At 34.4% G+C, this 63256-nt stretch overlaps 1 long non-coding RNA gene across 1 annotated transcript; it reads left to right on the top strand.

Moving 5' to 3' along the window:
- Window positions 1–3995: 3995 nt before the first annotated feature.
- LOC102011358 lies at window positions 3996–24018 on the top strand. The gene is made up of 3 exons (XR_001234940.1): window positions 3996–4333; window positions 9947–10067; window positions 23518–24018. It is a non-coding gene; the product is annotated as an uncharacterized LOC102011358 (long non-coding RNA).
- The last annotated feature ends 39238 nt before the right edge of the window (window positions 24019–63256 follow it).

Raw genomic sequence — 63256 nt, 5'->3', positions numbered from 1 at the left:
CTCTCTCTCTCTCTCTCTCTCTCTCTCTCTCTCTCTCTCTCTCTCTCTCTCTCCCTTTTCTGTCACCCTCAGTCTGTGTGCCTGTCTGCCCCTTTATACTTGACTGTGTGTCTGTCTGTCTGGCTATAAAACAAGAAATATTTGAAGACTGCTTAGAGAAATTGCTAAGATCTCTAGTTGTCACAGTACAGCAGCCTGTATGCCAAGTGCAGCGATTCAGTAGACTTTATTCAGGTACCTAGGAGGTTAAATTGTATGGCTAAGGCAGATGAGTCATACATTCATCAATGACTTTGTAGATTCACACACACTGTATAAATTTAAATAAAGGTTCTTTTTCCTGTAATGGTATAGTTGTGGTCAATGTATATTAAGGGGTTTCTTTTCCTTCCTCTTCTTTTATTCATTCTGTTCTTTTCTTTCTTTTTTGGAATCTCATTCTCAATTCTTGGTATTCTCTCTTTTTCTCCTCCTCTTCCCCATCCACTGATTTTTCTTCAACTATTTCTTGATATAAAAAAAATGACTGATGCTCATAAATAAGCAACACATCCAGTCACAGAAGAACCAGAACTGAACTTTGCATTACATCATACTCCTTATAAAAATTGAAGTTATTTGCAAAATAATACTTATAAGTTTAGTTAAATGATTCCACTACAGTGAAAAGCATTTCTGAATGGGAGTATTGCCATACTGCTTGACATCTGAGTCACCATTTTTGAGACAAACACAAAAACAGAATAAGAGTGAATGTTATATTTAGCAAAATATGGTTTTGTGGATATGTCCTTATGGAATATCACTTGCTCCTGATCAATTTCCCCTAAAACACAATCTTGTTGAGTTGCTATTGAGTTCATATAAAATGTGGTGTAAAGCATTTTTCAGGATGCCTATTTGTCTATAATCAAACTCTGTCTTTGCATAAGCTCTGTAGTGTCTCTGGTGTCTGTTACTTGGCAAAACATTTTAGAGTTTCACTTATATTATAGCATCATGTTTTAGTGGTTTTTCTTTCTCTCTGAATAGTATTCCATCATACAGATGTACCAATTTGTGCTGATGAACATTTATATTTTTTCTTTTATGGTCATTTAGAAAAGTGTTTCTATGAACATTAACCTCCAACACCTTGTATGGAAATTTTTTTAAAATTGTTCTTGCTTAGATGTCTAAGAGTAGAATTGTTAGATCATCTGGTAAATGTGTATTTCTATGTGCATGTGCATGTGTGTGCATGTATGTATGTTGCTATGAGTTGAGCACAAAGCCATATAACTACATGCCCATACCTTATTTACTTTATTTTGCATTATTTTTTTTTTAAGACAGTCTCACTCAGTTGCCTATGTTGGTTGTGATCATCCTACCTCCCCTTCTAGAATACCTGGGATTATAGGCCACACCACTGACATGACTTATATTTAATGTTTTTTTAAATTATCAATATTTTCCAAGGTGGCCTTCAAATTTTATATCACTAGTACTAATATACGAGGATTCCAAGAATATTGTCCATCTTTTTTTATTATAGAAATCCAAATATTTTGGTTTCCTTTGTATCTCTCTAACAGCTAATGATTCTGAGCATCTTTTCATGTGCTTACTGGCTATTTTCTGAGTACACTTTGAAGAAATGTCTTTTTTTGATATTTTGTTTTGATATTATTTATCTTGTTAATGTTGAGTCAAACAAATTGTGTACACAAAGTCACTACACATTATACGATAAAAACACTCAGTGTACTTTTAAAATAAATAAAGTTGTGCTGTCATAGCTGCCTTGATATACTGAATCACTCAAAACATTTACTTTTTACGGTCTTTTTGACTTTGCGGAAGAGCGAGAAGTCATAAGGTGTGAGAGGCAGTGAATAAGGAGGCTGAAGACACACCCTAATACTTTCCTTGAGCCTGCCTTTCACTTGGAAAGCATTCAGCGGGAGCATTCCCCGCACTTTTGGTCACACCCAAAGACATTCAGGAAAGAGGACTTCCAGAACTGCTTCAGAAAATGCAAAGATGATGAGACACATATAGACAGTATGAGGACCAGTATTTGGATGGAGATTAATTGCAGTCAGTCTCTTACTATAATTTTTTTAAAATGTAAACAGTCATGTACTGTTCAGACCACCCCTTGTACGATTTCCATGTAACTTCTCCTATGCTATGACTTCTACTTTCATGTGATTTGCTCTCTGTTCATTATTTTTCATACAAACAAAATAAAACTTTTAATCTAAGAAGGCACAGATAATTTGTAAATCGCCCTGACAACTGGAAAGGTAACTGGTTATCTTAACTGAAGTTCTTCAAAAGCTAAATGTTATGCTGTGTTCAGATGTCCCCCCAAAACCTCATGCAAGCATAGGTGAGGCTTTTGCACAGGTGGCTGGATAGAGTATGTGAGGCTGGAATTGATTCTTGGTGCAATGTGAGGATAAATGCCACTAGGGTTAAGGGTGTGAGTGCTACCCACCCTAAGTAACCTGAATAAGACATGAGGAATAGAAAGAGCTATGGTCATCCCTTGCTTATTTGCTACCTTCTGCCCACCATGAACTGTTTCTCATCTGCAATGACCCTCTGCCATGACACCTTGCCTTGGAGACAGCTGGTGACGGACTGAAGCCTCTACAAACTGTGTGTTAAGTAAGCCTTTTCCTCCTTTAACTTGGGTGCCAGCTACTTTGTCTCAGCAATAAGAAAAGTAACTCAGACACTAAAATAGAAAAAAATAAATTAAAATGCCAGTTGTAATAATTGTCCTTACAGATGCATTTACATCTCTTAAATCACGCAAGTGTTTTTAAATATTTTCATTGGCTATCCATAAGTCTTTAAATTTAAAGGATAGCATAAGAAGGGGCTGGGGATTTAGCTCAGCGGCAAAGCGCCTGCCTGGCAAGCGCAAGGTCGTGAGTTCGGTTCCCGGTACCGGAGAAAATGCAAAAAAAAAAAACAAAAAAAAAAAAAAATAAACAATAGCATATGAATAAATTGCAGTCCCTTTAGGATGCTCATCTGTCACTTCTTCACTAAACTACTATTAGCAAATTAATATCTGTTAACACTAAATGAAGCTTTGTTCCAAGCATGATAAAGCTATGTAAACTGAAACAAAAACAAAAAAAAAACTAAGAATTTGATGTGATTAAATAATGCACATGGAAAATATAGTAGTAAATGTCTTGCTGTTAAGGAAACTTATAAGGAACTTCACAGTTCTTGATTTTCATCTTTAAAGCTACGAATTACTAATTTCCTGGTAGTTAATCGTTAAGAATGCTTTGTGTTTACAAATAATTAAAGTAGGTTGCTGTATGAGAAATATGTGACGTAAGATCTGACCCTACTCCTACCTTAGAGATCATACTACTTCCACCCAGCAGGAAATATGTCCTAAGATCTATTTTGTTTTTTATTATACAGAGCTACCAATTTCTAAGCATAGTCAATGCAGAAAACTTAACCTTTCTTCATAAATTTCATTAAAACAGTTTTCCTTAAGTGGAATATAGGTGGAGACAGGGCCTATTGGTCATGCTTTAGCAGACTAGCACAGCTAACAGGCTCACAGTTAATAACTGATGTTTCTGTTATAACTGTAGATGTTTCTATGACAGTAGAGCAACATTTAAAATGATATGAATTTTTTTATGTGTATACTCCATGTTATGCAATGTGGGTGATGCTGAGAAAGCAAGTAAATAAACTAGTTTTCAAGAGGTAATTAGATAGGATGTATGGATCAAATGGCCTGGAACAAGGGAGGAAGGTTAATTTTTCAACACATTACATTTTCTACACTGCACATTTAATTTTATTACATGGTTAGGTCCTTCAACTCACATGCAAAGATACTTTTCTCAGGACACTGCATGTCTGTGAAAGGTATGAATGAGATAATTGTGACAGACAGAATCTCCTGGTGTCACCCCCATTATGATGTCACATTACCAGCCATAAAGAAATGATTTAGTAAGTCTAACCTAAAACCAGGAGCTCTTCAAAATACCAATCTATTTCCAGCTACTGCCCTAGAAATTTAAACGTATGAGAAAAATTCTGTACCATGAGCATGAGAGGCTGGAAGAGACCATGTGCGAAACACAAAAAGAAGATGAATTTCAAAGAGGGCCCATGGTCTCTCGGAATTAGCCCAGGGAGACCTTGAGCAAAGAATCCAGCCATGGCCCGCTGGGCTTCAGGCCTAATTATGAAACTGTAAATATAAATCCATATTTTCTAATGCTGCCGCATATTTTCTGAGGCTTTAGAAAACTAACAGAATAGTATTAATCAATCATCTTTGATCTTCTACAAGGTAAGAACAGAATGTGTCATATTTATGAATGAAACTTTTAAGGGTACTACCAAGACTATGTTTAAGAGCTATAACATAGATATGGTAGAATGCCAAATGACACCCCATAATATCTTTGATGATAAATTTTATGAATATGGCATGGGATATTTATTGCTTGACCTTGTATAAATTCTTTCTACACTTCCTCCTATTCTGTAATTATATAATTCAAAATTATCAGGTAATATGCACTTTTGTTTTGATTGTAGCTATCTTAGAAAACATTTAAAATAAAATTACTGAAAACAAAACATTGTGGGCTGGGGATTTAGCTCAGTGGCATAGCACCTGCCTGGCAAGTGTGAGGTCGTAAGTTTGATTCCCGGTACCGGAAAAAAAAAAAAAACCGAAAACAAAACGTTGTAGCCATTTTTCAAGGACTCCATATTTATCAATGACAAAATCAGTGGATGTTACCTCAACATCAATCATGAAATGCAAAATTTAAGCAATAGAATACACAATATTGGCAAAAGCTTGCATTTGAAATTATATAACATTGCTTAAGAGAACAACAGCGATGCTCTAGTACTTGTACTGACTTCCTGTATATAATACCTAAGCATATGAGCTTAGTTCATAATATTGAGTATAAGCACATTCCAAGATGCATTAGTCCTACCTCTAGTTTTATTTTTTATTTTTATTTTATTTTATATATTTATTTATATAAACATTTTATTATATATATTTATGTTATTTTATATATTTATTTTATTTATTTTTATTTATTTAACTTTGAGGAGGTACCCAAAATCAAACTCAGTACCTTACAATTGCCAGGCAGGTGCTGTGTTGCTGAGCTATATTCCCAGGCCTAACTTTAGTTTTAAATTCCAAAGGAACTATTGGATGACTATACAAAGGAGACACAGAATGTTGGGTGGAGACTTGAGCCTGTTTTTGAAATGGCAAAATAATTATAGCAAAAGATCCTAAGTACTCACTGACATTTGAAATGATACATCATATATCCAGTATACTAATATTAATTTTTTAAGACTTTAAAACTCTGAGCTAACTGGGCTTCCTTTTATAAGTTACTCAGTTTTAGGTATTTTATTATTGTTCTAGGAAATTGACTAATGCACAGACCAAACCATCTCATGTAACAAAGTGCAAAATTTAAATTGCATTTAGTTTTATATAAAAAGGATGAATTACCACAATTAATTTAGTTTTTTTCCAAGAACTAAAGAGCAACTCAAAATTTGTAGATCATTTGGTGTGATTCATTAAAATCCCAGAATAAAAGAAGAAAGTGTTTAAAGTTTATATGGAAATGCATTTGACCAAATTAGACAAGACAAACTAGTGAAAGGCTTAACAATTGCAATAGGAAAATAAATAAAAAGACATAGGAAGTACAAAGATTAGACAGAAGTACTGTGGAAAATCTTAACATTCTTCTCAATTTTGCTCTAACATTAAAACTTGTCTAAAAAATATGTTAAGAAAAAGGCAGTTCCAACATTCAGTATAATAATTTATTTAAAGCTACTATAATTAAGTATGGCTTTAGCGCAATCATAAATATATCTATGAATGCTAATAGTGTGACAACAGACACACATAGTCATATGACAGACTCCATGGGTACACATTCCAACAACAATAGGAAAAAAAAATATTTCCATTAATTGCTGCTGGATTAATTGAATATTCATCCATAATTTTAAAACTACTTCCCATAATTCTACAGAAAAGGTTAAATTTCAGAGGTGGACTCTTATGTTAACATTTGAAATGTAAAGTAATAATTCTTTTAGAATAAAATACAGGAGAAATTATTCATATCTTTAATATACAAATATTTTGAAAAGGATGCACATTTGCTAAACCAGGTTGCATGCACATTAAGGTTTAATTTAATCAAAAGACAGTTTTCTGATTAACTTCACTAAAAAGAAGTGGATATTTTATGCCTCCTGATATGATCACATAGAAAGATGGCCACATCAGTTATGTGCTATCGTTGCAAAAGAATTACTACAATCTCAGTGTAATAATGAGAAAAGTATTTGACATGCTAAGTTTGAGAGAAATTGTAGAAAATACTTGACCAACACTCAAAAGTTTCAAGATTCTGAAAAACAAGGAAAGACTGAGAAGGGTCATAGACCTCCAGAACCTAAGGGGACATGACAGCTATGTACAACATAGCATCCTGAATTGGATCCTAGAAAAGGAACAGGACCATTAAGTGACAAACCCGGTGGTATCCCTGCTACCCTTGAAAAGTTGAAAACTCGGTTAATAATAACAGTACCATTTTCTTAGTTTTGACAAATATACCATGGTAATGTGAGACAATAATGTTAAAGGAAATTGAAACTTAGAAAGCAATATATGAGCACCCTCCATACTGTTTTTACAACTTTAAAACTAGCACGATATTGTTAGAGTTAAAATAAAGCCAAAGGAAGGGAGATATTTTCAGTATAGACCTTGATCAAAGATTTTGTACCCTGAATAACTAAAACCCCTAGAAATCAAAATGAAAAACTAGAAATCTTCAAAACTCAGGCAAAAAATTGGAGATTTTAGTGAAAATATCTCTCCATTGAAAAGGATACTCAACAACAAAACTAATATAGGAAAATGTTTTCAGATTTTATAAGCATGTCAGGTAATTGTAAATTAAAACCATTGAAGTCCTTCAGCATATCCTTTAAAATTCTGAAAGAAAAATAGGTCAGTGAGAAAATAGAGCAATTGACACTCTCACACTCTCCTCTAAGAAAATGAAATACAAGCATTTGGGAAAAACTATCTATTAAAGTTGAATAAATGCATAACTGTAACTCAGAAATGTCCTTTTTATACACCCACCAAACAAAATAATCATATTTCCACATCATATATATATATGTGATATACATATATATGATATACATATATATATATAGTGTTATTTGTTTTTTATTTGGTCTTTTTTTTTGGTACCAGAATCAAACTCAGGACCTTGCGCTTGCTAGGCAGGTGCTTATGCAAGTGAGGTATATCCCAGCCCCATATCTGTATTATTTGGGGCAGGTAAAACTTGCAACCCAGTACTTCGCACATTACAAGTAGCGTTAGATCCGTACAATATATTACCATGAATTGTCAATGAATGTTTTAATGACTTATAAGTACTGTCTTGGTTACTTTTTTCTCGCTGCTGGGACAAAATACCTGACGCCTAAAATTAAGGAAGGAAAGGTTTATTTTGCTTACAGTTTGTGGAGGTTTCAATCCGTACTTGGCAGATTATAAGGCAGAGTGGCACGTGGCAGAGGGCTGCATCTCAGGGCGGCAGCACACAGCTAAGCAACAACCACACACCAGGGCAGAATGGGGGAAAAATGTCCTCAAGCACTCTTTTCCTCTCCCTTACATCTGCAAACTATCCACCCCAGGGCTGGTGTAGCTCTCACACCCACAATTATTCAACTTTAAAAGCCTGTCCCATGGTCGCATGAGGCTTTGGAGGGACACACAGACATAAACCATTATAAGAACTTGTATGGTTGTCACAAATAAATATTAAATAAAAGGAATCAGATACAAAGAAAATAGCTATTCTGATTTCATTTACATATTTTTCATAATTAGGCAATAATCATCAAAGACATTGTTTTTTTTTTTCATCAAAGACATTAAAATGCAGGGGACTGCATAACATCTGGGAAAGGTAGTGAAAGTACACCAAAGTAGGTTTTGGATTGTAGCAATAGTCTGTTACTGTTGCTATTTGGTGTGCTGCTTTTACAGGAATGTTCCCATAGTTCTAATTTATCAAGCTATACATTCATAATTTGCACAATTTTCTTTATGTATGTTACAATCAACAAAATATTCAAGGAACATGCATATTTTAACAAGTGATCTCTATTAGCCGCTCATTTAACAAACACATCAATTTATTATTGGGCATATTTAAAATCCACAAAGAAAACTGCTTACACAGCTACTTTCCAAAGCTCGGTGCATGTGAAGAGAACAGTTTTTTTAACTGTGGTGAGACAGAAGAGAGGCACCTGTCTCTTTCATTTTTTTCTGAGTGGGCTATGGTGGGGGTGGCTTGGCCTGCATCACACACACCCTTCCTTTTTGCTCCCCCTTGCTTCCTTTTGCTTCCCTTTGCATCCTAGACTGGCACAGTCTGCTTCAGTGTCCTCCCTGACTATCAAACTGCCGTTCTCCACTCCAGCATGAGTGCAGCCAGTCAGGCAGCAGGCCTCTCCCAACTCCAGCCACTTCAGAGGATGCCACTACATGTTTGAGAACAGAGAGGGCATCAGGGTGTAGCTAAGATCAGGAAAACAGGGATCTGGTCCCCTTATTTGCATAGCCAACATTCACAGCAAGTGTTCCGGAGGATTCCCTGGTTTCAGCCCCCTCCCTCACTGCCACAGACCTGCATGCTGCCACATCCCAGCCACTCCTCTAGTACAAGAGAAGAGCCCCCTAACTTCCCTGTGCCGCAGGACAGGCCCTGATGAAATAAAGGCTGGCTTTGGTGATTCTGTGAACCTGCTCAGAGTTTATTTCTCAGGTACTGTGTGCGCCCAAGGTCCTGTAAGTCAGCTTCGAGGTTTTATCCTTAGTATTGTGGACAGATGATTAACAGAGCCACTAATACTGATGAGCTCTGGAGCCCAACAGCCAATGAAGAACATCAAGCAACAAAGAACAGCAGCAGTAACCTAGTGCCCTGTAGAGTGGACCTACTCTGTACTGTATATGCTGGCATCAGATGGTAATGACTGGCAGCGGCAATTGTTGGCATCCAGCATTCCCTGGTATCATCTGATGACATCAAGACTGCTAGCAGAGCTGTACTGCATCTATTCATGGTTTTCATCTGAACTGAGAAAAGAACCCTGAACTGATTAGCAACAGTAATACTGGGGATTCAACGAGGGGCATTCACACTGAGATAAATCCCCAGCCTCTTTTCATTGTGTTCATTATGAGAGGCACTCAAGACATGTCAGTTTACTTCCTCCTACACTGATCATCATTCTTTGTTACTAGCCTTTTTTGGGAAATAGCCATAGTGACCACAGGCTCAATCACATTACAAAGTAGCTAACACTCCCCTGAATTCAAATCCATAGGCTTCTGCCACTCTGTGCATATGAAAACTTTTGATTCTCACAGTTTTTATGTTTCCTCTCATATCGAACTTCTCCTGCTTTTACCTTACAGATAACTATGAAGCAAAATGAAAAAAATATAAGACATCTTTTGCCATTTTTAACTTACAGGGGAATTTCTTTATTTTTTACTTTCCACATACTGTGTTTTACAAGGTATGTTACATTTCCCATCCAAAGCTTTTAATTCTAGTCATTTCTTTCACTAGAATTTCTGGGTCTAGATCCCAAGTGCATTTTAAAAATTTTAATATCAATTTTTGTTTTTACTTTATTCCTTGATATCAATATGAAAATGCAGTACAAATAATCTGTAATTGCTGAACTTATGATTTTTTGAACTTCACCATGCTGTTAAAGTGGTATATATCCAATTGAAACTGCATTTTAAATTTTAAATTTTGTTCCATTCTCTATGCTGGCAAAGTGAAGTACAGTATTCTCAGGATCCTAGACAGTGGCAGTGAGCTGTAGCTCCCCATCAACCACAGGAAGACGAAGGCAAATAGCCGTTGCTGTCTGTGTGTAGTGCTGAACTTCGATATTTGGTAGGTAAGGTGTATTAAATGCATTTTCTGATGAAGTATTTTCAAATTATGTTTGATTTATCTTTATGTACAAGAAATTGAGAAACAGCTTGGTAAGTATCTTTATATTGTTAGTATTAGCCATTGTACTGCAGGATTTTCCTGTAGAAAGATGGGCCACTGATGCCTATTCCCCAGGAAGAGCTTTCTGGGTAAAGCTCAGAAAGCGGATTTATATCCAAAAGCTGAGTGCTGAACATGGCAGTGTCGCAAACTTTTACACAATATTTATGCCTTTGTCTCCTTTATGTGGGCATACACTAATGTTTTGCAGTCTATTTGGGTATGATTTATGTTACAAGGTTACATCAGAACTACATATGTGCACACAGAGGCTGATATCTACACATGGTAAGAAGTCCTGCCTACATACATATCAGAGGTGCCCTTTCCCAATGGATTCATTCACTGTAATTCTGACAGTAATTATGCCTTACTTTTGAGAGGGAGTAATGATCTTTTATGAAGCTCAGAATGAGTGTACATTTAAATATGTACCCATTGTGACCACAGAAAGAGATATTTAGAGCCCAAATAAATATATAGCTGAGATGTCAGAAGCTACTAGAATAGCATGCAAAAGATAAGCACTATTAAAGAGATCCAAAGTTTGATCACAGTAGATGATTACTGAAATTAATATTTAAGTTATTTAACAATATCTATTGTTCCTGAAAATAGCTATGATTTACATACTATAATACTTCATTTTTCTGCTAGGATTGTTAAAGAAAGGGAAATAGACTGAAGACAGTTATAATTTTTATATTTATTTAAAGTATAGTATCACAGAGCTTTGAAAAAAATTATCTCTAATCTCCCATAACATTGATGTGGTTTTGCTAACAATGCTAAGCAAATGCTGCTAGCCAGTATTTGATAGTGCAACACTGATTTACACTGTAGTGCTCATAAGGTGCTGGTGAAGAAGACACAGTTCAATAAATCAGAAACACAAGGAAGCAGGGTGAATGCCTATCAGTAATGGAATGTTTACATGATTTACTTGGTGAAGAAAAGCTTACTAGAGGGATTACAGGAAAAGCTAATCATGAAATAACATTCACTGATATTTTGTCTCCAGAGAGTTCAGGAACAAAATTCAACTTCTTTGAAATTAAACAAATATTCTCTATTCCTTTGAAGACAAAACATACCTACTACAAATGGAAAACCAGAATAAAAGGGACTGCTAGACCTATTGGTTTGATTGTTCTTTCAGCAATCTAGTCCTTGTTCAAGAAAGACACATTGAACATGGGAAGGTAGTAGGCACAAACACGGGAGTGAAACACTAGAGAGTGAATCTTTAAATTTCAAAAAATTACTACACTAAAGGACTGATGGCCATCATTTCCCCTTGAAATACCCATCCTCACTTTGATTACACCTATCCCATCATTCTTGCCATTTTCTGAAGCAGTTCTGGAGCTCCACTTTCATGGTGTCTTTATGAAGTATGGTCAAAATTCAATGAATGCCACTGAAAAATACCATCAAATAGAAGGATAAGATCATAAAAAATTATGGTAGGTACAAAAGAAGAATTATGGCATATATACCCAACTTATTCACTAGATCTCACACCATGTGACTCCTAGCTCTTCCCTGAAGTCAAATGACCATAAAAGGGAAAAATTTTGATCTGATATAGGACATCAGGCCAGCAGGGACAGCACAACTAGAGACATTCACTAAAAATAGCTTCCAGATCTGCTTCTGAATGTCAGAATAATGATGAGGTAAGTATATCTGAAGCAAAATGAAAAATTTTGAGAGGAATTAAGACAATATGTCATTTAAAATAATAATTTTTTAAAATTTCATCATTCACCATATTTTTTATCACATCACATATATTTCACCTAAAAGATAAAAATTTGAGTCTGGATGAGCAATCAAAGAAGATAGTATATCAAAACCTTTCCTGAATTCAGTTATCATCTTGCTGTATTAAAATATCATCACAAATGTAGTAGCTTTAAACAAGGCTCTTTTTTATGTTTTCTGAGGGTCAGGAATCACACAGCTTGGTGTGTCCTCCTTAAGTGGGCAATTAAAGAGTCAGCTGAGGCTTGGGAATTTCATTAAAAGATTTCACTGGGGAAAGATCTGATTCCAATGTTTTTTAAGCTTTAATACAATTTGTTGCTCTGTAGAGTTAGGATTAACAGTTTCATTTTCCTGCTGACTATTTAAAATTTGCCTACAGTTTCTTGATACATGGGTTTCATGGCTGATTACTTTCTCAAAGCCAGCGAGAGAGTGGGGAATTCCAGTGAGAAAGACACTACAATCTACAGAGCATGATCACATACATGTCATCACACATGGACCATCATCTTTGCCAAAATCTCTTCATTAGAAACATGTGAAAGATGCCCTCACATTCAGGAAAAGAGGGTGACCGCAGAGCATAAATATCAGCAGCTGAGGATCATGACTTATATTTTGAGTCTTACACATACACACACAAAATCTGTGTTACTTTTGCCTTCCAAATCTAAGGTTTTGTCTTACCTAATTTGTCTTTTTAATAGAAGTATGACAGACTTAGCTTTTTATATGCAGGTTACTGATATATATTGAATTAATTTTGTATATTATGCTGGACATGCTGGAACATCCCCATAATCCCAGCACTTGGGAAGCTGAAGCAGGAGGATTGTTGTGAGTTTGAGCCAGCCTGGGCTACAAAGTTAGCTCAAGTCCAGCCTGAACTGCATAACAAGACACTGTCTCAAAAAGACAAAAAAACAAACAAAAAGAGTTTGTATATTATGTGAGGTAGTAACATGTTCTTTACTATATTTTTCATATACCATTTCTAAAAGGAATCTTCATCTTTGGTGGATTACATTTGTACTGCTACCAAGTGTCTCTTAACTATATATAAGTGTCTTGATTTCTAAATTCTTTCTTTTGAGTCATTGATTAGTAAGCATGTCTATCAGTGACACATTGTCATGATCTCTTTTTTGCATTATGATAATTCTTGTATTCAGAGTAAGAGCTCAAACTTTTCCATTTGTTAGGGCTGGTTTATACCCTTTTCTTTTTTCAAATATATTTTAGAATAAGTACATAATATCTGTGAAAGCTCTGCTGTACTTTGATTTAGATTGCATTGGATCTAAAGATTAAGATGGAAGACATTTTATCTTAACAATAGCTAACAATTAAATCTGTGAATGCAGAGATTCTTTCCATTCATTTAGGTCTTCTTAAATTTGTCTCAAAAATAAGTAATCAGTGTAGAATTATACATTGTTATAGAGAATATTCTTCACATTATCCTTTTATTCTAAGTAATTGTAAAGGGAACCTATTTGTTGAAGTAGAAATTTTATACATTTTTTTAGGATTTTCTACCTACAGAATTACCTGATCTACATAGAAAGTTTCATTTTTTCTTTTCCACAGATTTATGCTTCGCATTAGTGTTGCCATTTCTGTTCATTTCGAATTTGATTTAAACTTGTGAAAGCAAACAATCTTGCTTTTTTATGCATGAGGGGAAAGCAGTTGTCTTTTATTAGCACAGGATACATTGGGAGGCTTTATTTTTATTTTGGTTTGGTTTGGTTTTTTTTGGTACCCAAAATCAAACAAAAACTCTTCTGCTTGCCAGGCAGGCACTTGTGCCACTGAGTTTATCCCCAGCTGGGAAGCTTTAGATAGATTTCTCCCATAAGTTCAGAGAAGTTACCGTCAATTCCAAGATTTTTACCATGAATGAGCACAAAATTATATTACATATTTTTCTCCATCCAGTGAAATTTTCATAACATCTCTTTTTCAGTTGATTACATGATTGTTAATTAACTTAACTGATTGTACCCATAGGTTGATCAACTTGGACTGATCAATGCATTCCTGAGAGAAAGCCAACTTTGATGAGACTATTATCCTTGTTAGACTATTATCACATATTAAGCTGAGGATCTTTGTATTAATAAGATTATTGTATACGGTACTTACTTTCTTGCTGTATTCTCCCCTCTGATTCTGTTGTAGTGCTAATCTTTGACTAAGCTAGCAGAGAGGGTTTTGAAAATTCCCAACACAAACCAACAATAAATGTTTGTTGTAATGGATTGCTTATTGCAATTTATAAATATGCTTTGAAATATACAATAATTATGTTTTGTTAAAATATTTTTTAAGCCAGGGATATAGCTCAGTGGCACAAGTGCCTGCCTAGCAAGTAAAGGGTCCTGAGTTCAATTCCTGGTACCGAAAAAAAAGAAAATGAAAAAGAAAATATTTTTTAAGTTGCATTCTAAAGCTCTCCCTCTATCCTATTTCATTATTTAAAAGACTTTGTGGTATTTATTTTTATTTTCTTTTAAATGTTTAATAAAATTTATTTATAAAGACATTTTGGCTTATACTTTACTTGTTGACAAACATTCAAGGTAAATTTTTCATTTATCTAATAACTATTGTTTATGATAGCATTTCATTTATTTCATATTCCCTTGTGGCCATGATTTCTGTACTCATTTCTAGAAAAATCTAGATCACTTTGTAATAAAATTAGCTTACAGCGACATTTTGCTTTTTGTCTAGATTTCTCTTTCTTAAATTTTTTCATATGTATATATTTCTCATTATTTTGGATTTAGTTAATAAGAATCTTTAAATAAAATGTCCTTGTGATAGTTAACTTTATGTGGTTTCACAACAAGGCTACGGTGCGGTTTTTGGTTAGGCACCAGTCTAGATGCTGCTGTGTCAATAATTTTTAGATGTAAACATGCTTAAATAAATAGATTTTGACTCAGCTAAATAACAGACTTGCCCTAAGTGGGTGTTATGGTTGATACATTATGTCAACTTAAGGAGTCTAGAGGTTTGCCTAAGTGACTCAGGAGGTCTGCATTCTGGGGTGAAAAGGACATGCCCTTATCCTTCTGGGATGTTGTTCATTGTGCCAATTTGAGAAGTTTAGGAGGTTAACTATGTGACTCAGCAGGGAGCCAGGGTGCTTACTTTGTATTCATCCTGAGCCTGTGCAAGAAGAAGGCATGCAGAGGGTGTGGGTGTAGAGAACCACTCCACTCCCCACCTCCCCACACCCCCACTCCTACCCCCCCATCCCCACCAAGGCAGATAGGCTGCATAAAAAAAGGGAATTGAGAAAGGACTGGCTGCTAGTTCTTCTGGAGGAGCTCTAGTCTTCACCTTCAGCTTTGTCATCTGGCTTCTGGTGCAGACTGTTCAGCTTCCACCTGGGACTCTTCAGCCTTCTGGTGTAGGCTCTCGGCCTTCGTCACAGATTCTTCAGCATTCTGTCGCAGACCCATCAGCCTCTTGATACACACTTGCACGGATACTGCAGTGAGCCATAGGCCTGCGACTGGGCTCTTCAATCTCCAGCGTGCAGACACCTTCTGCATGCTTCCTCATCTAACTCTGTGGTTGACTGTTGTAAAACAAGCTTGTAATTTCTTGTACATTTGTATATCTTGTGTTATATCTGTTTCTCTAGTAAACCCTGACTGATACAGTGAGCACCAATAGCAACTTCTACAGCACCTTCATTCATTTGATTCCAAGTTTCAGTTGTCAACCTCAATCCCATCAGTTACTCCAATTCTTTAATATTGTCTGTCCCCCCTTGCTCTTTTTCTAATCTCTCGCTTCTATGCCTTTCCATCCCTCTCTTTCTTTCTTTCTCTATTTACCTACCTACTGACAAAGGAGAAATTGTACTACCATTCCCAAGTCATAAGAAAATAACCAAGACACTATTTTACAAGAGAAATGGTAGCCCTCGATAACTGGAGTTTTCTGACTACTGAGACAGAATGATCATTCTAGATACCGATCAATGAACTTGTTGGGGGAGGAATAATCATTCTAATACATATATATGCAAAGATTAATGGAGGCAGCCAGGATTTGTTGTCAGTTGATGACCTGGAAGATTGTCAGAAAAACACCCTGAGGCTCATGTACTCTTTGTGTTGACTGGTGAGAAGCACAAACTGAGATAGAGCTGTGTGCTCTAGATATCATGGAGCCAAGGCAAGTGAAAACTGTTTTTCTTATATACAGCTCATTTAAAGCAGTGCAGCAAACAATGAGACACTTAACGTGTTATAAATCACAATTGTTATTGTTCATAGCCAAATCATTAATACCAAGACACAACTTGAGAAAACTCATATATACCAGTAGAGTGAAATTGTTACAGCAATTTTAGGTTTACTGGAGGCAAAGAAAGCCAGTGACACTCAGAGAAGTGGAGTGAATCATGCTGTTACATTAGTGGGCTCAGAGGACTTGGAGTCTGAGCCCCAAGCTAGTATAGGAGGTTATGTTAAATGGTTTATCAGGTAGGGTGGGGGATCTTTTGTGAGTGAATGGAATTTTACTAATATGGGAACAAACTGGAAGCAAAAACAGGCCAGGTACAGCTTGTGTCTCTAGTACATCTTGTGGTTAGCAAGCCTGTTTACAAAAGCAGGAGGAACACCATGGACTATTGACATATTTGGATTCTGATATATTTTGAACACAAAGGTTCCCCTACAAAATGGCAACACATTTGATATATCTTAGGTGGTACTTCACAACACATCTAGTAAGACCCTTGCTTAAAAAATACCCAAGATATTCTTCCCACATGACTCTCTTCCATTCAATAGTTCTTAAATGCTGTTAACCAATAGTGGTGCTTAAAAAACAAAACACTCACCAAATCACCCTTCTCAGTGCAGGAGGTTCTACAATTAAAAGCACTAAGACAAGAGAAAAGCTGTCTGCACAGTAGTACACCCAAGTTGAATATTAAATATACATATATGAAAGACTCCCTAGGGAAGATGAGCTTTTTAATCATAGTGTTTGACTTTCCATATCTGATTTGTTGCTCTTTGGATGGCAGGAGGATGGACTTGGTAGCACATTTTTTCTCTATTTTCTTGATAAGCACTACTATCAGCTTGACAGCCAGGACTGATTAAATATCCCTATTCACATGCAGGCATAACTACTGCCTTTAAAAATCTCTGAGGCTAAAATTAAATGTAAATTAACAAAGGTCCCAATTCTTTTTTAAGCTTCTTTCCTCTCAGACAATCAGTGCATGCTATTTTGTTTGGAAAAGGTAATGTACTTATAAACCGTACAGGTTCACATATTTATTTTTATTTTATTAGTCCAGTATAGGTTTGATGAGATTCTGTCATCAGATAAAGAATGTGGTGGTATAGTTAAAGGAAGTCAAAATTAAATTTGTAGAAAGGCATATATAAACAAAGAACCCCCTTGTGGGTATGCACTTTGAAAGAAGAAAATTGAAAGCTCAGGAGCTAAGAAAGCAGCAAGCCTATCCTTGAGCATACTTTAAGTCTAAAGACAAGGGAAGAAAGAAAACAAGACAGAAAATCCAGGTTAGAGTCCTGGACATATATATATATATATATATATATACTCATTATTTTGGATTTAGTTAATAAGAATCTTTAAATAAAATGTCCTTGTGATAGTTAACTTTATGTGGTTTCACAACAAGGCTACGGTGCCGTTTTTTGCTTAAGCACCAGTCTAGATGCTGCTGTGTCAATAATTTTTAGATGTAAACATGCTTAAATAAATAGATTTTGACTCAGCTAAATAACAGACTTGCCCTGAGTGGGTGTTATGGTTGAGCACAATAACGTCAGGCAGCTGTTATGGTGTGGGACTGGAATCAAATATAAATAGATGACACAGTGAAAATATGTAACTGTGACTCAGGCTTGTGATCACTAATGCAAGTAATGGAGAGCTACATGTTCTGGGAGCAAACTGAAGGTTCTATGAGCTGGAATGTTCTGCAGGCATCTATTTATGGTCAAAATTTATCAGAACCCCTTAAGAGTCCTAAATAAAGAGGGAGAGAGAAAATAGTAGAGCTGAATTCAATAAGGAGTAAAGATTATTCAGGAAGATGACTGGAAGATAGAAAAAAGCCACTGCCATGACCTTTTCCAAATTTTTTTTCTTCTGGTGTTTAATGCAGATATAGTCTAAATTTTTTAAATTTATCTGCATTTGACTGTAATTCCATGCTCATGATTCCTTCTTACTATTGCCTGTTAATCTGACTACATCTTGGTAATCAATTTTCTTTCTCCTGCATTACAAAATATACTTGTAGCTTTTTTCCATTCTTCTCAAACTCTAAATTATTTTTCAATTTTTTCCACATACACTTTCAGAGCAATAGAAACTATTTGGCCTACATCTTTTCAACCATTATAAAGTTCTATTTTCTTCCCATAAAAAGTGGTTTCTTTAGTGAATCCATTCTGGATTAATCCATGCTTATAGTCATACAATGTTTCCAACATTAATTTTATTTCCTGTCTTCAGTTTTCTCTATTATAACTTTCCTGTCAATATTTGAATGTGCAATATGCCCTTTTTTACCTGCTCACCTAACTCTCCTTCAGGTATAGGTTTCTTTCCTTGTTTTTTTTTTTGTTTTTTTTTTGTGTGTGTGTGTCTCCATTTACATATTTAAATTACTGTATTGTGAAAGAAATAGAAGTTTAAAGGCATCACATAGTATTTTGCCAAAGAATAGATCCTTTCTCATTAAACATACCAGTGTTTATGAAGGATCTACAAAGGCAAAGCCTAATAGAATTATTTTTAAATTATTATTAAATTTTGCTGGATGACAGATAGATAGATGATAGATAGATGATAGATAGATAGATAGATAGATAGATGATAGATAGATGATAGATGGATAGATAGAGAGATAGATAGATAGATAGATAGAACAAGAGATAGATTCATAAAGTAAACAGATAAAAATGACCTAACATAAGTGACCAAAGGGATCATCAGGTAACAAATGGTGTGGAGCATGTGAAATATGGACAAGATGTATCAGTGTTGCTTTCTATCTCTACCATAAATCAACATCTGGAGAAGTCACCGAGCCTGTGAAGTGAGGAAGTCTTATCTCCTGAAATCCAGGTGGCTCTTTCAAACTGTTTCTCCATATCCCTCTTGGATGTTTCACTGAAACCTCTGAACAGCAAGTCACAAACTGAAATTATGATTCCCTCCCCATTGAAAAAAGAAGATCAAGTCGGTCTTTAAGGCCTTCCTCTGCAATTGTGAGACATGATAACATAAAATTTTCATCAACCTGAGTCAGTGATTGGCAACAATAGATACGACTCACAATTGTATGACTACAATATAGATTTTTAGATATAGCCAATAAAAATGCAGCACCCCTATAAATTTTAATCTCAAATAAACAACAGATGCACTTAAAGGATGAATATATCCCAAATATTAAATTGGACATAATTTACACTAATTGTGTGTAAATATATAATGCTATTATATTATGTAAAAAAATTACTATTATAATTTTGGCTATCTGGTTTTCAAGAGTAATTATATGTCCAATATTTTATCTGGTAACTCTGTCTATAGTGGGTATACAGATTACATTAAAACAAAACTTTTTTTTTGTAAGCCATTGAGGGATACATTTGTTTCAACATAATCTCCCTTATCCTGCTAATAAGTGGCATCCACTTACAAAAAACAAAGGAAAGCATGTGATCAAATGTTCTTGCCTGGTGTTTCAACCTTCACATGTATTCCTTCCTGCAATGAATATTAATACTTTAAACTACAAGAAAAAGTATTGCCTATCACTGGCAAATAATGCAAAATACTGCCGTAAAATATTACTACTATTTCCATGATAAATTTTGGGAAATCTACAAATAAAATCAATCATGAAGGACTAAAGAAAACTTATAGCAATCCACTTCCCCCAAAAGACTTTTGAAAGGAAGATTAAAATATAACACAAGCTAATGTCTCACGTAGATATCCAGCTCACGTAGATATCATAAATTATACATATATATATGACTCTGTGTCAGAAAACACGTAGGTATGTGATTGGAGAAAAGGTAGCTCTGAACTAGAATGTATCTGAAGAAAGTGGTGTGTCTTCCAAGTTTTCCCTGCAGTACTTCCTGAACCATATCAGGACAGAGATGTTAATCTAAAGAGCCAAGCCAGTGTTTTTATCTGCTTTAACAACATTGCCCAGTGTAAAAATGAGAAAAGCAAACAGTGCCCAGCAAAAGGAATAGTGTGAGAACACATTGCATGCCTTGAAATTTGCAATGTCTGGTGTGATATTCCCAAAACTGATCCCCTTCATCAGAGTAGGTGGTTCCAGCTGAGAGTGAATTCTTTAACTCCCCCAAATTTGTATGTGGAAACTCTAATCTCCAATATGATATGTGGAGTTAGGGTTTGTGGGTAGGAAGAATCATTCCACCATGAGAGTAGATACCTCATGAATGGAATTAGTACTCCAAAACAAGAGATAAAGATCTTTCCCTCACCTCTCTCCTCCTATCTATGTGATGATGCAGTTAATAAAGTAGCTCCCTGTAAACCAGGAAGAAGGTCTTCACCAGAAACTTAGGAATGCAATCATACTAGCATCCTGGTCTCAGGACTTCCAGCCTTCAGAACCGTGGGAAATGTATATTCATTCTTTCAGTTACTCTTTTTTTTTTTTTTCCCCCCTTTGGTACCAGGAACCAAACTCACGACCTTGCGCTTGCCAGGCAGGAACTTTGCCACTGAGCTAAATCTCCAGCCCCTCTTTCAGTTACTCTTGTGTGTGGTAGTCTGATACAACAGCTTATTTAAGACAGTAGAGAGAAGAAGTGTAAAATACCTTTCCAAAAAATAATTGAAATAAGAAAAAATAATCTTGGAAGGGTAAATGATGTTACTGCATTAGAAATGTTGAATTGCCACATTTTAAGTGCAGCACTTTTCTAAAATTTATCTGTAAGTTCAACACAATTCTAAGTAAAATGAAAATACATATTGTAAATGCAGCACTCTTCCAAAACTCATCTGTAAACTCAGTAAAATTCTAAACAAAATGAATCTACAATGAGAGGGGAAAGAATTCATAAAATTGTTTCAGACTTAAAGGAACATATATATAATAGCATAAACAGACAATTCTGAAAAGAAAAACCAAAAATGAAGACCCTCCTTTCCAAATTCAAAGACATTTTACACATTTATAATAAATACAGTAGTCATAATATTGGTCTGGAAAGACACAAAGAACCATGTCCTGACTAAAGATTCTTTCCAGCCTACTAATGATTTATCCACAATATAGACAATATGGGAGAAATACCTGGAAATAAAATATTAAGGTAAAAAAAACAGGAAAAAATGAGAAGAGATATGAAATAAACTACCCAGAACAAAAATGTTTCCTTTTATTCATACAATCAAATTATATTCAGCAATTAAAAGAAATGAAATATTGATCCAAGATACAACATGAGTGAATCCTAAAAAAGGGGTGCTGAATTAAATAATCTATATGAAAGAAGGCCATACAATATATGGTTCCACTTATATGTAAGTATCTAGAGTAGGTAAATCAAAAGGGATACAAAGCAGATTTATGGGTATCAATCAGGTCTGGAAGAGTAGAAATAATGACTGCTAACACATGTAAGGGTTTGGGGGAGGATGCTGAAATGTTCTGGAATTAGACCAGGGGGACTGATGCACAACTTTGTAAATCTATTTCGTTGTTCATTACATACCACGACACTGTACACTGTAAAAAGGATGAACTTTATGGCATATAAGTTATCTTGATAAAACTGGCACTCCATTGAGCTTTTAGTACCATATCTCCCAGAGTTAAAAATATTAACAATTTTACAACTATGGAGTCAAAAAGAATTTATGAGCTTTATGTAAGTACAACATATTTTATACTGAAAGAAATAAGGACAGAAATTAGTAACTGTGGATTGCAAAAGAGATAGCATTCTGCCAGTTTCATTTTTCAAATAGATTTTAGTAGCATAGAAAAATAATGGAAGAATAAATATTTTTTCATATTATGAACCTTAAATAAAATGAACCAACTTTAAATTAAATTTTTTCTTAAATTATGGCAGATTAATTGTGACATTTATTGAATACAGATTTTGTGCCAATTGGCTTTCAGAAGTTCTTATTCTGTACACTATGTTTCTTTTGTTTTCAGATTAATACCCCTGAGGGAGAAATGGGGGGTCTGTTATTTTAGAAAGATTAAAGATTGATTTTTAAAGCACTCTTCACCTTTATTAGTTTGATTAAAACAATTATCTGAAAATACCCAAAGCAGCTTTTTCTCAGGTACATTTTTTGTGGTGTTCAACTCGGGTTATTGATCTTATTCTTCATTGTTATTTTTCATAACACAATTCAAGCAAATTCAGTTGCCTCCTCAAGTGGTTTTGGGGTATAATTAGAAGAATCTGATTGACATTCTAATAATTATCATGTCAATAAATGGTATTTAGTACATTTTCTAGGGAGACATTAAAGTTCAAAATGTATTCAGTTGGCTTAGTTATTCAAGTCACAAAGGCCTTCAAAATAAGAGAAGCTAGAGTGTTTATTCTAACAGTTCAGTGGCCTACAATCAAGTAAAATGCCCAGTAATGAAATTTAGAGTCTAGCAAATTGTGCTCTTTTTTAAAAATCATATATATGCAGTGTACCTTAGCCTTCACATAACACAAACACACATACACACACACATGTCTTGTGTTTATACTGTTTTGTAACTTAACATTTTTCTTTTACCTCATTGTATTTCAAAAAGATATGAATTAAATAGCTGGTCTCAGAAAATGTCACAAATATAACCTATCTTTTTATACACTCTTACCAACTGGATTATTTTGCAAAGAGGAGGTATAGCAGCATTTCTGTCTACTTTAGGTCAAATGGTTTAGTTTAGTTGTTCACAGACTATACACAGTCATCATTTCTAAAGTGCCTTCCATCTATGGTAGAGTCTTTGAGATAATATATATGTGTAAAGGAAGGAATATGGATACATCACCGGTGAGTAGTGGGATAGTATGAGCAGCTCTCCAGTTCCACCTATCAAGAACCTCTTTATCTTTTGCTCCCACATTACTTGGCACAAGACAAATTAACTATCACAGTGGACATTTTAATCAGAATAGTTTTAGGTTCTTAAAGTTACTTAACTTTCTAAAGAAGTGTGTCCTAAATTGGACCACCAAGAATCCCATGGAACATTACAGAACTGACCACTGGAGAAGCCACTCTCTCTGAGGCTGCTACTTCATTGTGATGCAAAACAGAAGGAAAAAGACTCAGCACCTGTCTCTGGGGAACCTAAAGAATGGATGTGGGGCTGAGGATTTAGCTCAGTGGCACAGCACCTGCCTGGCAAGTGCAAGGTCATGAGTTCAATTCCCGGTACCACAAAAAACAAAACAAAAAAAAGAATAAATGTGGACAGTTGTTTCAAAAAAAAAAAGTCTTACATTTTCCTGACGTTGTTTGCCAACAGGAACACTCCAATGAGCAAGATGGCTGCTTTATTAACTGATTATTACAAACTTTACTGGAATTTAATGTGAGGATCTACTTCACTGAAAGAGATCACTGGAGTACAAAATTTTGTTTATCAGCTTCCACAAACAGGAAGATTGGAGTGAATGATGAGGAATAAATCCACAGTACCCCCTTGAGCCTCACTTGGGGAAAAGAACTTCTCTTCCCTGTGCAATTTATTACATCCAGTGTCACTGTTCACCTTCTCTCTCCCAGCACAGTGATGGGTCCATAATGGATGTGGCCAACTACAAGATCTGATCACCCTCTTTATTCTTACTGTAGTTCCAGATATACAAATCACTCTCCAGGAGTTTTCTCACAAACTTGTGAAGGATGCCACAAAATGGCCATGTTATTACTAAATTGCTGGTATAGATGACTGACAGACTCTTAGTAGTCATTGGATGTCCATGTGAGAGGATTAATTCAAAGAGAAATAAAGAGGTTAAGACCAGATTACCCCTTCTGAGCCTTTTAGTGCAGGGGTGTGTGTGTTTGCAACAAGGGGGGGAAAGAAGAGAGAGAGAGAGAGAGAGAGAAAGAGGGAAAGAGAGAAAGAGAAGAGAGAGAAGGAGGCACAGAGAAGGTGAGGGAGATTGATGTATCATGGGTACTTGGCTCAAGTGCTTTCATGGGCTGAGAGCTGCCACCATCTACATCCACAAGGTGGCCAACCTGGAAAGCCCAAATTAACCTGTGATTTACCTTCTGAAACAATTCTTCCTATTTTCTACTTTTCCTATATTATCTGGGAGCAAGATCTGTTACTCAAGTCAGACTCTAGGAAATGTTTTCCTTTATGTAGTTTCAGTTACCCATAGTCAACTATAGCTCAAAATCATTAAATGTCTAATTCCAGAAATAAACCATTCATAGATTTTAAATTACTTAAACTGTATGCTCTTTTATGGATCAGAACAAAATCTTGTACATTTCCATAGCCTCCCTCCCTGGTATACCAATCATCCTGTCCAGAATATCCATCTGTGTACATCACCCCTTTATCATTTAAAACAATCTGCTTGTGTTCAAGTAACTATTATTTTCTTAAAAAACTAACTGTTCTGTTTTATTGTTATTGTTAATCTCTCACTGTGCTTACCATACATTAATCTTTATTGTTGCTATGTTTAGAGAAAGAATATAATCTATACAAGCATTGGTTCTATCTACTATCACTTTTAGAGCACATCTTCTGTGGATCAAGAGGGAGTACTGTTTTCTCTTGACTAGATTTCTGGATGTGAGTATATTCCTACTTTTTTTCCTTATCTTCTCTCTTGCTGGCTTTATTTTACTTCTTGAAATACCTTCAGATATCCAAAATGGAAATCCAATTATGTTAATTTGCTACCTAGGATTCTAACTGTTTCCCAGTTTCTTCAAATAAAAACCTGAATACCGTAACATGAACTCTAAGGTCCTTTACAATATAAATCTTATCTACCTTCTACCAAGCACTTCCATTTTATTAGAATGTCAATTCCTCAATTTTATCATAGTTTCACCTTCAAGGCTTAGCACATCTACTTAAATCTGGCAAACTTATCTTTTAAGTAAATTATTTCTGGTAAACTCATCTTTTTCCAATGTATGTGGATAAATTCTATTTAGACATTCAAGTCATTGCTTTTTTTTTTATCAAAACACTCTCTTCTCTTTTAGTTTAGATTATATACTCACATTTTTTTTAAAGAGAAGAATATATTTATTGGAGGAAAGAAAGCTTCTCTCTGAGAGAAAGGCAAAGGGGACCTGAGTGGTTTGCCAAGGAACCTGTCTTTTCTAAGGACTTTTATAGAGCAAACCACGAGGTGAGGCAGGTCCAAGATGGGAAACACAGGAACTTCAAGGTGGGGATGTGGGACAAAACTATGGTTGACCAATAAGATTATATTTTTTCAGGTAAAGTTGATTAAATTAGGATCAAATGGGGAAGCAAGTCAACTGACAAGTGGAGATGAACACAGAATAAGGGTTTTTCCTATAGGGGGTTGGCTTAGTGGCTTTTCCTGGCTATCTCAAGGTAATGGTTACCTACATAGAATACCAATTGATGATGCCCATCCCGAGGGAGGTGTGTGGGTACATTTGCTTAATCTTTTGTTTTGAGGTCTGGCCCACAGCTGCAAGGTATCTTGTTTTCCATACTGGCTCCCTCGCGGACCCAGCCCTGTCTGACTGCCTACATTATTTCTATTTAACTCAGCTGCCTCCAACATTCCCCCCTCTGAAGAAGTAACCCAAACTGCCATGAGGGAATAATGGGCAGCGATGGTTCTGGCTTCTTCAGGATGAAAGGGGTCATAGTTGTTGATCAGCAGTCAGAGATACTCGCCAGAGGTTCTATCTAAAGGCCCTCAGTAGACACCAGGCATTTTCATCTTGGGTAGGAATATAGCTTTAAGTCTGGAGGAGACAAAGCCAAACAAACAAGTTGCATGGGCCAAATAATAAGATCATCAGGATGTTTTTGAATCCAGTCAACAAAGATTTTTACTAAGAGAAGCCAGTAATGACTTTCATAAAGAGGAAATGGGTAAATTCTAGGGAGTATGAGTCCGACATATCATTGATCTCATCTAATACCTTGAACAGCTAGTGATAGTAAACTCTTTTAGAACACTGCCTTTTCCTATGTAGATTTTGTCTTTAGCATCTTATTTCTGAGATTACTATTCAATGTTGACTTCATCCCCTCCCTGACAAGAAAAAAATTGGAAATCTTTTGTAATCTACTCCCTTACTTACCTCACATGACTGTTGATCAAATGTTAACTGAGCACCTGAAGTTCCAGGTGCCATTCTTTGCATCTTCAATACATCAATAAATTAAACAGGCATAAGGGGAAGATGCATCATAAATACAATATGTCAAAAGAGGAGCAGAGAGTAGACTTTGGCAGGATGGTCGTTGACATACCATGGGAGCAGGGAAGCTGGAGATAGATCACACTGTGGGACAGAGCAAGACCAGCCTCAAGAACACAGAGCGCCTGAGGAAGTCGCATGAATGAGCTGCTCTAGTCTCAAGAACGCTGGGTGCCTGAGGCAAGCCATGTGGATAAGCTATTAGGCGGAGCAGTTTCATAAGACATTTACCATTCAACTCCCCAATGTATAGATAAATGTGCCACAGCTATTGGGGCCCTCCCTCCTCCTTCCTTCCTTCCTTCCTTCCTTTCTTCCTTCCTATCAGGAGAGAGGGCTCAATCTGGCCTCAGTTTCCTGTATTCTGGTTCTTGTCTTTTTTCTCCATCCTCTCACCGTCCTCACCTTGGAAACACGGAGAGCTGTGTGAGAGGCAGCACCCCACAGCCACCATTCAAACTGCAGTTCCACCACTTCCTAGCTCTGTAAAGATCACAAGTTCCTTAGCTCTGTGTCTAGTTCTTAAATTATAGAACAAATAATAGTATTTGCTTCAAACATTTCTACGAAAGTTAATTACTCAATATTGGCAAAGAATTGAGAATAGTTCCAACACATAGCAAGTGTCATGTAAGGGTTTATTAAATAAAAATATGTATTAATTCTTATATTGGAAAGAAGTCTATTCTATGCAACCACGAAACAGAGTAAAAGGAATTAGGAATACAAAATGGAGGAGATCAAACAATAAAAGAGAATAAAAATTAATTTTAAAAACAGAAATGATACAGAGCTTCACTAAACAAGATGGTAGAAATTCAACAACGGTTACTCTACTGCACATTGTTGTCTTCAAATTAGTTGTTCAGATTACCAGATATAAGCATGGAAAACTGATTAAAAAATTAAACATTAACTGTTTCTTTCAATAAACCATTAGACATCAGCAGTACAATTATCCTAGCTATCCTCCTGTATCATTTTTTATTATTTTTGCTTGTTTTGTTTTTGTCCATGTTGTTGTTATTTTGTTATTGTTTTTTATTCTCTTTAAAATAAGAAAATGGAGGAGAAAAGTGACAATTTCCATACAGTGGTCAGGTAGGCCTAATGAAAGGGCAACATTAGAGCAATAAGTGGAAGACAATTCAAAATAGAAACATTTTAAATCAATCACAAGTGTAATTTCTAGATTTTAAAGAGTGTCTCAGAATTTGGGTACTATGAAGAAAATAGTAAACTATGTAATAAGTACATTAATGAATATGTGGGACTGGGTAGTTAGCAAATAAAAACAGCAGGTAATTTTCACAGAAAAATTATAAGCTTCTGTAGGATTTCAAAGTATTCATTTTTCCTCACCATCCTGCTGGCCCAGTGAGACTGGAGCACGAAAGAATTTTCAAGTATGATCCTGGCAGACAGCTGCAATTCAGTCCTGTCATAAAGGGAGGAATTCCTTCTGCTTAAGGAGAGGAGGTCACATGAGACAGAAAGACAACTTGGTCAGGAGAGCAGTTAAAACACACACTCTAAATAAACAAAACTTCTCTTTCTTCTTATAGTAACACTTTAAAACATTTTTATTAGTGGAAGTGTGAAGCATTTGTCTACCCAATTTCCAGCGAATAAAACTGCTATTCAAGATTGTATTTAATTTAGTACTTCACATAAATGAATTGTTAATCACTCTTCTCTTTTTTTCTTGTGTGGATTACTGCACTGACATTGATTCTGGAAACAATGATGATGATAAGGATGGCATGGAGGAAACTGATTAAAATGGATAATCTGAAAGAAAACCAGATCATATGTAACAGAAGATATAGAGCAAAAGGAAAGGGAGAAGGAAGGAGAAATGGAAGGAATGTCAGTTCCAGAATCCCACCTTGAATTCCTTTGACCATATATTGCCCTTTTCTTTGTCAAACGTCATACTAATCATCCCTAAAAGCACACACATCTATGAATCACTTTAATACCATGCACTCATCAATGCGGAAGAACAGGCAATTTCTGCCCTATTTCCAGCACTAATTTGAAGGAAGCTAGAAGTATTAAAACTGATATTACTTCTCTTCTCATTAGGCAGAGACTATGCCTTTTCTATTGTCTGATTGGCATTGAAAGATAAATTACACTCTGATGCAATATTAGAAGGGTACATTCTTCTCTGTTAAAGTCCTATCTTTATTTAACAAATATTTATGGTAAAACATTTTTCATAAATATTTCATAAAATTTATCTTATTTTATACACTCATTTATAAAAATTATTAGGCACTTTTCCCCAGCAGAAATGAAGCCTGTCTCAAACACATTATTGGCTAAAATGTAGAAAACTCACAGCTAGAAAGCAATGGACCAGACAATTTTATTTTTATAATCTATGTCAGGCTAAAGATAAATTCAGAGTGCAAAATATGAAATTTAAAATCTCATTGGCCATTGTAAAAATAATAAAGCACCTCCATTTCACCTCCCGCACTTTTTGAAAATCATATTTTGAATGCATCTCACCAGTTCAAGAGGAAAGGAGAAGTGATTTTCAATGCTATTTTTAACTCTCCAGCAATTGCTTCACAGGAAGAATATTAACATGTTGGCAAGAATAAGTGAAAGAAATGTTTCATTCCTTTGAATGGCATTATTTTCAAAATCTAGAAAAACAATGTCTAATCTTACAAAGAAAGAAATATGCAGGTATTGCGATGGTAAGTCTTAAGGAATTATTCTGTATTAAGAAACAGCGTATCAAGGATAGAGGATGCTTCTATTTCACTTATTCTGTAGTAATTTTCCTGTTGCTTCAAGAGGCACTATGAAACTTAATTTATAAATATGTCTTCTCTATATAATTAAATTAGAATACAAAATGATTTCTACTCACATAAAGAATACAATAAAAATACATGAATTTAATTTTCCATGTGGCATAATTCAACAAACACTTTATTCTCCAGAAATATCTTGATATTATGATGACTGGGAGAAAATCATCTTACTGTGAGAATTAGAAAGGAATAATTTTCCCCTTCTTGTCTGAGCCCTAGAAATCTGTTAACTATATTATTAGGATAAGAAGTCTATTGACACAGCTCAATTTTGAAAGATCAGGAGATAATTAGGACCACAAATCACTCTCATCTGATAAAATGTACTTATATACAAGTCATTACTCTAAATATTTTCTTCAGACATAATCTTTAGTGCTATATATCCTGAAATCATCCATCTTTGTGAGGTGAAGTGACTGTCTAAGAATCTTTAGGACAACATTTGCTCTTGTAGCTGTAAACCCACATTAACATGAAGTCAAAGAGACACATGCATTGATGCCCTGGGTCTGTATGGTCCTGCTTCCAGTGAGTTCTGAAAATGTTAGAAGACTAGCAGATTAAATAGGTCATTAAATCATTGGAGCAGAGCTTTTCTAAGACACACACTTTTTATTTAATTTTGACAGAACCTTATCTCAAAAACAACTGAGATTTTAGTAGGTACTATGCTAGCATATTCCACCATTCCAACTACTTGATGGAGAAGAGTGTAAAGATATGACATGCAATAAAAATGCATTTTTAAATTTTTGTACCAGTTAAAATTATGTTAGATTTAAATTATGTAAAGAAAAGTAAGCATGACATGGAAGCATATTCAAGAGAAGGAAATATTTCATGCATGTGATTTGACTCATAACCTATAATTATATAAAAATGATTTGATTCCACAAAAACTCTACATCATAATTTTTTCTACTCTTAAGCTTTTCATTATTTTTTAAATTATGACTTTAAGCTTACTAACCTTTTGGAAGCAGAGGGCTAGGGATTTAGCTGGGGGCTGGGGACTTAGTTCAGCGGCACAGCACCTGCTTGGCAAGCACAAGGTCATGAGTTCAGTTCCTGGTACCAGAAAAAAAACATTTTAGAAGCAAAGATTCCATCCCTGTAATGGGTTTCAGAGAATAGATAGAAGAAGGAAGCAAGGGTATGAAAACACCACGAGAGATCTAAAGAGAAGGAATATTCAAGAGACTATCCTCTGTGAATTCTGATATTCAGAGAGTTGATTATTGCTAACTAGTTTTCCAGTTGCTGAAAACAATACCAGACACTCACAGTTTAAGTGAGAAAAGGTTTAGAAGCTCATAGTTTGGGGAGATTCAGTCCATGATCCACGGTCCCAAGGCAGAAACATCATGGCAGAAGGGCAAGGGAGAGCAAAGCTGTTTCATTCACTGCGGCCAGGAAGAACAGCAAGAGAAGTGTTCCAGAATGTAAGGTGCAGGGGCTGCGGATTTAGCTCAGTGGCACAGCGCCTGCCTGGCAAGCACAAGATCATGAGTCCGATTCCCGGTACCTGAAAAAAAAAAAAACAAAACAAAAAACAGAATGTAAGGTGTAAGGGATGAGACCTAGATCCCAAGGACACACCTCCATAGACTAATCAGACAAGCCCAAATTTTGTGTCATCAATCCCCAGGTTGATTTCCAAAGGCAGTTAAGTTGAAACTCCATCTTAACCACCACAGAAGTAATTCCAGAAAATGTGTAATTCAAATCAGAACTTAAAATTGAAGACACAGAAAGTTAGGGAGAAAAGTGGAAAGAAAGGCATGAAAAATTTGACTATGAAACTTTCAAAAACACACTCCAGCAAACCATACAGTGGCTGATGCATAAACACTAAACAAGTATTTGTTAAATCAATGGCTATCATTGAAGTTATTGTTAATTTCAAATGCATCTATTAAAAATATTTGTTTGCAAGAGAATCAGAGCAATTGAACATGAGAATTCATGGAAGTTGTTAGAAGAATATGGGGCCACACAAAGAAGAAGAAAGAAATTCTGATGAGACTTCCAAACGATGCGAATGAGCACCTAAGGAGCAACCATGAAGGGGAGCACTGCCAGAGCACCACTTTGAGAACCAAGGAACACTGTCTTTAAATTTATCCACTCAGACTTCAAATTTATGTAGCGAGCAAGTGCCTTTGATCTAGTTGGGTCAGGAATTAGCCCTTTGAATGAGGATGTACCTCATGTCTTGTTCAAAAGCAGAAAACTGGTTACCTAGATGAACATGTGTTAATAAAAGATGCCAGATAAATAATACGGGGTTATTATAACACCTTTCTTTGCATTCCATGAGATTTTTAAGCACATGACATCATTTAATTCCCTCCACTAATTAAGAAAACTAAACCCCAAGCACATGTGAAGGGATGAGAAGTTACCTGCTCAAATACCCTTTCGGTGCCCACCACATGCAAGCAGCTGGTATACATCTATTTCACATTTATTCAGAACAAGTGTTAAGATTTTGGTGAAATGCAAAAGAAACCCTTGTCAAAAGCTATACAATTTTCAGTTAAAGAATTTAGTGAATACAAGATTTTGAGGTTAGTTATTAGAATAAAAACGTTGGCAAAAATATGAGGTAACTTCAACCTTTTGAAATGCTCTCCCCTAAAGACCCAGGGCCCACATAAACCACGAGTTCTTCATGCATTGTTGAGTGCACAGAAAATGTAGGATTCCCCGAAGGGCAAAGAATAAACAGTTATCTGAAAAGAAGTGACAAGTGAAAAAGGAAGCCAGAAGTGCTCCAAAGATGAAAGCCAGCAAGCAGGCCTCAGGGATTTGTTGGTTAACGATCAATCACAAGGGAAAACAGAGAATAAGCCTTGGGACCGTAAGGAACGCTGCGTGACAGTCATAAAGCCAAGAATCCAAAAGACTAATCTTCACTGAAAGGCTGGACTCAAAAAAGTTGATCCATTAGAAACGGACTCCATCAGGGAATGCTGTGTCTTGTTCAGAATACAGACGAAATAAAGATAACGTTAGTAACACTATTTTCCGCGGAAAAACTGTAACCAAATATTTCACAAAAAATGCAGTATTGGGTTTCCATGAGCTACTACTATGGGAGGTGATGGATACATATGTATTCACATATATGTATTTACTGTAGAATTAAAATGGAGTGATAATATTTCAGACCAACAGGTATGAGAAAATGATAAAAATAATCATGAAAAAATAATACATGGAAATTTGGAAAGTTTTAAAATTTTACTTAAAAACTGAAACATGTATAAAATAAGATAAAAGAAAAAGTCCTAATTAGTAATCAGAATGTATCAAAAAGAATACATTTATCAGTTAAAAAGTGAATGTTGGGGGGTTACTGAGAATCAAACTCAGGACTTTGTGCTTGGCAGGCAGGTGCTGTTCCGCCGAGCTATATCCCTGGCCCTAAAACTGAAAGTTATTGTCCAATATGGGATTTGACTTTATTTCACTTAACCAGTATTAATTTAGCCTACTACTCCTAAGTGGCTGGCAGACTCGAAATATCTAAGTCCCAAACTAAAACCTTTGTTATTCACAGCATTGAGAACAGCACAAATATCAGCATATTTGTGTCCGTTTCCCTTGCCCCCTGGTCCCACAGGTCTGACATGACGCAATCCTTATGAACGTGATGCAAAACTGCTTTGTCCTAGAGGAAGATATGACCTCATATCTGAAGGTTACTCTCTGGAAATCCCAGGAAATGAACTTGACTACCATTATCTTCTTGGCATGCCTGCAAAAATTTATAGGACCACTCTGGGTTCATGGTGGGTTGTACCTACCCAAAATGTATTCCTTCCTGCACCATGTTGTTTGCAGGTCAAAAATTTTCACATGAACATGTCACTGCCAGCCATTTTGATTAATCTTACCAGTAAAGGCTGGAACCTAATCCAAGATTTACTCAAATATGTAATTAAGACTACCATAAGCTAAATCCAAGCAACAGGAAAAGGCTAGTCTGCGTAATTGATCAAAAATGTGTCTCAAACTCACAGACTTTCCAAATGTGAAAAAGTCATAGTGGGGGCAAATAGGTCATATTTGAGGCCACCAAGATATATTCTAAGTCTCATCTTGTATTCAGTATGATTTACAGCGTAGGTGAACTTTCTGACCTTTGGTGTTATTGTCAATAATTGCACAGCCAAGGAGCGGCCAAAAGCAAACCCATCCCTAATGGAAAGACATTCAACAGCCTGCAGTTTCCCCACATACAGGTATATAGCCTGGAGGATAACAGGTTATTCCAGGTCAGAGCTTATGGTTAACTTAACTTGGTTTAGTTAAGCCACATGGGATATCTCCAAATAAGTACATCCTCTCTTGTCCTCATGCCAAAAAAAATAGACTGCTCAGGTTTCAGGAAATGCATCTAAATTTTTATTCACTGGATTGAAATAAGATTGAAGTGGAGGTGAGAGCGTTTCCACAATGGAAGAGGGTGAATCTCCACATCCCGGAGCTACAGTTAGTGACATTCGAGGCATTAGAATATTCTAGGGTCTGTCAAGTCTGCAATACTTTTTTCTCTTAGCACATGGACAGAGATGACAGACAAGCACAACTGCTGGATCCTGATTGTTTTAACAGGCTGGTTTGCAATTTGGAGGGCAGAGGTTTAATTATTTCCCATTCCCCAAAGCTCTCAGGTTCTCAAATACTTTCTTCCCAGCACTGTACATAAAATAAGTACATACCTACTTACATGTACTCTTCATGTACATAAAATAAGTATGTGTCTTCCTAGAAACTATAGCTTTTCACTCTTTCTCAAATCATCTTGTGTTTATACTCAAACCTTTCTTCAGAAAAGTCAAGTGCAAAAAGGACAAGGCCATTTTTATAAAATGTACAGAGATTCACTATCCTCCACCTTGGCCTACATGGGTAACTAACTGTTACTCAGCCAAGTTGTAATTATCTTTCTGATGTAAGATTATGTCAGTCCAACAAAGAATCAAACTTAGTTTCAACTCCTGTTGTCTGTCTGTGTCTGTCTGTCTGTCTGTCTCTCTCTCTTTTTCCCCAACTCTCTCTCTCCCCTACTGTCTCCTTTTTTGATTGTTTGAAGTATTCCAATCTCTGTAAATTGAGACAATTTTAGCATTCTTTTCTAATTTAGATCCCTCTAATGATTTCCTTTTGTCTAGTCTTATTTTTTAATACTTTCAACACAAAGTGAGAAGCTGCTATCATAATAAGCCTCATTTTATTTTTCTCCAAATTTAGCTAACACTGTTCATGCTTTTCTATTAAAACATGAGTTATTTGTTTTAGGAAGTGTCCAATCAATTTCTTTCTTATTGATTGTTCTTTTATTTATTTTTGGTGCAGTACTTATTTACCTTTTAAAAGGTATTTAATTTTGCACACAATTTTTCACAGAAATGAAAATATGACTTCTCATAATAATTATTATGGAATTCATTATATTAATAGATTTTTCTTAATTTATTCCATCTGGGGATTACTGAAATAAATCATACTCAATCTTTCTTTATAAATTTTAATGTGCTGTTACATCTATTGGTTAATATTACTTTCAAATATCTGCAATAGTATTTGCATAATTGAAGTTGATCTGCAGTTACTTTTATTCAAAATCATTATTGGGTTTCGATATTAATGTTATGCTTGCATATTTTATGATAGATTCAGGAATAAAATAAACCCTATATATAATGCATAGAGAAGGAATTTGTACATAAATTGGTTGTATGATTTGGAAGGACTAGAGTAGCTCAAGAGAATGTAGCATAAAAGAAAATTCAATTCCTGCAAGCAGTGAACAGTTCCTCTGAAATCATGGGGTCTCACATACTCTTTTGTCCAGTAGGCAGTGCTGCCTTTGCCAGGATCTGCGCTGGCTAAGCAGGGAATTAGGGACTTGTGTTCCCAGGCCTTTAGTCTTTGGAGCTGGAGCTGTCATTGTTATTATCCTGAGAGGCAACATTGCTGCTACTGCCATAGTCATGATATAAGCAGACACTACTACAAAAACGGAAGACAAATTCCTGGGCCTCAACCCACTACTCATGAAAGGCAGAGTTTGTATTTTTTCCTAAAACAGAGATTTAAAAGCAGTTTATGTTAACCCTTACTCTTCTCTTGGCCTACAGATGCCCAATAAGTAACTAAGCACATAACAAAGCTTGACTTCATTTGTAAAACTCTGTACCAAATCCTTCTCAATTCTGCATATTGGCATGGTAACGATTTGGGGGATGTCTGGAGGCTTCCTTCCAGAGCCTCAGAACTAGAACTGAAAATTTAATGATCAAACAAACCCCAGAAAAGCATAGCACCCCATAAAACTGATTTCTGTTATTTTGAGAGAAGACCAGTCTGATTCTCTTGGTTAGAAGGTGTACCATTCAGCTGCCACTCAAGCTGGAGTTCTTCCCTGTCTGCCCGCACCTTCCAATTAAAGTTTTTCTCATTCAACTCACACCTTTACTATAGTTTTAACCTACATTATCACTACAGTGAGGACCTACACTAGCAGAAACACTAGACAAAAGAGGAAGATAAATACTGTAATTCTACTCCTAAACTTATCAGATCTTCCACAAGCATGCTCAATTTATAGAAGGAGATTAGAGATCTTTTATTTGATATGAGTGTCTGGGAAGAATAGGTTGCGGAGTCTCAGGATCTGCAGTACAAAATCAGTCAATCACACGATGGCAGAATGGAAGTGATTGAGATAACTTAAACCACTGAAGAATTTGGAGTTTGTTTTTTTGTGTGTGTATACTCCTCACCCTCTTCCCATTCACTGCAACTATTTAGGATAACTAGGTTACCTCATTTATTGTTTTGTTTGCACTGCATTGTCAGTGTTTTATTTTTCTGAGACAAGGTTTTACTAAGTTGCTCAGGTGAGCCTCGAAACTGGGTTCATCCTATGATAGCCTCCCACGCAGCTAACATTACAGGCACGTGCCATGATCCTTGGCACAAATTTCATTGTCGTTACATAGGGCATCTGCTCACTTATGGGCAGTTTGTTTTTCTTCATGTTGTCTTCTATATCATCTATAAATATTGGGCTGCTTAGAAATCTTTCCTTGAATTAGTTCTAGTAAATTCTGTCTCTTATAAAAGCATCCATTTCCTCCAGCCTTCAAATTTGTTTGTACAGAGCTGAAAAGTAGTTTCTTATGGTCATTACAAATTTTTCAAAATAGAAAAAAAACTTTTTGTCACGTCTCAACTTGGGTATTTATTATTACAGCATTTTTCTTTCCTTTATTTTTTAGTTATTAGTTTATCACTGTTGTTCATTTTTTTAAACAAGTTCAGCTTTTTAAATCATTTTTCTGTACGAATCTATTGATATTTTCACATTTATTTTTATTTTCCCTTTCCTTTTTATTTTCTTTTGGTTTCTTTGGTGGTATTTTCATAACTTTTGCATTGGATACTTTGTGTTATTTTTTAAAAGTTTATTTTTCAAAACTGCTGAGATAAAGATCTTTAATAATCATACTTTTTCTAAAAACTGTGTAATTTTTATTTCTGTTTTTATTTTGACTCAAGAAGTACATTTAAAGGAATGCTATTTCCAAGTAGACAATTTAACATTGGCTTCTAATTGTACTTCACCTTTATATTGGTAAATGTTATTTACATCATTTCTAATTTGTGGAATATAATTGTGGTTTCCAGGAAAATGAGAAAGTTATTTTATCATAATTCTCGTGGCACAGTCTGAAGTGAAATTGTCCATAAGGTTGAGTTCCTCTGATGCCTCTTTCCTTAGGTTATTTCCGTCTTGTCCATGTCATCTTCACCTGGTCTTCCCTTTATTTATGTTTACATCTGCATTTTCTGTTTTTTTAAGGATGCCAATCATTGGGTCAGGTTTATTTCAATGAACTCATTTTAATTTAATTGTCTCTTTAAAGAACTAGTTTTCAAGTAGCATCACATTCTGATGTTCTAAGGGTTTAGACGTATACGTAGGAGTTGGGAGCAAAGGGACTGGCAAATATAATCCACCTATGATATCAAGCATCCACCACAACATGGCATTCCACCACATTCACATACCCAGATAGTTTGTGTACATCTAAGAATGTCGTGCAGAAACAGCTTTAGCAACATGAGTTATCCAAAGCACTTCTTCATTGTATTTTTTTATTCATTGTTACAGTTCACATCTAGGGTCTCTCTCAAATTCTAACATGTGGAAGGTGACTCAGTCATGGAGGTGCAGTATCCACCAATGATTTTATTCACTAATGAGTTTGGTAGCTCCATGTGCTGTTGAAATCTGTGGCCTCCTCAGAAGAGGCAGGCCGCTGGCAGAAATGTCCTGGCTCCTCCCTTCTCTCTCTGCTTCCTGGCCACCGTAACATGAGCAGTTTTCCTGCACCAGACCCTACCATCATGCCCTTTCCAGCAGACTATGACTGAATCCTCCAGAAACTGTAAGTCAAAATAAATCTCTTCTTCTTTGTTGATTTTGATATTTTGTGCTGGCAGTGAGATCTATTTATCTCTATCTCTATCTCTGTCTCTATCTTTATCTCTGTCTCTATCTCTGTCTCTATCTTTATCTCTGTCTCTATCTCTGTCTCTATCTCTATCTCTATCTCTCTCTCTCTCTCTATCTCCATCTATCTCTATCTATATCTATATCTATATATCTATATTATCTGTCTATCTATATCTTTATCAGTACTAAGGATTGAATTCATGGCCTTCAGACTGAGGTAAATCTCTAGACCTTTTCATTAACTTACCTTTTATTTATTTTGAGACAGGATCTCCTCAAGTTTCCCTGGCAGGAACCAAACTTGCCATTCTCATGCCTTAGCAGCCCCCACCAAGTGCTGGGATTGCAGATGTGCACCACCACACTCAGTGATTTCTAATTTTTTAATTTCCAGTGAACAGCAAAATCACTAGCAAAAGACTTTTTAAATGACCATGTGAAAGAGAACACGCTAATAATCAGAGAATTTATATAACTGCTGTCTGAAATATACAATTTAGGATGACAGTTTCTATTTATCAGAAGTATAACGTAAGCTAAATGATCTGAATATGCTCCTCAAATTTACTAAACTATAGCGCTCTCTTTCTGTATACAAATCTGACTTCCCTTTTCTTAGAATATTTACTTTAGATAATATGCATATTTTTATCTGCCCCTTTTAGCTCATATCCTAGCTTATTGTACCTTCTTCTCAGTTTTACAACTCCAAAATGACTTCTTCACCAGCTAAGAAAAATAGAGTACACAAAATAATATCATAAATGAAAGAGGAGACATTACTATAGACCCTAAAATATTAAAAAGAAATAAAAGAATAATAGGAAAATTACAAAATATAACCACTTAGATGAAATTGACTGATTTAAAGGTATAATACATTAAAATTTATAGAAGAAAAATATATGAACAAGATTTTATCTATAAAATTAATCAAAACAATAATGAATAGCTTTTGATAACCAATAGCATCTGTTTATCAGTGAATTCTACCATCCATTAGAGAAGAATTTGCACCATGTATCAACTGCTTCTTCTGGAAGACAGAAGCAGAGACAGGGAATACTTCCTAACTTGACCTAAGAAGCCATTATTATCCAAATACCAAAAGTAGCAAAAGATATTACAACTAAACTAAAACCAGTGAAGTGAAGAAAAGAAGGAAAGGACACACACACACACACACACACAAAAGCTAAGATAATTGTACTACTAATTTCTATTAGTTCACTGAAAGGAACAGTTAGTGCTTATATTGTTTGATCAATCTTGCATTCCCATATCTGGTAATCTGAGCAACTATTTTGAACATAACAATATGTAATATAATGACCATTGTTAATTTCCTATCATCTTATTTTGAAATTCTGTATGGTTTTTATTATTTTTTTCTCTTTAAAATAAAAAAAAAGTCATGGATATAAGTGAAACTTCTCCCCAAAATTAGTTTGCTAATGTTTTGTGTTGGCTATTCTGTGTCAGCTTTGTCAGTTTTTTTGCCACTTTATATAAACTTTAGAATCAGTTTGCTAAGAGCCATCAGAACTTTGCTAGAATTTTGATTGTGATTATATTTTACCTTCAGATTAATTTCAGAAGAAATGACATCTTGGCAGTACTGAACCTTTCTGCCCATGACATGTCACATGTCTCCATTTATCTGGTTCTTTGATTTCTTTCCCCAGAATTTTATATTTTCCCCTTTTAAATCTTAAATATATAATTGGTCAGATGTATAATTCAATATTTCCTTTTTGAAGTGCATTATTTCATAAGGAAAGTTAGAAATTTTACACAGGAGAATCAAGACTTTCAAGACTTTACTGATTGGAGTCTTGCTCTGTGTTTTCAGAGTAACTGTTCTGAAAAAGATGACTGTGATCTGGATTGGCCACCATTGTGGTGGAGATGTTTGTGCCTATCGGTTTAATGAAAGAGTTTAAACGAATATAGGGAATGAGAGAACATAGATTGTTCTCTTGAGCTCTTGTTTAATTATTTCCTCTCTGAGATGTCCAAATCAATCATTAAACCAAAATATCACAAAAATTGCCCTCGTGGCTTTGAAAACTAGCAAGCCATGGAAAATTTCCCTATAACTCACGGTAGTGATCTAATTTTTAGAAGGTCTCCTAAGAAAAAATCAAAGTGGTAAAACATTGCACATGACATAATTGACTTAAGTGGATATTTTCCAAAATGGCATTAAACTGGCATAATAAAATATGAGAGAAATGATATATTTAATAAATCATTTTTGAAATACTACATATTTAATAAGTACATATTTTAAAATTTTCTAAAATTCTATTTTAAAATATTATAAAATTTCAGACAAGTATGAAGCCAGTTTATAATATCATAGATGATATATAGTTCACAAATCTGAATTTTTAATGTACACATAATTATCCATACTCACTCAAAGTATTTACTAGTCATTTGGCATTTTGTTTACTCGTTAAAACTTTTCAGATTTAAAAATAATGTATATTTATTCTTTTTTTTGTTTTTTTTTTTTTCCAGTACCCGGAATTGAACTCACGACCTTGCACTTGCCAGGCAGGCACTGTGCCACTGAGCTAAATCCCCAGCCCCAAGGTACATTTATTATGGTAATTATATTTCAGAAATTATTTGCCATTTGGTGATATTCCTTTGTCAGACCTTCTATTCTAAGCCAGTTTTCACAAGGAATCAGAAGGTCATTGATTTTTGAGGCAGATTTTTCTACATTAGTTTCCAAGTGTTGATCTCTGTCAGTCTGAATGGTTTCCCTTTTCTAAATTTTTAAAGCATAAAATGGAAAAAACAAAAAGTAGGCCAGAAGAAAGTCAGCAATACTTCAGAAAGAAACTGAAAAGACATAAAAAGGGCAGGTCTGGGATCAAATCTCAAGTTTTGCTCACTTTTCATTTTCATATAGATTGATTCTAATTCTTCTCAGAAATCTTTATAGATTGGGTAGTTTACCCACATCAAAGTCACTTTAAATCCTATGAATTTGCAACTGACAGTGTCAGTGATTAAAAAAAAAATCTGAAAACATACACTTTAAATTTATTTCTAATTCCAATGAGCTTCCTATAGTCATAGTAATTGGGGATTGTGACACTTTGTCTGCATATAAATATCATGATTCACCTTGAAAGAGCTGTCGAGTTAAAGTCTGGCGGAGTTAAAACCAAGTGGTTCAGACTGTGACAGCTACAGATGGGCTGGTGACGCAAAGAAACAGTAAATGATTTGGCTCATTATTTTTATTCTTTGACAAATTTCTTTTCTTAGAACATTGAGGCTATTTTTTATAAAAAGAAATTAAGTATACAAAGAGTTTTTACTTCTGTTCAAACTGTCTCACTTGTTATGTTTGCAATTATACTCCCACTTAGCATTTTTCTCTAAAATTTTTAATTTCAAGCATCCAGAATGAATTGTTTCACTAAATACTTAGTTCCTTTTTCCTCATTAGTATTTTCAAGAGTAGTATTTCTGGAATCCACATCAGCCCAACTGCATGAATATGTAAAATACAAGCCGAACAGATGATCACTTAACTCACAAAAGAGAAGTATCTTCCAGCTGTGTAAGATTTTAGTCAGCCACAGCATTATAAAGTGAATCTCTGAGATAATGTGTAAAGTCAGACAATGGAAAAGGATCTGAGCTTTCTAAAGCTGAAATATTAGAAAATTAAAATATTAGAAAATATGAGAATGTTAGAAAAATTCTAGAGGGTAAACTGTACACGGGAAGACTAAAGTTAATTACAGGTGTAATATCGGTAACTTGATATTTTATATATTTATTGTATTTATTGTAAACAATCAAACTAAGTTTTTATCTTCTACAACTGGCTGGTATAAAATCCTCTGATTTATAGACTCATTTTTGTATTAATTTAACCAGTAATCTGTGGTCAAGTATGCATAGAATTGTTCAGAGTATTTGAGATGCACCATGAAGGAAATCCTGCCTTCCTGATGGGTGCTGAAATACAATGTAAAGGTACTATACCTATTAACACGTAGTAGGACATAAATACCATCTCCATATTAATGGATTGAAGCTCTGTAGACTAAAATGTGAAAAGCCAGGAAGTAGACAGATGTCTAATAATCAATATAAAGTGTGTGTATGTGCTTGTGTGCGTGTGTGTAAATCAAGAAAAGGGAACTGAATTTAAAATATGGGTCAGTGTGGCTGCACTGGAAGAAAGTAGCAGACACGCAGTGAGAGCCAAGATTCTGCAGCAGCAGGAGCAGGAAAGAGCAAGAGAAGCATAATAGAAACCCCACCAGGATGGATAATAGAATGCTCAATAATCTTGCAGTAGAATGTAGGTTAGAGGCTTATTTGAAATTTGAGTTATAAATACTTGACATAACATTAAGGGATATGTAGAGTTTTGTGAATTGACATTGGGTGAGCAAGATTTGGTGGGGAGCACAATGACATCCGTAGGAAGTGTCGGTGGAAAAAGTATGTGGAAAGTAAGTGCTGAGGAGCACATACTCTGGTGAAGTAATATGTTTCATCAGAACAGCAAAAAACAAGCTTACACTCACTTTCCCTTGCTGTTAGTATAGAGCTGTACTGTCTAACTTCTGTATTCCACAGAGAAGGTAAATGCATAGAGATTTAATTAACTAAATGTCACTTCTTTTACAGCTACTTGGACATGAACATAATTTTAAATTTTGCAAATCTTTATCTAGGAACCATATAAATAACTAAGTATTTTAGCGTTCCTTGGAAATTATTTGGCTGCAATTTTTGTCACATTTCTTTATAACGCTGTCTCCAGGGGTCAATTAAAGTTGTTTGCTTTTGTTATTCTTTAGTCCAGACTGTGCCAATTTAGAACACACATCCTGGAATCTGCCCCGTGACTTTTCTAGGGTATTATAGCATTCATTTCTCCACTGTGCTCTTGCTGCCTAACAATACTACGTGTTCTCTGACTTTCTGATTCTAATTAAAACCACAAACGCATAATTAAATGTATTCAAGCTTTGACAAATTAAATCAAATACAACCCCAGGCTTCTTAGCTGAAAAACATAAGTAAACAGGTTTATATAGGAATTAACATTCAAGCTTGGAAAAAAGGTTGGTTTTAATCATGCAGTTACAACTTCAAGAGGGCATAAAGTGACAGCTTATTACCTGTCAAACAATCCATCCTCTGAACACAGTTATTTTTTAAAAATCCTAAGTGTTTAGCTAAAACAACTTGGAAAAAGTGTACATAATAATACTCTGATTGGAGAGGCCACTTAAAGGTGATAGTAAGTCATCATATGTCCCAGATGAATAGATGAGACAAGCTGAGAAAAAAATGAAAAAGAAAATAAACTATCAAAAAAATCTACACATAGATAATTCATTAAACAAGTGCTTACTCTGAGTCTATGTTATGACCGTCACTTGTCACACACATCAAGAATACATAATCTTCAAAAAGTTAATACGTTAATGAAGGAAACTAAGAAAGTAAAGAGTGTCTATCAAAACACTGATTACATTAATCAACGTAGACACAACACAGACTGGGAACATTAAAGAGAAACTGTTGACCTTGTTAGAGGGGAGGGAAGATTTCTTACCAATAGAGTTTAATAAAGTAATGGGATAAAGGAAGTTTTACAGAGTCAATACATTCTTTCAGAAAATATCTGTAAGGCCTAATTTACCCTTTCATAATTATGAGGGCATCTTACTTTTAGTTATGATGAAATTTTCTACCCTCTGTTTTTAATATTGTTTATCTTAAGGTACGCAGTTTTCCAACTTTTATTTATTACTTGCTTTAAGCTTGGACATGGGATCTTTTGCTCACATTTATCAGTTATTGGCAATGTGCAACATCAATTTGAATTTTATTACCTTCTTCAAGTTAAGTTTCATCTCTAAAACCTGATTTGACTACATAATTGTACTTAGCATATTTGGTTCCAGTGTTGTTATATTTATGCAGTTTATTTCTGGTTCATTCTTTTCCTGTGGGTGCACAAGACATATCGATAAATGCCAAAAAACCCTGTCATAGCACGAAAACTATGAGTGTGTGATAGTGATGATAAGAAACCTTGAGAGTGAGGATCTGTCCAGGGACTCTAAAGCACCTGAAGTCACAACTCAATCACATGCATACACCAGAAATAGGTTTCATTTCCCTTATAAGATCATCATGACTGAGTCAGAGCTCAAAAAAGAATAATTGATTCACCTCTACTCAATATGCCTACAGGATGGATCAGTCTGGGACTATCTTTATATTAGATTTTCTTTAAAAACCAGTAACTGTGTAAGGAAGAATTATTCATTCTGACTTGTAAGAACTGGATATCATTAGCTGTAGAATTCAAACCATGGAGCTTTTGTGAAAGCATCAAATATATAAGTGAAATGTAGTTCTTATCCAAAACATGGCTTCCTAATGAAATTATAGTTCAACCATATGGTCATAAAAGCAACTATATCTCCAGAGAGTGTTAGTTCCATATTTAACTATAGTTCTCAGTATTTTTGCAGATAAATCTATCAACCTGTTCAGTATTTGGACTCTGTAGAACTAATATTGTTAAGTTCTCTTATCGAATCATTGCCTTATACTTACACAACTTTATATATCATATTCCCTGAACTGTGAAGTGTGATTTTAAGGAAAAATATGCTAGTGCAAGTCTTTGACTACAGAGAAATTGAGGAAGTATTTACATCACTCTTGGCTCTAGTCCCGCACTGGAAAATCTGAAACTTTAGGTCCTCTAAATTTTTCATCCATATACAAAAACTTCGCCAAAACAACCTATAGTTTTGTTTGTTGGTTTGTTTTTGTTTTTGTTGCCAGCAGAACTATGATGGTGAGTCCAGGAAGTTGAACTAAAGATTTGGCTCATTTATCATGTATGACCAAAGCTATCTGCCTAATAACCCAAGCCGTGAGCAAATTTGTTTCAAAAAAAAAAAGATAAGAAAATAAGACAACCGTTTGCTAGAGTTTATACACATGCAGGCTAGTAAGTTGTTGGTTGTGACAATAGAAGAAAACATTTTTCTCCATATCCATTAGAAAAATAGAACTTTGACCTCAATAAATTCATTTTCTTTAAACCTAAGAATTAATTCTTCTTCTAATTATTATGGTGTAGTTCAGAGTCTATATTCATGAAGTTTTCAGCTACTAGACTAAGAAAACCTTGAAATCCAGAGGTCCTACTCAATGAAAATATTATCTTCATGGTGATATCAGTTTAACATGAAAAGTCTCCTAGTGTCCTATATCATAATTATTGATTTTTTTGCAGAATACATACACAGAAACCTGTAAATACATGAGAGAGAAATAAAGAAACCACTTGGCAATAATGATGGACAGATTCTAGTTAATATATTGCAATATACTGAGATTTCTGAAGGATACAGAGTGAAAACCTCTATTGAAGAGATGATCAATTTTTAAGGATTACATGAATGATAATCCTGACAGAAGAAAGTATTCCAACAGTAAGATATTGACAAATTCCCAGATACTTATAATTAATCTCTTTAAGTGTGTGTTGTACTGCTCACAAATTGACAAGAGCATATGAAATGCTTTTATAAATCAGTTTGATGGCAGTTATTGACACTCTTTATGCATGAACATGATTGTGATTTTATCAATTCTGAAAAGGACACAACTCCTGAAAGATTTTCAGCACATCATTTGTATCTATTTAACTTCAGGTGCAGTTTAATTTCTCATTTTGATGTGTCAATGTATTTGTCACTACTTTCCAGGTGAAGTTTTACAACCAGTACAGCTCTCAGTATTTGTAATTCCAGCAGAGAGAGAAGTAAAAGCATGAGAACCACAAGTTCATGTCCCACTAGGGCGGCTTAGCAAGATCCTGTCTCAAACTAAAAAATGAAAAAGACTTCAGCAGTAACTCAGTAGTAAACAGTCTCTAGATTCGATCCTAATTTAAAAAAAAAAAAAACATTGAGGCTGCCAAGTATACATACATTTTCATGATCGCTCCTACACAAAGTGAGACAAAGAAATGTGTCAATTAACTTTCTTAAAAATTCCTAACAGAGTTTAAGAGTAAAGAACTCTTAACAACTTCTTCCTTCTGAACTGAGTTCTTAATTTTTAATTTAATTATGCCAATGTACTAAAGATTGCTTAGAAAATACAGGTTGGGGTCAGAGTTTTATATGTCTAAAAAAAGAAATGGTTTGGTTTTGACTTAGAGTGCAATATTCATAGTGAACACCACAAGTAATTATAGTCAGTAAGAATTCTACCTTTTGCCAAAATAAAATGTTTTGTGAGTGACTGAAGAGAAGTGAAAAACAAGACCCAAAATGTCATAAGCTTTCAAGTGAGATTTAAGTGATAAAAATCCTTGTCTATCTGATCATAAAATATATTTTCTAGCATTTACACATTAAGAGTAGAGTATATAATCAAAGATATATTTGCCACTTTAACAATGAAACAATTCTTATTTTATTTTAGCAAATAATTCATACAACATTTTGCATCATTCACCAGTCTTTTTTCACATTATGGATTAACCCATAGAAATTGACCTGACTATGTCAACATTTAATATATTTGTTTTTGAAATTATTTTATGAACTCTTTACTCACAGACAAATCCTCTTCCCTTCAAGTTTTTACAACAAACTATGTCTCTCCATAGATAGATATATAATCATATGCATATAATCACTTACTCTCTATATATTCATATATAATATATATTCATAATCTAGCACAGCATCACATCTTTATTTAAAGCAAGTACTATTTTAATAACCAAAATATGTCAAAAATCTTATATACACACTTATGTATCTTTAAAATTATTATACTGATTGTAGTTAACCAAAGTAAACAACTTCTGTTCCTATAAAAATGGAGGAGAAAGGACTGAGGGTGCAGCACAATGGTGGAGTAATTGCCTGGCATGTGCATGGTCCTGGGCTCAATCTCCACACTAAAACAAGGAAAAATTCTAGAGATGGTTAACCGAACTATGGCACACTTGAACCTTCACAAATCCACGCTTCTCTTATAAGACAATCCTCCCATGGCCGTGCGTGGTCCTTCATTATTTGTTTTAATAGACAATGTAGAAACATTTATATGATGTGTGGGAAAGTTGAGGATGTAATTCAGAGACTTCCCAAGCACCCCACATCCAACTTTCCCTTAAAATCTTATAATGATTGTATATATGTTACTATTATTATGTGTTACTATTAATTATATGTGTGTTGTATATGTTACTATTAATGACACTATTGGCTTATTATTAACTGAAGTCCATAATTTAGATAGCTATAATATGGACTAAACATCCTGTTATAATCAAAGATCTCATCTAGGACACCATGTTAAATTTACTCCTTCTGTTTCCTTTGGCTGATCTTGGGTGAAATATTTTTCTGATCTTCTTTTTTTTTTTATGACCTCAACTTTTTCCAGGGACACTAAGCAGATATTTTATAGAATTCTCCATTATTTCAAGGAGATAATGAAGATTTTCCATGAAATCTTTTGTTCAGTTCCAATACCTATGGTGTGATAAAAAAATGCAATGTTTAAACTTTAAAAAATATATTACAATAAAATGCAATTGCATCAGTCCCTTCAATATATTTCCACTTGCTTCAACCACATTGTCTCATTACTTCTGCCACTTTCTGAAGCAGTTCTGGAAGTCCTCTTTCATGAGTATCTTTAGTTGCATTACCATGCCTACCCCAGTGTCCTGAGTGGACTTGAAACATGTAACTTTCATGGTAATTTTCACATCGAGGAGGAGCCAGAAATCCCAAGGTAGCAGCTTGCAGATTCAATGAATAAGGTGAATGATGATACACAGTAATGTTTTTATTTACCTGAAATTGCCGTGCAGGAAGTGATATGTTACATGGAGCCTTGTCATGAGGGAGGAAGCTGAACTTTTCACAGGTGATTTTTCTACCCACATTGTTTCTTAAGCACTTTACTCATAATAAATCCTTATAATATTCAGAGTTCACCATAATACAACTCAGCTACACAATTTCATCATGGTTAAAACTCACAATAAACATCACCTTGATGCTACATTCTGTTTGACACGTTATTTTGCAAAAGAAAAACTGGATGATTTCCACTTGGACCTGTGAATGTTGGTCTTAGAATCATAGTCATAGACCCAAGTTTCATCTCCTGTGAGGAGATTAGCAAAATTTCACGTTAATATGTTTTTCATAATCAATGTTTTATGATACACTTGAAAACATGCTTTCTCTCAACTATATCTCACACTCAGCTGACTGCACTGAACAAGTTGAAACTTGGCAGACACCGTTACTAAGGTTCAGTGTGCTGCTTTTCATATTGAAGATTCCAGTCTTTCTCTTTTTTATTGTGACTGGCGCACATTTGCAGTACATAATGACTGCTTTCCTTGTGGAAAGTGGATACATGTATATAACACATCCTAATTCTTTACTTCACCTGTTCCCACCTTTCTCTTAAATGGCCTTGAGCAACCACACTCATCGTGTTTTTGACCACGACTTTAACAAGCATGGTAGTATCAAAGATGTTAACTGGGAGTCATGGAATAAGTTTTATTCCATGTGCAGAAGTTTGTGCAATTTCTTTTATTTCCAAATTGCCTTCCAAAATGGCTCACCCATTTTTATATTCCTAAAAGCAATGAGTGAATATTCCTGTTGCCCAGTATCCTTGTTAGAATTTGGCATTGTTAGGTGTTTTTTGTTTGTTCTAATTTAGTCTACACTTTAAAATTAACTTTAAAATGAAAAGTATTTCATTGTTTAAAGTAACTACTCTCTAATGACAAATATAAGTGAACATCATTCCATTGCAATGTGTGATTCTGTTGTTTTATTTTGTTATGATTTGTTTTGTTTTTGTTATGTGGATGGAATCCAATACCTTGTGCTTGTACAGGCAAATGCATTGTTATATCTCCAATCCATTTTGTCCATCTTTTTGATATTTTGAACTCTTTTATCATATAGATGAAGCCTTTCATCAGATAGGTGATTTCTTCTGTGATTTGTAAAAATTATTTTACCAGTATCCTCATCTGAGCAAAAATATTTTTGTGTGAGACGTATTTATTTTAAAAATCAAATGAAAAACCAAAGTATAGGTTTAAAGACTAGTTTCTGGGAAAACACAGTATCCTTTCCCTAGTGGATTAAAAATTTAGGAGCATTGTGTATATAATGTTGTATATCTTTCTTGGTTCGGGGTTTTATTTTGGTCTCACAGAAAAATATTTTAAAGATGGGATTATGTCAAGAAATAACTTGTAGCATATTTACATTGTTACTAACTTACACAAATGTATAGATTATGTGAAAACTTCAAAGCCCCCAAATTTCATATTAATAAAGTTTATGTTATGATTTTTGTTTTTCATTTTTCCTAAATAATGATTTTAGTATTGTATTTAAAAATACATTGGCAAACACAAAGTCATACATATTTTTTCATATGTATTCCTTAAAATATTTAATTTAATCTAATAATTTACTGTACTCTGATGCATATCATCAAGAATAACACCCATAAATTATTACTGATAGTATGAGCTTTTTGAAATATTTTAGGTATCTTATGTAGACTAATTAAGTTTTCATGATGTACTGCAACACTTGAAGTCCATAGGAATATATTTTCAAGGGCACCAATTAATGTCATTTAATTTAGTTGCACACATAATTTTTTTATTCTTACAACTTGAAACTATTTGTGTAAAAAGAAAATCAGGACAAAATCTTAAAAAAAAAAAACAAAAAACTTAACCAAAACATCAATTTGGGAAATTCAGTAAATTTAATTAAGCTTTCCAATAAAAATGAATTTTTTTTTGTAAATTTTGCTATTTTTTAAATGTTTTATATTTTATGACCTCAAGAAGAAGGTATACACCTGATTTTAAAAGAAAATAATTGAACTCAAATTGATCAGCATTTATATATATTATACATAGATAATTTACCCATCTTAAATAATTTGAAACACCTCCCAAGTCTAGTCTAAATGCAAAGCTAACAGAAATAATAAAAAATTGATACTGTTAGTGATAAAGTTATAGAGTGGTTTGCTAAGTAGCACTAGATGAGCACAGCAATCAAGAAATTTATAGTCTATACATAAAATATTTTATATTAATGGAACAGAAGAGTCTTTAAAAATAGAGGAAGCTGTGGAAATCTAGAGAATTTTTATAACTGAATTTACCCATGTCATAACACACAACATAATTCTTCTAGTAATTGCCCACTTAGATTGTAGGTTAAGCTAAAGATTCACATTTTAGTTTAATTTATATCTTGTATTTAGCATATAAACCAGTTTCAAACACTGTATCTAGCAGCACACCTTGAATTAGGATAGTTGTCTTATATGCTGTATATGTTCTTTGGTCTTTGTGTGTTTTTTTTTTTAAATGTACATGTAATAATTAACATTATACAATTGTTTTCCACTTTTTTTTTTTTTGAGACAGAGTATCCTTGTAGTACACACGGGCCTTGAGCTCGCTATGTAGCCCAGGCAGGCCTGGGACTCAGTGATCCTCCTGCCTCTGGCTCCGGAGTGCTGGGGTTACGGGCATGCACCAACATACCCAGCTCTATAAGTTCTTAGAAGATAAATAAATGAATCTGATGCTGGTAAAATAAAAGAAGGTTGAAGGGAGGGGTAAAAAGAAAGTAATTGGAGCATGTTCTATGTCAAATTTCCAGAGCGAGTATAAACATTGTATACTGTGAACACGTGTTAATAAAAGTCAATAAATGAACAAACTACTTTCTCACATCATGACTGTGTTTATTTGTATATTTCAATAGGGATTTTCTTTTTTTAAAATAAGAGGAGATAAACGTTGGGCACTCCAAACCCCTCTGGTGTCTCAAACTTTATAAAGCATTTACAGTCTAGAAGCAGTCAACCCTGTATCACTTATATTCGTATTCCAAATCACATGCAGAGGGATCCACACCATTGTTATTTTAACCAGGTAAAGTTCTTATGAAAAAAGTTTTAAAAAACAAAGCCAGAGCTCTCCACTTTCTAGGTTATAATTGTTTAAAAATGCATCAATTTCTTTTTATTAGAAATAAACTCGTGTGAATTAGCCATATTAAACATAGACAATTTACTAAAAGTTTTGACCAATTAATAAACGTGAGCTTCTCAGAAAGGGAAAAAGGAAAGAGTAATAATAAACAAGACATAGACACCCAAAGAGGTAAAAATATAACATATCAGTGTGAAAAAGGGCAATCTGCCTTTGTTTTCTGAGCAAAACCTGGAAAAGAGATTTATTTCATAACTTCTGTATTAAAGTTTCCTGTGGGTCAAAGAAACATCGGCATAATTAGTTGCATGCCAGTAACCTTTGACTGGCATAAATTCCAGCGCTGAAGGTCAGGGAGACAATCTCAAAGGCTCGCTTAACCTGATACTTCCTGATCTAGAGCCTGTTCTTTATTCAAATAAATGATTTTCTTGTTGTGAACTGAGTGTATAGCAATTGGGACTCATTCAACAGAAATGTTTAGTATGCAATACCAGTAGTTCTTGTTCTCTCTCTCTCTCTCTCTCTCTCTCTCTCTCTTTTTCTCTCCTGTGGGTAAGCTTCGACAGATGCTGGGAAATCTCTAAAAGTCTTTTTGGATCATCAACATATATGTAGTAATTAAAGTCATGGATATGGATGAGACTGCAAAAAGAGAATGTAAGAAAGACATGTAGATCAAAATAGAACTTTGAAAAGCTCCGATATTTAAATTATAGAAGAAAATTTAAAAATACCAGAACACTAAAAATGAGCAAGCAGAACAGAGAGAAATCTACAATAAAGTGGTGACTCAAATGCTAAGGAATAAGAATGAATTCTTTCTCAGCTAGGACAGAGCGGATAAACAAATTTCCACTGTTTAATGAACACAGTATCAAATGTTGGAGAAAAGTCAAAATGACAGAAAAATGTTCATTCTGTTTCATGATTAGCAATTGATAAATTAGTGAAATAATGTTTTCATACAATAGCAGTGAACTTCTGAGAGAAGCTTCAGATTCTTCTTTTATCTTGCCTAAGGAGAAACAGGTTTCCAAAGCATTTCTTTGAGAGAAATTTTGACTCCAAAAATGGATCAGACAAATACTGAATAATTCAAAATGACTACATAGTCTTTCCTCACCCAAGGCCTTGAAGCATCTGCATCCTATATTCCTGAGAAATATAGCTCCACGCACTGCCCTTTCATGGTCTCCTGGTAGGAACTGTGACCTTTGCAACACATTATTGCCTGGCTTCTCAGGACTTCTTCTGAAATTTGGTTGGAAGCCTCAAGGACCCCATACTTCTTGCATTCTGCATGCCTCAAAAGCCAGCACCAGGAGGACAAAGCCAAAGTTGGGTGCCAGGTTGAGGAGAACCTGTTTTCCTTGAACCATGGATGCAGTGACCTCGAACTGAAAGGATGGCTGAACTTAGGGATATATTCTCTAGAATGAATAGGTATCTCAAGGACTGTCTTCTCAAATGAAATATTTAAACTTTATACCCTTGAGCCTGTGATTAAGGTCTTACTGATTCCTGAGATGCCATCAAGCCATCTTTCCTCTTGTCTTGATGCAAAGTGCTTGACCTCATTTTAACACTAATCTTTTCAGCACTCATGCTCTTCACAGCTCCAACTTTTCTGGTACTTCTTTTCTAATTAAACTACAAATGCTTTTTACTCCTGCTTCTCAATCTAGATCTGCCTGAAAACTTTCAGCAGTACCCATGCCACAGTAAGAATACTGGGATATTTGGAAATTTCCTCTGCCAGATTAATTAGTCCCCACCTTTAAATTCAGCCTCACAAAAAGTCTTACGACACGAACAAAACATAGATAAGTTATTTGTCAGAATGTAGCAAGCATGACCCTTAGTCTGGTCTCCAATATAGTCCTCATTCCCATCTGAAACTTCATAAGCCTGGCCTTTACTGTTCAGCATGCCTATCAGCATTGTGGCCTTCTGAGCTCTGACCAAAGTCTCTCCAGCTCTGCTTACAGAAATCTAGGGCTTCTCCAGCCTCCTTATCCAAGATTCTCCAAGCTCTCCAGCAAAAGAGTTCCAATTCTTTTTACTTCACATTGTCAGGTATCACTCCACTCCCACTACTAATTTTCTATATTAGTCAGATTTCTGCCACTAGGATAAAACATCTGTAAATTAATGGAAGAAAGTTTTATTTCACTTCAGGTTTCAGAAGGTCCACAAAACTTTGGCTGGCTGCAAGGCAGCAAGGGCATGGTAGAAAAATATGAGAAACAAAAGCTGTTTACCCCCTGGCTATCAGGAAGCATAGAGGAAAGGGGCACACTAAGGAGAACACAGCATACCCTTCAAAGTCATATCCCCAGTAATCCACCTCTTTCAAATAGTACGTAGTTCCTAAAAGCACACTCAGCTACGGAACTCATTAATAAATGAATCCAATACATGAGACTGGGAGGAACAGATCTAAACCATAACAAATCTGGCTTACAAGGAGTCCTAATATAAACAGTATTGAAGGATGAAGACAGAGGTTAGTCAGGTAAGTAACTTTTTGTTTGTGTGGTTGACAATGAAAACACTGAAACAGTAATATTTCTAAAATATTCAACATTTTTAATTTTTCCGCTATTCAAAAACAAAATATGTCCCGGTACCAGAGAAAAACCAAAAAAAAAAAAAATATATGGTTGATGAAGTACAGTGTATGTGTAGGCAGTTGTATATGACAGCTTTATACAACAAAAGGGAACTAATACTTTATGGGTAGGCAGTTGTGTATGACAGTTTTATACACCTAAAGGGAACTAATACTTTATGGCTAATGATTACCCATCTTCCTTGAATCATTAAGAGTTTGGGTAAAAGCAAGATCTGTGATTCCTGTGATCTGATGTGATAACTCAAGTAGCTGTTGAAGCACAGAGCATGAACTTTGCCTGAAGCAGTGTCACAAATAAATTCACAGAAGAGACCGCTGTTAAATAGTTTTTGAAGTACAAGTACAATTTGCGAAGGATGTGCTTATGAGCACAGATGGCCGAAGGGTAACATGGAAAATAATATTTTATTATTTGTAATACACTAACATAATACATCAAGTACAAATATAATTGTTTTTCATTGCAAAATAAAAAATATTACATGACAAAAATTAACTCTTACTTCAGATAGAAATGTATGTCTATGAAAATATTTTATACAAATGATCAAGTACATATACAACCAACAAGTACAGAGATAAGATTTTTCTAAAATTATTAAAGTACAAAATGAATGACCATCAAATGAAATAAAACGCCATCTGATAGTCTCAAAGTTAAACATCTGATAATGGCCAATTTTTAAAATTGCAGATAGATTAAGGCAAGGTTTCTTACCAGCCTTTAAGACTTGATATAGACAAAGGTTTACTGGAAAGATATAAAAGCATACAGTAATGAAGAAAAATACTGACATGTTAAGAATTTTAATTACTGAAACATACTCTAAAGAAATTAAGATATGTCAAGCATTAGGTGAGGATGTTTTCAAAGTATTTACAGGAAAATGCTATTATCTCTAATTGACTTCTAAAAGACAGTAAAGATAAAAACTAATAAGTTGCTTGGAAAATACAAACTAAAGTCATAAGTAGACACAGTTTTCTACTCCCACGCTGATCCACAGACAGGAAAAAACCCACTAGTATTAATAATTGGTAGAAAATTGCAACAATTGAACACTGAAACTATGCTAGTGATTGTGCAGATTTGGGCAACTTCAAGAGAAACAGTTGCAGTAATAATGAAAATTTGTAAATCATATAACAAAAATTTCTATTGCCAGCCTTATACCATAGAAAAATGTTTTGCTTGTGCCCTTGGGTAGTTTTCAACAATTTACAACACATAAAAATGCAAAAGGAACAAATATCACTAAATATTTTTAATTTACAAATTTGTGGCATAGTAAGGGAATTAATGAATTATGATAGTACAAGTGAGTAAATTAAAGCTATATATGACAATCTGGATATTTTTTATATACAGATTATAATTATTAAATAAATGATAGAAGAATTAGATAGCTCTATCAATATCAGCTTTCCAGTCCTCTAATTTAGGTTGATTTCTAATCATGAACATTTAGTATATCTTCAGATTAAAATGCTATATCACTACATAGATATATATTTATTTATAATTTCTAAATAATACATAGTTTTATCTCAATTGAAGTGGAACTAACATTTTATACCATAGAAGTAAAATTTCAACCCAAATTGTAAAAGAGTATGTCAAGTTGTCATTGTTTGCAGATGACATGATCTTACATGATCTTACATAGAGAAAACCTCAAAGATATATTTGTCCTGCATTATTAGTACTAATAAATAAATTTAGGAAAATTTCAGGATACAAAATCAACATACAAAATCTATAACATTGCTATATAACAGTAGCCAATTATCTGAAATAAAAACCAGGAAGACAGGGTCACTTACATAATAGTTAAATAAATAACTAGAAATAAATTTAATTAAAAGATTGAAAAACTTCTAACATAAAATTTATAAAATGTTCATAAAAAATGGAAGAATTGAAAAAATGGAAAAATATCCCATGCTTGTGTATTGAGGGATCAATATTATTCATATGTCTATATTAAGGTGACTTACCAATCAATTGAAATTCCTATAAAACATTTCAAATATACAACATAAGAAATTTGCAATCATGTGACTTCAAAATATGCTACAAAGTTGTAATCTAGTAGCAATCACATCAGCATTTATTTGGCTTAAACACACACACACACACACACACACACACATCAGATACACAGACCAAAGGAAGGAAAATACGTTTCCTGTAAGTGAACCCTAATAAAATATCTACAGCCATTTCATTTTCAATGCAGGGCTAAAAATATGAATTAGAGAAAAGAAAGTATTTTTAATGAATAATATTGAGAAAATCGCATATTCCACTCTCAATAAACTAAGAATAAAATGATCAAAAGTATTAAAACAGAAACACTAAATCTGCTGAAAGTGAGAATTCTTGAAGACATGGATGTAGGCAAAGACTTTATGAAGAAAATCCCAGTGGCACAGGAAATATTACAAAGGATCAACCACTGAGATCTCTTATTTAAAAGCTTTGCACAGCAAAAGAAACCATCAACAGAGTGAAGAGTCAATCTACAAAGTGGGAAAAAAATTTTTGCCAGTTGTTCTTCAGACAAAGGACTGATATCTAGAGTATATAAAGAACTCAAAAAACCACACCCCCAACTTTAAACACCCAATCCATAAATGGGCATCTGAGATAAAAACACACTTCTCAGATGAAGTACAAATGGCAAATAAATACATAAAAACATGTTCAATACCACTGGTCATTCAAGAGATACAAATTAATACAACACTGAGATTCCATCTCACCCCAGAAAGAATGGCTATCATCAAGAAATCAATCAATAACAAATGCTGGTGGGGCTGTCGGGGAAAAAGAACCCTTCTCCACTGCTAGTGGGAGTGTAGACTGGTGCAACCACAGTGGAAATCAACACAGAGATTCCTCAAAAAACTAAAATAAGAGGTTCCACTCAACCCAGCTATTTCCCTTCTTGGTATCATCCCCCAAAAATTAAAAACCTCATACCACATCAATGTATGCAAATCTATGCTTACAGAGCACAGTCTGTAATTGCAGAAGAATGAAATTATGCCTCTTTCTCACAGTTAATAAAAACCAGTTCTAATGTGCTAAAGATTTATATGTAGGACCTGAAGGGCTGGGGATATAGCTCAGTGGCACAAGCCCTTGCCTAGCAAGCGCGAGATCCTGTATTCGATTCCCAGTAGCAGAAAAAAAGGGAGAGAGAGAGAGACAGAGAGAGAGACAGAGAGAGAGAGAGAGAGAGAGAGAGAGAGAGAGAGGAAAGAAACAAACAATGTAGTCAAAAGACAACATAGAGAAGGGGGGGATATTTGCAAACTCTACTAACAAGCGGTTGATAAAAAAGAATATATATAGAGAGCACCAAGAACCCAACAGAAAATAAAGATAGCATAATCAGAAACAACAATAGAAGCAAATAGTCTTTAAAATTATATATATATATATATATGAATAGGAATATGAAAGATTGCTCATGTCACTAACCACCAGGTAACTGAAGAAACAACTACAGTGAGGTATCATATCACTCCAATAAGACTGATTATCAAAAAGCCAAATTATAACAAGTGCTGGAGAAGATATGGAGCAAAGGGAATGCTCCATATCTTGCACACTGTTGCACACTGTTGCTGGCAATGCCAATTATTAAAACCATTGAGGGAACTGTATGGAGTTTCTTCAACAAATTAAAAATAGAGAAAACCTATACGATGGCAATTCCACTCCTGAATGTAGAAGCAAAGGAAATAAAATCATTCCGTGAGTCTTTTTCACTCTTTCTTTTCCTGCAGCATTATTTACAATAACCAAGCAATGGAGACAGCTTAAGTGTCCCTCAGTTGATGAAAGAACAGAGAATATATATTCCATATGCACAATAAAATATTACTCAACCATAAATGAATGAATGAAATCTTGTCACTCAACCACACAAAGGGCACTGAGATAGCCTTATGATAAGTGAAATGAGCTAGACCAGCCACAGAAAGGCACATACTGCATGATCTTGGTCATATTTAAAATCTTAAAAAATTGATCTCATAGAAGTTCAGAGCAAATGCCAGAGGTTGGGTAGATCAGGGAAGGGATGCACTGGGACAACTTGATCAATAGGTGTAAAATTTATAATTGGGCAGGAAGGAGAAATCCTGTCACTATTACACTATAGGGGTGGTTAGATACAACAATTATGTATTGTATGCTTCCAAAAATCAGAAGAAAGGATTTTGAGTGTTTCCACCACAAGAAATTATAAATATTTGTGTAGAGACACCTATTTAGCATGATTTAAATATTGCACAATGTCAATGTGTCAAAACATCACATAAAAAGCTATAAATATATATAACTTTTGTTTTTATTGGGGAAAATATATTTAATTTAAATGTAGAACAATATATAATATACCAATATAAGATATAAACATATAATATATAAAATATGTAACATATAAATATATTTGTCTTAAATTTTTAAAAATTCCAACCATGTACCAAAAAATTTATATAGACTTTGTCTATCCTTCATAATAATGTTAGATGTACTTCACAAAATAAGAACATGAAATATAATCAAACTTTAAGCAACTTACTCAAGTCATATTGCAGACTGTCATCATCTGTTCCCAAACACAGCAGCCTGATACATTACCTTACTGTTTTCTTAAATATTATGTTTGATTTTCTTTCTCCTATAAACAGATATAAATGGTAATTAAATCCCAGGAAGAATCTTAGATAGCCAAGTAGTTCAATAATTTTAAGATATAATTATCAAAGAATATTTAGAAAAGGCAATTGTGTAATTCTATTTTCATGCCGAGAAATGTTTAAGTTAAGGTGTTCTTTCCTCATAAACTGATTTCCACTGAAAATTTTTCACACTTGTTAATTGAATTGATTTAGAACCTGTAGTCATAGCTTTGACATCTAATCTCAAATAAATAGCTTCATCATAATTTAATCCAGCTAATCATGAGATGGATGAAACAAATTGGAAACATCTTCTGTGAGACATTACCTTTATTGTTTATTTAAAAATGTTTGACTCTACAATCTATCAGTCTCCAATCTGTAATATATTGTACATACATAGGCATACAGGATAAAAAGATGATCAAAACAGTCCCATAGTTTATTGCACATTAAGGAAAAAATATATTAGCACATAATGAAACTAGAATGTGAAATGAGTAAAACTAAAGCATGAACATATATAATGCAGATACCAAACTGGAACTGATTGATTATACATTTAAGACTTAAAATAAAAGGACCTGGGCTGGGGATATAGCTCAGAGGCTCAAGTGCCTGACTAGCAAGCACGAGATCCTGAATTCGATACCAAAAATCCCCAGAAAAATTTTTTTAAAAATCAAAAAGAGTAAAAGGATCTGTAAAGCTATTAACCTTGGTAGGTATGGATTTCTTAACCTAAAAGGAAAACTCTTATAAGACTAGCAGGCAGCATATAAAAATTTCAATTAATATTCAAATATATTTATTACCAGTAAATCCATCAATGGCATTGTTTTTGAAGATATCCTTTCTTTTTAAAGTATTTTCATGTATTAGTTCTGCCTAACTCAATATAGCAAAATTTTGTTTGTAGTCTTTTGTGCGTATAAACAATGTTCTATATCTTGGCATCTTTCTTCCTTCTACCTTTGACATTTTCTAAGTGAGATTTCCTCTATAATTATTTATCAGACTACCTACTTCCTTAGAGTCTCTTGCTTGAATTATTCTGAGTATTTCTCATTGGCATTAAAAACTCAGCTATGAGACAAATAACATTAAATTTTCGATATATCATCACTTCATTCCTTTCAGTTATTACTTGAACACTTAGAGAGGAAGGTATAAATATTCAATGAATAAAGAGTACACAATAGTTCCAATGTACAGTCCCTGTGCCTCCGATGAACCACCATACAGAATAAAGTTTATTATAACTTTAGAGCATACATTTACCATTTAAAGTTCCATGACCACCTTTGGTTTTATATCTCATATTGCAATGCTCTCACAATATCTAGGGATAAATGCAAATATGTAAAGATAAGAGTAATTTAGACTTCAATTGCCTCCCTAGTGTAAGAACCTGAAAGAGTAAATATAACCAAATAGGTATAATAGATAATGTGAAAGGGAAAGAAATTGCTCAAAAGAAAGCAACAACTGGGACAAAGGAAAAGAGAAAAGAAAGAAAGAAGGGAGAAAAATATATATGCATATACAAGGATAGCTGGGATAATTGTACTGCTGGTGTCTACTGGTTTATTGAAAGGAACAGTTAATGCTTAATTCTTTTTTCTTCATCAGTTTTGCATACTTATATCTGGTAATCTGAATAACTAATTTTAAGATAATAATATGCAATATAAAAACCATTATTCAATTCCTACCATCTTGTTTAGTGAAGCTCTGCATCTTTTCTAATTTTTTTTATTAGTTTATATTCTTTTTCATTCTTTGATCAATCTTGCATTCTCACATCTGGTAATCTGAGCAACTTCATAGAAGATAACAATATGTCATATGACAACCCTTGTTAACTCCTATCATCTTGTTTTGAAATCTTGTTTCATCTTTATTGTTTCTGTGCTGTTTTGTTTTTGTTTTTGTTGTTGTTATTTTGTTATTGTTTTTTCTCTTTAAAGTAAAATATATATATATATTGAAAAATCCTAAAGACCGATAATTTTAGGGACCTGATTCACCTTTACCTAATCCCTTGATGCTTTATTTTTCCTCACTCTGTCTTTCCTGTCTTTCTGTATTGGCTTATTATGGAAGAGGCTCTTACACTGGCATGTGGTTTTGTGTCACACACACATCTCTTTGACATCTTCTGGTTCTAATTTGGGGGAAAAAAAGAAAATTGTTCCCCAGCAGCAAAATCGACATACACAGAGCCAGCTGCTCTGTTTCAAAGATAGAAAATATGTCTTGCAGTCTTTATAACTTCTTATAACTGTAATTCAAATGTTAAACATGGTTCTAAAGCTAAATAAAATTGAAAGTGACACTGAGGACAGAAAAATTTGAAAAGTACAGCCAAAGATGGAGATATCCTCATTTTATATAAGAAAGTAATCATATCTGTGAGTAGTTTCTTCTCAGGAGAGTGATCAAATCTTGTTGTGCACTAAACAAATAAATATGTGAAAACATCCTGGTACCGGAGGGGGGGGGAAAAAAAAAATGTGAAAACAATTATTAAGGAATTTCCTAAGATTAAATAAAAATTATACAAAACACCAAAATTCTAACTTTATTTTCTTTTTGTTGTTGTTGTTGTTTTGTTTTTTTTTTTTTTTTTTTTTTAGGTACCAGGAATTGAACTCAGGATCTTGTGCTTGCCAGGCAGGCACTTGTTATATCCCAGGCCCCTTATAACTTTAATAAACTTTTTAACATTCCATTTTACCAATGCTATTGCATTGGGGACTATAAACAGATATTAGAAAGAGTAAAAAAGATACTGACTTTTGGCTTAATTTGAAGCAAGAAGATGTATTCCGCCAAGAAGATATGTTCTATGAATGATATTCTTATACAGACTCTCCTTAATGCCACCTTTCTTGAGAGAATTTTATTCAGTCTAAAAAGAAATCAGTGGCTTGGTCATAGAACTCATTGACCTGCTGTCTAATACATTTTCTTCTCTGTCAGTGTTTACTTGCTTCCTAGAGATTGTTTCATTAAATTTTGTGTCATCTTGGAAGAGAAAGTAAGACCTTTTGATAATATTTGGATGGTTGGTCACCAAATGCTCATGTTCTGTAGGCTCAGTCCATAGTGTAGCAAGGTCAAAGTAGTGGAGATTTTAAGAGGTACTGTCCAGTGTGAGGTAATTAATTCACTGAGGAGTTAATATTGGTCTCAGTGAGTGTATTAGCTCTTGAGGAAATTGCTGCAAAACAAGACCAGCCCAAGCACATGACCTTTTGTGGACGTGGCCCTTTTCCTACCTGTTCTTCCATGTTGCACCACAAACCAGGGGGCCTTCATTAGAGACTGAGCAGAAAGTACCTTGGATTCTTAGTCTCTACAATTCTGAACTAAAATCACAACTTTGTTTATACAGTACCCTACCACATGTATTATATTATAGCAACATAAAATGAACTAACATGGCATTGTAAAGGAAAATATTTATTCTCAGTTTTGATGTATGCATATTTCTTGTAATTTTATCCCTGCAAAAAAAGTCTATAGACTACAACTTCCGCCTGAATTTAGGATAGAACTAAAATACTGTATGTGTGCAATTTCATATATTAATCTAAACATACGTTAAACTTTTTTAGACTAGTCTAAAAATAAAATGTCATGCAAAATATAATTTCCTTTTCTTGCCTGCTTTAGCTGTAAATATCGTTAGATACCTATTTATGTTTGGTGTTTTATTTCCAGTCTCATTTTATAAAGCTTTTGATTTGTTTTTTTATTTTATTCTTTCTCAACTCACTCTTCTTGTGAAATCTGTGCTTTACCTTCCCTTTCTTGTATTTACTTTATATTTTTGGTGTCTTTCAGTAGCAACCCAGCAGTTTCCCAAATGAAAATCAGATCTTACAATGTTGCTGAGGAGACATGACCTTGTTGTGACATCAGTACATGGTAGATTCAGTTATAGAACTGCTAACTGATTTGGTTTAAACCTGTAGTAAGTCTGAGCTTGTTTCTTTCCCCTCTCTAGGACATCAAGGCAACAAAATACCAAGCATATTTTGGCAATACTGTTTGTTTATTTTTATTTATTTTCATTTCAGAATGAAATGTGATGGGTCATTTATTTTGGAGGAAGTCAGCTGCCAAGCTATAAGGAAATTCAACCAGGTACTTGTGGTATTCATTGTGGTAAGGAAATTAGGGCTCTCACCAACAGCAAGGAAGAGCTTCACCAGTCAGGAGAGAGTGCCACATTGGAAATAGAAGTGCCATCCTCAGCTAACACTTTCAGATGACTGCAGGCCTGGCAAATGTATTTCATGTAATGTAATGTCATAAATGAAGTCAGGTTATAACCACCAGCCAATCTTCTTCAAACTTCCTAACCCATGGGAGCTGTCTGCGATAATACTGTTTTAATCTACTAATACTGTTTTAATCTACTAAACTAAAGTCATTTGCTATGTAGCCTTGGATAACTAATACACACATCTATATCCACTTCTTTGTCCATGTCACTGTCTCCATCGCTGCCTAAACCTCTCTGTATTCCTATATCTCCAGGAGATTTACATCAGGAAAACACTATTAATTATTAATAGACTAAATGTGTTCATTTAGTCAATTATTAATTGACTAAATGTGTTCAGTTTCCATTTAAATCCTAGCTAGTGCCTTATTCTTTAATGAAGATAATTTGAACCTAGCTTTGAAAAACTAAACTAAAATCTAGCAATTGTAGAATACTCATCTCTTAGAAGCAGTGCCATTATTTGATGTTAATTTTCACAAGGTGTTACAGAAATATAAATTACAAAAAGTAACCTAATTCCTGAGCTGGGATACAATGCTATCACTAGATCTTTAGATTGTATATCCTTTTTTACAAATGTTTTATTGAAAAGTTCTGTGTATTTGATAACTAAATATAGTTTGAAGCTCTGCTATCACTAACAGATTCTGATAAATACCATTCATAGTCTAAATGGCCTCAGACCATTCTAAACCATT

This window comes from Chinchilla lanigera, unplaced genomic scaffold, assembly GCF_000276665.1.
Source record: "Chinchilla lanigera isolate Chin_1 unplaced genomic scaffold, ChiLan1.0 scaffold00035, whole genome shotgun sequence".
Taxonomy (NCBI): domain Eukaryota; kingdom Metazoa; phylum Chordata; class Mammalia; order Rodentia; family Chinchillidae; genus Chinchilla; species Chinchilla lanigera.
Note: the sequence above shows the minus strand (reverse complement) of the source record. Positions and strands in the feature narration are given on the sequence as shown.